The sequence below is a fragment of the Colletotrichum chrysophilum genome, assembly GCF_026319265.1.
Source record: "Colletotrichum chrysophilum strain AFK26 chromosome Unknown scaffold_179, whole genome shotgun sequence".
NCBI classification, from domain to species: Eukaryota; Fungi; Ascomycota; class Sordariomycetes; order Glomerellales; family Glomerellaceae; genus Colletotrichum; species Colletotrichum chrysophilum.
Window position 1 is genome coordinate 8,710 of NW_026517466.1, and position 68,558 is coordinate 77,267.

Sequence of the window (68,558 nt, forward strand, 5' to 3'; positions counted from 1 at the left end):
GGGCATGTGATGCACTCGCAGTGTGAGCACCATTTTCTATGACAAATTCTATGACGAGGAGGATACCGTGGGCAGTACCACGGCTCGGCGCAAGTCTCTCGGCTGTGTAGGAAGCAATGATGGCGGCGTCGACGGTGCATGTAGGGGTGATAAGCGACGTCGCCAATGGGTTGGCCGCATGCAGCTAGCCGTGGCTGTTCGGTGAGGGATACGTCGCAGAAAACCAAAGAAGGTTTGGCGGGCATTAATGATCGTGTGAGGCCTCGGAAAAGATGCGATGTCAGAGAAAGACAGACGAGGTCATTTTGCTGGCAGTAGGAGAGAATCTCGTGCAGGATCTCGGGAGGGCCCTGGGTGAGGAGACAGAAGGATGGTTGTGATGATGCGCCCATGGCGGTCGTGGGCTGTAGCCGAATCACCGACTACAGGAGACAGTAAATAAGAATGTGTTGACATCTCCAGACTTGGATGCCGTTTTCAACAACCTGAGTTCTGGCCGTTTTATAGATTCACGTCTTCGTCGTTGCTCAAAGGAATTCACAAGGATTTGGAACTTTGGAGAGAGGCGCCAGGCAACACTCACCCATGTCCGGCCAATGGCGCCGTCGGTGCCTGCCGCTAACGATTCGGCCCCACATCCTGCCTAGACCGGCCGCCACCCGGTGCAGTACGGAAGCTCCAGTCACGTGGCACACAACGTGGAATGGGCTCTTATGCCCAGCACCTCAACGTTGATCACGAAATCCAAAGTCGCGGCATGTCTCGAAGTCGGCTTTTAATAGCCCCCTCCACCTGCCAAATATAGATCCTTCCCGTGCCGCCGAACCAACTCAACTCTGCTCCCCGCAAAGCTCGTCCTGTTGGGGGAAAATAGTATCGCCTACCACGACACCCTGTCAAATTTTGACGGCTTTCCTTTCTTTCGATAACTTCGGCAGTTCCAGTATCAAAATCAACACTGGGCGAATGAACTTGGCTCGTCGACGGCTGGGGTCGTCTTACCTCACCGCCTGCTACCTTCCTCATCTGCTCTCGACAAGCCGACACCACCGGAATGCAGACGTTGTCTCGGTACACATTGAAAATAAAAGCCGAAATATTCGTCCGAGGAAGGAGTGGCGGGGCGAACATTGATGACGAGGGCTTAATTGGCAGGTAGACCTTGTTGCAAGAGTCACTCATCATCTTTTCTCGTGCCTAGGTATGCTAACAAGGCTGATAGGAACTGTCCCAATTGGATCCCGAACTAGATGACGCCGAAACGGAGAACAACACAACCGTCTTCGCCAGACACTGATTCACGCGACACGAAACCCGAGTATCTGTTTTACAAGAGCATGAGAGATGGCATTCCCAGTTTCGACGTCTTGGTCATGTCCCGGCGCAACCTTCACAAGAGGTCTGCCGTGCAACAAGTCAGCATAGGGAACATCGTTCCAATCACAAAAGAAGGAGTTTACATGCATAACCTCGACGGCGTTATACGCGAACTCAGATCGCTTGCTAGGGTCACATTCCGCACCAGCGATCTGGTGATATCCGAGGCAAGAGCTTGCCTTTCACCGAAGACATGTGGTTTCCTTGCATATAGATCTGAGGACGGCCTGCAGATCCTTAAGCTTTGCCTAAGTGACGATAAGCTTCGACCTCGTCGCGCTGCTCTCAACGACTTTGGGCTATGCTCACGCAAGTGGACTAAACACGTCAAAACCCTTGCGCAACTCCTCGACATTAACATGCGAACCTTCTACGACGGTCATGGGCGCCAGGCTAGGGAGGAAGATAGAGGGAATTGGGCAGCGGCTCATTGCGAGAAGAAGCTGGCCGCCTTTGCTGTACACGCATTTCTTCAGCACTACCAGATCCCAAGAGATCAAATCACTCTGCAGACTCTAGCTCAGCTAAAGAACTGCCTCGAACTTGAAAGGACACCGCCGCTGGAGTTGGAAGTCCATGTTTCACGAGGGCCTTGCGGTATGCCAGAACGCCCTGGGACCTGTGTCAAGTTTGTCGAGAGACTCGGAAAAGCCTGCGGTATCAGGTTTAGTATCATCTTTTTTTGAGGACGGCGACAATCTTTTTGTCGACGAATCTCTACCGCTGCAAACACGTTGCCGCACAAAGAAACTCAGAAGCGACAGAATTGCTGGCCCAGTAGATGTGTACGACTCGGAGGAAGAGGATTTTCTGTTGGAATTTCCAGGAAACCTGGCAGGTATCTCGCCTAATGATGCTTGCGACACAATGACGGATGAAAACCAAGAGTCCACCCAAGTTGATGACCACGAGGTCATTGACCTCGATCTGGAGACCATCCCTGTACCCGGCACGGCCCTAGAAGTGTCACACGAGTCTAGGGGTCCAGAGAAGAGGGTCAGGGCGAGCCAGCAACTTCACGGGGCAAGAGATAGGACGCCTAGAGCCCCCACAGCCAAGAGACTAAGGGGAAATGCCGACCAAAGAGGTCTTGAGGTGCAAATCATCGAGAAATACACTTCCTCGGTTCAGATGGATGAACTCGGCTGCCGTCGATTCACCTTTTGTTGGCATAGGGGGTTCTGTCTGTTCTCCTCACCCCTGGGATCTCAGCCCAAGGACGTTTCTTCCTGGATGCAAGAATTGGAGGACCCCCGAGGAGGAAGTAAGCTCGAACGGAGACGATGAGAATTGGCAGCAACAGAAAAGGTTGGCTGGAGGGGGTGGACTCAGGTTCACCTATTTGCAAGTATCGCTCAACATGATGTTGCTATTTCCCAGATTGTAGCTTAAATTTCACAGGAATTCCCTTTTGAACCAGTCATCCAATCGTTCCGTGACCCTCAACAAAGCTATCATCAGCCTTGCCATTCGCCGTCTTGGGCGTTCCGGCCTTGTAATACGGTTTAGGCACATTGTCATAGTAAGGGATGACTATGATATTTGGGTCATCACTTTGCCCAACCTGGAACTCAAGTCAGCAAATTAGTTTTGACGGAAGGCGGTGACGTACCATGGCCTTGGTGGTCGCTTGATATGGCACATCGGAAACGTTGAGATTGAGCAGTCCTGGACTCTTGGAGCTCGACAGACTACCGACGGTCTGCTTCAGCGACTCCAACGTCTTGGAGCCATCACTCTCAGAGCTGTCATCACGATGGACATCGACTACGGCAGATAGGCAGCCGAAGCCTTGCGCGACGACCTCATATTTTACCTTGGGGTTCATCGCAATACAAGGCCGCTGCGGGGTCTTGTCACCGTAGATAATCTCCTGTCCTGCCAGAGACATACCCCAGACGGCGTTGTTGACGATGACGGTGAGGACGTTCAAGTCGTACTTGGCGTACGTGTCAAGCTCGCCGATGTGGAAGCCTGCACTGCCGTCGCCCTGCAAGTTGACAACCAAACTGTCTGGAAAAGCCACAGCAGCACCTGTTGCATATTGTCAGTTGGTGTGTAGAACTGAGTTAGAGGCCGAATGACTTACCTAGCGAGTATCCCCAGCCATTCCCAAGGCACCCCAGGTAACCTGTCGTCACCATGGACAGTCGGGGTCTGGCCTCGTTCAGGCACTGAAGAGCCCATCCGCCAGCCTCACCGCCATCAACACAGACAATGCTGTCTTCTGGCAACGACTGGAACAACTTCTTGACGGCGTGATATGGATGTAACCTGTTGTTCTCTAGGAGAATCACGGGCTCCTTTTCGTTCGGGGCTGAGGCGACGGCAGAGCTCTTCAGACCCATGGTCTTCTCCACCCAGTCATCTGCTGCTTTGAAGGGCGACTTTGATGCCGCGGCTATCATCGCATCTGCCGCCTGTCCTACGTCTGCGACAATGCCAACCTAAGGACGTCATGTTAGTCAAGATTCTAGCGAGAAAATGAGGGTCTTATACGTCAATAGTCCGAGATCGCCCAATCTCCCCGCCGTCCAGGTCGACTTGGACAACACTGGCTTCGCCTTCATTCGGGATGATCCCGCCACTTCTACCACCCATCAAGAACCCCGTTCGAGCTCCCAACAAGAGCACAAAGTCCGGGACTTGACCGCCGAGGTAGCGCAAGACCGCAAGTTGCGTGGCTGATCCACCAAACAGAGAATGAGAACGCTTGATGGACGTTGAGTACTTTGGCGAGTGGAATATGGGCGTGTTCGTTGCCTCTGCCAGTTTTGTGACGTTTTCAACTGCACTGGCGGCGCCGGTGGAAACAATAATGACAGGTCTCTTTGCGTTCTTCCATAGACCAAGTGCCTTTTCGATGGCTTCAGGGTGTGGAGCAGGGTTCAATGACAAGCCGGAAAGAAGTCCCCCACACGAAATGCTCTCGACTGGCGTCGACAGCACATCAATCGGAATGTCCACCAAGACCGGTCCAGGCGCGCCCGACGTGGTCGCCCGCCACGCTAGATTGACAATCCGGGGAATCTCGCTGACTTCGGTGATTTGATAACAGAACTTGGTCACTGGCTTCGACAGGGTGACTTGATCATGGAACCCTTGCAGCGCGTTGGTGTGGTCATCGCGGGGCGGAGCTGAGCTGGTAACACAGAACACTGGAGACCGGTCGGCGAAGGCGGTACACAGGCCAGGATAGGCGTTGGCGAAGCCCGAGTTGGCAGTGAAGAAGCAAACACCAGGAACGTTGTTGCCTTTGACCTTTGCCCAGCCTTCGGCAGCCTGCACAGCGACGGTCTCATGTCGGACGTCGATGAGCTTGATGTCGGCCTCAACAGCGGCGACGAGGAAGGGATCGAGATGTCCACCTTCGCACTGTTAGCGCTTCATTCCGAATCACGAACAATGAGAATACCGTGAAGTCCAAATGCTGTAGTTGCACCAAGGTGCGCGAGAGACTGGGCGAGGAGATCACCGCCACAGGCCGTCTGTCGGGTCTTGGGCTGCTTGAGTGGGAACGACATTTTATTTTGAGGGTTGCAAGTGAGATACACGAATTGGTCTTGCGTGAGGCGATATTGTACTTTTGCAGAACCCTCGTGGCAGGAGATCCTTCACAGAAAAATGCCCTCTGACAACGAGGCGGCTCATTCTTGTTTATGTCGTCACATCATCTGATCTTCATTCAATCTAACCGAACTACCGAGCATACCGGCGTGGTGCTGAGACTGACCCCGCATGGAGGGGTTATTGATTTCCGTCGGTATCTCCAAACACAGTGGCAAGGAGGCCCCTCAAAAGTATGCGTGTTGGTTACATCTGCATGTACGCCAAGGGAATTGTCATCGTGGCGTTCTTCAAAATAAGCCCCCAAAAAAGAGGCTGTCGTCAGAGCTCAACAACATGTTGTGGGAAAGCTCAACCATGCGAAACCCGAGCGTTCGGTAACAATGTGTTGATTTTGATTACCATGAGAAGAGCATCAGCACATTTTCATGCGTACATGACACCAATCATGAGTATTTACCACACGTTTCTTGCATCGACATTTGCTCCAGCCAGCGCTGGCTTGTTGACCTCCATCTACGACGGTTTTTGAATCTGACATCCTGCAACGCTGGTACTCCAAATTCTAACTATGGTGGCAATTGGGAAAACTGAATTAATCCCCCTCTCAATGATGTATATTTCTAGGCGGTCCACGTAGATTTATTACCGACCGAGGTGATTCTTCAGTGACATGATATCAGAATTCTTATGTCCAGGGCACAACAGCAAACGGAATGCGGGTAAGATAAGTTTTGTCACTGCCGGATGTTGCCAGAGTCTCAAAAGACAGGCATCGATATGTCGGCAAAGGCAGGTCTCTGAGTCTGTCAGTAAAGGAGCTCAGTCAACATGCCTTGAACTGCACCTTGCACCAGCACCAGAAAGTAAAGCTCAACCGGTCCATCCGCATAGTATGACTGGTATTAATGGAGTTGCTTACTTATATTGCAACGATTTTAACTCTCGAAGGGAAACTCCTGCAGAGCAAGGCTTGTTTATCCAGTCCTTGAGAACTTGAGAACATGCCAACCTTCAGTATTTCACAAAGCAGTCCTAGTTAGTCCCAGCCAATGATCCCAAACATGTTTGCGGTTGTCTCCCCGTTAATCCCAGTTTCCATTTCTTTCATCCCCCTTTTATGACTTCCCACCTCGTTCACAACTCCACACTACCCTTGAATTGGCTGAGGCTTGCGGGGCCTTATCATGAGATTTCCTGTCTCAAGCCCGCTCAATCTCAGAATCCAGACGCTCCTCTAGGAAGGGAGAGCATAGCTGGCCTTGGAGAAAATATCTTGCCTTCTGTTTCAGTTGATCTGGGTCTTCCTTCCTTCTCGTTGGCCTCCAGTCCCTCAGACAACACGTCAACAGCAATCCTCCATTTCCACCAGGCACCTCACCTACAACTTTGGAGGGAGCGCCAAACTCTGGATTGAAAAGTAGGAACTCTTGCTTTTCAAGACTTGACGACCAGCAACAGTGGTTTCCCTCCTCTTTCAAAATCTTCATTTCAAACCTAATCTCCTCCTGCGGAAGGCGAATCCCCCAGCTTGAACACCAGCAACTGCTCTCGAAAAGGTTCTGCTCTGATCCAACATTCTCCTCAGAACCTTGAGCCCTCGATTCCGTGCTCTACTTTGCCAAATAACCTTCGCGACTCACTACCTCGCGCAAACATGGCAGAAATGGCGGTCGACGGCCAAGACTGGCGTTTTGCAACCACTCAAGCTCCCATGCGGCGCCGACCGAGACTGAACAGCTTTGTGTTCCAGAATATTCCCGGCAGAGCCGGCCCCCGGTCGTTGTCTTTCGACATTTTCCTCCTCATCATCGATCAACTGATTCAAGACGCGAAGGACGAAGAGACCCCGGCTTTGTGGTGCTTCAGCTACGACGCCCGCGTTGATACCAGATTCGTCCTCCGCGATCACGCCAGGGAACACGCCGCACCTGAAACGTACGACAGCCACAAGTGCCGCTTCAACAGCATCCACCTTCCCCTCGAGATCAGCCGGGCCACCCGCGGCCTCGTCCATCAGCACTTCATCCGCCTTCCCATGGTCACGGCAGACCTTGCCCAGAACCTCATCGTCGACGCCTGGGTCCTTCCCGAGATTGACAGGTTCAGGCCCCAGTCTACCATGGGCTACGATTACCCCGACTGCCTGAACAACATCATCTTCACCAACACCCTTCTTCTACCGCCCCCGCAAACGGTTCTGGTACTCAACTGCATCCGCACGATCCACCTCAACACACCTGGCTTCTTCGCCAGCGACAACCCCAGAGGCGTCGGCAGTCTGCTTACCATGCCCAACCTCAAGAGCATCATTTGCAACGTCGACTTTGGAGGCGTTGTAGAGGATGATCTGAGCCCGCGCTCCCCCGACATCATTGAGATACCCGCGCTGCTTGATTCTTTAACTCAGTGGCGCGACGATCATGAGCAGGCGTTCATGACGATGTGGCCCGCATTCGAGAAGAAGGGTGTCAAGATGCTGGGCAAGTGCATCTTTGGCGACGAGCAGCCCATCTTGGAGGTTCTCCGGACGCCGTATGGCATTCGGATTCGGTACCTGAGCCCGGATGCTCGATTCTCTGAGTCTTCCGAGTCGCAGGATGGCGAGAACTAGGTGAGTAAATATCTTGGAGAGTCGGTCTGGTTCTGACAGAGACTGTATCTTTTAGGTTGCAATGCTACATTTGGATCAGGCTTGGAGGACGGGAGGGATCTGGATCGAAATCGGCAAGGCGTTTGGGCTGGGAGGAATGACTCTGCAAGATGGCGTACGAGATCTCGTTTGCTCGTTTCAAAATCAGGATGGATCACAAGTACCTCGGGTAGTTACTTCAAGATGTCTACCATGCCACTGCCTTCTGGGAAGGGAGGTTGAAGTTAGCTTGCTGCAATGGAATACGGGTTTCTACACTTGTCACCCTTGGAGATTCAAGTGTGTAACGAGAAATCAAAGCTTCCCAACACGCCGGTTTATTCACGATACAGTATTGTTGCGAGGAATGGGACCGAGAAGCTACTCGCTCGGCCCATCGTCCCCTGGTGTCTGAATCCCCAAAACTGTAAAAAGCTCGTCAACCTCGGTATGATCTCGATGGTTCCGCATTCGATGACACCAAGTCACAACTTTACCCGCCTCACCGGGCTCAAATACGAATTCCCCGCCAACACGCATGGGGTTCCCGGCCAGGAGAAGCTTCGAGAACTGGGTCACGATATTACTGAGCCCGTCTGCAAAGAGCCAGAGCCATCTCTCGGGCGAGTACCTCGTTCTGGCACCCACAGCCGTGGTCTTGGCCATTTCCAGCACATCAAAGAGCCTCCCTGTGGGATCTGTAAAGATTGGAAAACGGCACTTTGTTTTCTCTGCATACTCGTCGATGAGAGCGGGCTCGCCGTTGCCGATGATGACAAAAGTGGTGGCTATAGGGAGGGTAGAAAGTAGAGCAGGCGTCGCGGTGGAGGAGAGGAGCTCAATGTACGATTGACATGCCTTTCAACGTCAGTATCTTACACGAATCAAAACAAAAAAAAGACCGGAGCTCACCCCGCAAAAGAAGTGACGGATGAAGACCACTACAACTCTTGAGGATGTTTCCTCCCCGTCATACACCGATCGGAAAAGGTGCGGCTGTTCTTTATGATCCAGGACTTCGATTTCGGCCGCATCGGCAAGGATCTGGGTCGAAGGGAGGTCGTCGGTAACTGGGAGATCCTCCACAGCGTCGAGCTTGCACTCTGCCATCATGAGTTTGGATGCGATGAAATGCGTCTCGCTCAATGTATCATGGGGAGAGACGAGACGTTTGGAGAGGAAGATGAGGTCGTACTTAAGAAAGGGAGTCAGCTGACGGGCGTTGACGGCCTCTTTTCATTGGCGACTTCGAATCTTGGCGCGAGCCAAAGTGCATCCTTCAACTGCCCGCCAAGTTCAGTGACCAAGGTGCCTTACCTTCCAAGTACCTACGTTGACGTAAGCTAGATTGCGTAAATTCAAAGACGAAGAAAATTGCAGCACAAATGCGTCATACTTAAAGTCAAGAGCTGAAGATTCCTCTGGTGTTAATGGATCCATACATGTTCGAAGATTAGTGACAGACGAAACGGTCTCCTGCACCTTTTCCCAAACTAACTCCTCTGTGCGGATTTGCTTTCGTTGATCCATTGCGAAGTTCACCCAAGAAGTGGTGTATCTATGTCTACATCCAACCCTCATGTCTAGATCTGCAACTCTCAAGTCTGCGCCTCAGACTCTCAGCCTCAGCCCTTTCGAGATCCATAATCTCCCAATCGAATTGCTCCTTGAGGACATCCAGGCGCTCGTCGATCGTTCTGCATGTGGACCGGATATTCGCCAAGACCTGACGACGCGAGACGCGGTTGCCTTGACGCAGCTGCTCCTGGCACCAGTTGTGCATATTTCGCTCGATGGCGTTGCTTATGCCATACGCTGCGTCGATGTATCTTTTGTAGACGTTGTATCTTTCTGGTGTCAGACGATGGTATTGAAATTGGAATTCGATCGATCTTATGTGTGGTGTCTTGGTGGGTATCCGTGCCTCATGGAATTGCTTAAAGTACACCCGAGGGCACAGGCTGTAGGTCTTGTCGTCTGCGGCCTTCGTCTTGGACGTTGCAGTGCTGTTGGTGTCCGCATTGCCACTCACGTTTGTGTTGGCATTGGTATGTGTGCTGCTATCAACACAGCCGTTCGTGTGGTGAGCGGAGTTGCCACCGTGGCCCATGTTGGATGAAAAGGTTTTGGTGAATGGGTAGCAATTAATTTCGCTTTGGGTTGGCGATGCTGAGGTATGATGGGAAGGAAAAGCACCAGAATGGATGGAGATGGGAGAAATAAACTATTTACATGTCCTTCTTTCCATCTTTCAAGTAGACCGAGAGATGAAAATATTGAAACTCTGTTGAAATTTTAATTCAAGGCTGAACCGATCAGGTGTTCAGGCAGCTAGCTACCTTGACGGGCGTCAGGCAAGGTCTTCATTCCAGGTTACTAAAGGCAAGATCGAGCTCTCCAGGCCCGTGAACCCGACTGGTACCACCCAATCTCCACTCAATGGAGAGCACGAAGAGAATTGCGTCAAGACCCAAGAGTTTGGTACACGAAAAAGTATTTGCCTCTTCAGCGCCGGCAGTGGGCAGCGCCACAGAGGTAACTCGGGGACCACTTTCGGAGACACCTTTGCTGTCAGTGGTGAACCGCCCACTGGGTTCTGTGGCCGCTACTTGAAAGAAGACGTGCGAAAGGGTCACCTCGAGGAGCGTTGTGGGGGCATGCAGGTACTCGGATAGTTATTAGCCTTTTGACGTGGTAAGTCTTAGCGTCTGCATGTTTACACAGCGGCACTTGGCTGAAGGCAGCCTTAGACATTGACTGGAGACAGATGTCGCATCGACAGAGAGAAAAAGGGACAACAGGGCCTGGAAAGTTTCAAGTAGAGGCAAGCTGGAGATAGAATCCCCGTCAATTCCACCACTGTAGCAAAGTAAATTCTCCCTGAAACGTTCAGCCTGTGAGAAACGGACCAACAACATGACCAACTTGCCCACGGATCGCCAAGTTGATATCTTACAACCCATAACGTAGCCATGCACCCAAGACCCCAACCGTTGCAAATAAAACACCAAATCATCCATAAACCCTGACAGTGCCGTACCAACATTCGCGTGTTTGATTCCAGACAAGAATCGTAGGGGAAAACTCCGACCACTTGAAAGCGGCAACTTCTTGCGCCCTCAGCTAACGTGTATTCCGTAAATGGCTCTCAGAGACAGGCCTCGCACCTTCTGTACGTGGCCCTTCCGCCAGATGGAAGAGGAAGCGCCCGACGAAGCGCCCGATGTCCGGCAAAGTATGAGTACGAGCAAGTCTTGGATTCCCCCAAAATTTTGGGCGAGACATCGGTGTTGCTCGACAGGCTCATGGTCTTGATCAAGCGTGGGATTCTGCTTGGAGAGGGAGACTTGTCCTTGGTCGCGGCCTGCTCGGTGTGTGTGACGTCGTTGTCGGCGTAAAACGGATGACCGTTGCCCAACTCGCATTCCTCTAGAAAGAAGATGGGGATCGAGGGTCCAGTGCCGGTGCTCTTTGCGCCTTCGGTAGCACCAAGCAGCTCGGAGTACTCATTGTTGGGGTCGGGGGCTGGCGACGGTGTATTGACACACTTTGTGGCATGCCAAAGGCCAGAGTGAATAGATAAGTCGTCAAGGTCCGTCTCCATCTCCGTGATCCAGGTATCATCTTCATTCTTGCACCGATGGATGCCGTTGTTCCACGAGGTAACTCCGCAGGTCCCATAGGTTGTCAAGAATTCATTACTGATGGGCAGTTAGTCGTTAGGCACTTGACAGCAACGGGTTCCGTACTGGGAAAAAGAGTGGATGCAAGGAAACAACTCACTTCTTCTCAATCTCAGGCTCGGCGTCAATCTCCCCGCAGCTTTCGCCGTCAACGAAGTTGCTGTCCATGCCGCTGTCCTGGCAAATCTCCTCGGCACTGGCGGGACTCATGATTAGTACACCGGCTCAAGGCGAATTGTTCTAGGGGACGTACTCATTGTTCTGAGCATCGACGATATCCCAGTCCATGGCAGTGCCAGGTCGGTCGAAGAAGACAAAGTCATCTTCCTGCTCCGCATCAACGCAAGAGTTGCGGCTGAGGTCAACGAGATGGAGAGAGTTGTTCGACATGGCGGCGGTCGTGACTTGTGAGTCGAGAGAATGTAGTAGATTGTGAAGTGAGATTGAGGGAATGAGAGTAGAAAGTTGATCGAGAGTTGAACAGGTCGAGAAGATTGAGTTGCGGGATGGTGATGGAAAGAGAAGGAGCTGTCGACGGCACCTGCTGTATAAAAGGTCTGCACTGTTTGGGGCGGAGAAAGCACTGTGAGGGTGGTCGCAAAGGTCACCACAAACACAGTGTTAAGCTCCCAACTCAGCCAAAGAAGGACCTCACAGCCGGATTCCCAGGTCCGCATCACTTGACGGTCCACGACCATCTTGGTAAATTATCAACACAAGGTCATATTTTAGCAGGGTGAGTGGCAATAGGTACGAAATCCAGAGCTAACCTTCCGCCAGTAACAAATTCACTACGAAAGGGTTGATTTGATTCCCATGACCAAAGTAAGCGTTGATTCTCGCCTGCCCACGCCAAAGGAGTGAGCGGGAAAGCCATTTCTGCATACGGTAGTATTCAGGCTATGCCTTCCAAAAGTAATCCTGCAATATTGATTTGCCTGTGAGCAGCGTCGTTCGCCCGAACATTTAGATTCGAGTCTGCTCGGGATGCCAATTGGTCACCTTTGTTCCTCAGGAAGTGTGCGACGTTAAGGGCAGAAGCAAGTGGTAGGCAGAGATCAAGTCTCTTTCATTCATATGTGCTGAGTGGAAACATGTGATTTGCGATAACACATCAGTGCATTCTTTGATAGAAACAATCCATTGTGTCAACCCTCTCTTAGCACTTCGCTGAGTTGCCCTCCGTTCGAGGGACAACATAAATTGCAGTCGACCATGTTACCGTGATAAATCTCAGAATACCCAGCACTCACTGCAGTCATCATCGTCATCGTCGTCATCTTCAAAACCATTAAGACTCAACTTCCTGATTCATTCGCGCCTTCTCCTGACTCCCAGACTAGTGTAGCAGGCCTACTTTACCCACCGGAGCCATTGTTGGAGTCATCCAGCCTCAGTCGTCAGAGCATCGCATAAGAAGGAAATCGCTACACACACTCCCTATCTTACCAAAAGCAACAAAAATGCCTAGCAATGGTGTCCTTCGAAGATCATCCCGGATATTCAACCGTCAGCGCCTTCAACTAAACAACACTGCCGGCAGATTGGGCCCCCGAGACATGCCCTTGGAGATCGTGATTCTCATCGTCCATGCCATAATTGATATAGTCGAGGAAGAAGCGGTGCCAATTAGATGGCCTGTCGAGTATGACAGGAGAAACTTCGCAACCACCGGCCAAGCGCCGCTAAGCACTTTCAGCAATCTTGTTTTGCCTCATTTGGGGGAGGTCAGACGGCGAATGTTGATGATCCACGGACCTCTCCAAGCCTGTAAACTTTTCAATAGGATTGTTCAGAGAAGATCTGGGCGCCTTCCATTCATTGGCGGTTGGAGACGAGATTCAGTCGCACTGGTGCTTCCAACGGTCGACACTTTTAGTCCGGGATGGTCTATATTTACCCCGGCACCTTTTCCATCGGTCGACCCATCGACACCACTGATCCAGCCAAGGGAGCTCCTAACAACTGTCCATCATCTTGAGATGGACGTCTCGTGCTTTTCAAGGGCTCTTGCCCGCGGAACCACCAGCAACCAGCCCTTGTCTACTTTTAGCAGTTTCCATATTACTTTGGTGGTGGAAAGGTTCGACCTGCCCCTGCTACTCCAGAATGCGCAGCCAGCTCCTGACGGCACCTTTTCAATGACTGGCCCTGGCATACCGAAACTGAGCATGATTGAGGCAGATCTTGGTCACCGCTTCGTAGAATACTGGCAGCCTTTTTCAAGCCGAGGAGTCCGTCTTTTTGTTTGCATGTTCCGCGAACGTCGGCCAACCTTGGAAGCTTTTGTTACACCAAGAGGTTTTAGGCTGCGGCGTTTGTAATGATGAAGGCAAGACCTCTTTGCTTTCGTTAGAAATCCTTTTCTGTAGTTTCTAGTGTTGTCATTTTGCAGTGGAAATCTAATAGCCATGCTGCTGTTTGTGAATTGTTATGTTATCTAGTGTAAATAAACTATTCTCCTCAGAAGAAAATTACCACAGCACGCCACCACCCAGTCCTTGATACGATACTGAGTTTTTCTGACGGTTGCAGAGGCAGGTAGATGTGCATGCATTCGTTTCTGGGTATTGCTCGCCTAGTTGGATATTTGTGTACACTGTATGAAAGCCACGTCTTGGTGGTTTGCTGCCTTGTCTTCTTCTTCGCTTGAAACTGCCACACGACCATGGTCAGCTCTGAACCTCTCATGATGGTCATTGGGTATGGTACCTATTCGTGCACCGACTAGACCCTGGCCTCCCATTCCGGACTCGACTGCCAACAGTGAGGACATAACCTCGTGCCCACCTCGACGCCGCAAAACGTCCTCACGAGTCTCAGGATCTGGTTGCGCTCGGCGTGTCTCTCGGTCATCTTCTCCTCCATTCCAGGGACGGTGTCGAGCACGAGGTGGATAAGCTTCTCGATCCAGTAGTCTGGGTGGCCCGGGGTGGGCGTGGTGTAGGGCTGTGTCTGGCGCGAGCGCAGGGTGCAGCTGGGACACGGCGGCTCGATGGAGACGGCGGCGGCGGCGGCGGCGGCATCTTTGGCGGAGCGCGCGGGGTGATGCGGGATGGTGAGCATGGGTGATGACGAGGACATCTAGGTCGTGCGCGGCGGTAATGCAGTCTGGCGGCTCGTGGTCATGCTGACGGGAGGACCTTTTATGGTGAAAAGTAAGTACCGGTCGCATGCGACGACGACGAGGACGAGGAGGAAAGCTTGGCGGTGCCCGATAGCGACGGTGTTGTCTCCCCCAGAAGACGGATGCCGCATCCTCGAGCTCGGAAGAGAGGTTGAGAAGGGAAGAAATGGAAGAAGGGGGAAAGTTGGCAGAGCCCTCGATTCACAAGGAAGAGAAAAGGAAAGGGCAGAAAAAAAAAAGAAGGACGGTCGACGGGCAGAAGCGAATGAGACATTGCTAAACATGTAGCGATACGTTTTTGCGAATGACCATCTGCATCGAGGGGCCTCGGCGAGCCAGTAACGAGCATCGGGGGGGGGGCCATTGGCGTGCAGGGGGGTGGAGGGGATGGGGACCTCATCCGCTCGCCTGGTGACCGATGTGCAGGATGACCGCCGATTCGAGGTCCGGGCCGGTCCCGCGGTCAACAGCCCTCCCTGTCATATTTCCGCACATGGAAATGGGATGACTGGGATGACTGGGATGACTGGGAGGAGATGGCTTGACGGCGTCGTCGGGGGGGAGCTTCAGTCAAGGGACAAGGGGGACACGGGGGGAACTACATAGAACTGGGTGCGGGGTCAGCAGCAAGATTGACTCCGCCGCGGGATGGAATGTAACGGAGGCAACGCATACCTACATACCTACATCTACATACATCAGTTGTGGTTGCCTCCTCCAAAGTGTCCCGAGGCGTTATCTCTTGCGCCTTTCCTCCTCGCGGCGTGGCTGTTTCTTCGTGGTGGGTGGGTGGTGCTGGTTGTGGTGATGGTGTGGTGGTGATGATGGTGGCTCAACTTGCTTTTGGAGGCCCGGGGGGAGGCCGTGGCGGTGGATGCCCATCCCATCCCATCCCATTCATCCCGCGCTTCATTCGTCGGAGAGCGTCGTTTCTTTTTGCTGCTCAGCTGTGCTTGGGGTGTTTCGGTAAGTAGATGAATGTGCTGGGGCTTTTCCTGTGTGGCGTCCAATCACGGCTGCAGCGCATTTGTTGGGCAGGGAGTGAGACTTGGTGTAGTCATTCTGTTTGTTCCCAAACAGCAGAGGAACATCGCTGGCGGCGACGGGAAGACGTTGGTGGAACATGCAACTAGTCGCCAGGGCTTCCCTCCCACAAGAGCTTGTTACATAGCGAACCGCTCGTCGGGTGCTCCGGCTGACTTAGCGCTGTGCCCACTTGATGTCTCCCCCATGCATATTGAGCAGGAATTATCATAAACCCCGTCTGGCGGTGACTGAGCCGCTGCCGCCCACAAAATACCCGACCTAGGTTACGGCAGAGGGTGCGGAAGAGCGGGACAACATCCGAGACACCAAGGGCTGGGATCGCCGATGCTTTCTCACTCACATTGCAGACACCCTGACACCCATCAGCCAGCCACACGGTTCAAACGTCTCAATCTCAGGCCACAGATCCCCGTATGCGGTCGGCATTTTGGCGTGGACTTTCCATTCTCATCCTCACACAGGCGGGACATCGGCGGGCGGCGATCACTTGCGGCTTTGCGACCGGCCCCACTCCTCCGACGAAAAAGCCCGGCTTGCGGTGGGCCACCCGGCCGTGACGGAATAGGGTCAAGCCTTCGCGTTGATACGTATCTGCTGTTGCTTTCCCCGCCGTTACACTTTCTACTCTGTCGAAGAAGACGATCTAGGACCCGTATTGGAGGATGCCCTTCTCAAAAAGCCTCGCACCTTTGCGGTCTTACTCGCAAACAAGCCCCACCTTCAAACGGACGCAGGTTTGGATGCCCCGTTCTGTCCAAGATGAAAATGTAGATATCCGGGACATTTTGTACGGCATTTTCAAAGAGATCCTGTTGGTTTAGTCGGAATCCATTGATGCACGCATGTGTTTCTCAGTAGCCTCGGGCCAGGCGCCAACGCGAAACGCGTCTCTTTGAGTAACTCAGACAACCTATCTTCTTCAATAGTGAATCGCCAGGTTATGGGATGAAGTCATTTATGATCACCACGCAGCTGAGAAGATACATCACCCTTCAAATATCCGGCTGTTCTTCTTCAACCCCATGATTTCCAGCACTTCAGAAGCTTTGCTTTAGGCCTTTCCTCTCCGCAATCACCCTCCACCCTTTCCCGCTAGAGCGAACACCTCAATCAGATTCCATGAGCATCTCCCACGGACCATTCCGCTGGCTCTTCTCAGTCAGCCAATCACTCCTGAGACGGGTCCCCACAATGCAACCGCCGTCCAACGCCGCTACCGAGAAGGCTGAATGCACCGAAAGAATCTTAAAGACGTGGAACATCTCCAGCTTGGACGACGTTGTCGGCAGCTCTCTCTCGCCCTCGCTGTGGAGTTTGAGCTTGCTCAAAAGTCTTGACCTGCTTTGCGCGCACAATCTCAGCCATACCGACGTCCGTGGTCTGCTCAGGGCCGAGATCACGCACCGAGTCGGCAATACTCCGTCAAACGGTTTCCTGCACCGCCCATTCCTTTCCGCAATGGACGTTGACAACGTTCGAAGGACTCAGGTATGTCCCTTCTTAAAGTTCGAAGATCAAACATGGTCTTTGGAGCTTCTGGCTTGCTAATTACTTTGCGGCTTAGGGCGGTCGAGACACTGACAGTTGCAAGCATGCGCGGAGGATGTTGCAAGCCCGCGCCCCTGCATTGCCATCTCCTCGCACTCCGTCGCCTAAGGTATGTTGATATTCACCCAGATGGTGTCATCAGTACAGTGTACGCTGACGGGAACAACAGCTGACTAGTTGCCACCAGTCTCAGGCAGACACGAGCCCTTCTCCCGGTATCACCGATCATCGTCCGGCCAGGTTTCCTGCGCCAGTGACCCCGAACTCTGTGTCACCCGCATCGTTCCCTAGAGGCTCTGGCAGACTTGACCCTAGCACTCCCGCATGCTCCCCTTCAAACGAAACGACAGCTGCAGACGGCTTCAAGCGCAAGAGAGACGCCATGATGGCATGCCTAGACGAGGAGCTGGAGAGCCAGAGAAAGCGTGTTCGTCTGGAGGTTGATATTGCGTCGGCCACTGTCAAGAAAACTCGATTCGAGCAGCAGATGGCTGAGAAACACGAGCGGGAGGCCGCCCACGCCCTTGCTAGTCTGCCGACCGAGTCCGAAAAGCTCACAGAGCTCGAGGGCTTTCGAGCCTTTCAGAATGACATCTTCAAGCTTCGCAAGAAGTATGCTGTTCTCCTCGGCAACAGCAAGGCTGCCGTGTCGACGGCGATTGCCCCTGACGGACACAGACAGGTCGTGCAGGAGTCTTGCCGCACCATCTTCGAGCTCCTCAACCACCGCATTGAGGCCGAGGCCGTGGCCATGGAGACAGAGGCTGCAAAGGCCAAGAAGGCACAGAGAGTTGCACAGGAGGAGATGGACCACCACAGAGTTGTTGTCAATGGCAAAAAAGCCGAGCTTGAGGCGGCTGAGAAAGCGTATGCTGATCTGCTTGCCGAGAACGAGGCTTTCGATGCGTTCAAAACTTCTTTGTGACGAGCTGCTTGGGTTGATGAGGGTTTTTGCATTGGGATGCGGGTTGATAATAGACAGAGCTGAGTACTGAGATTGTCATTTATTGAGGAGCAGTTGACTTCAAGCAACGCGACTGCGACTTTTACTTCCACCCAACACCTTGAACGGTTTTGGAGCCAAGTCTGAATTCCGAATCGCTGGCCGGGTCATGCACGCAACTTGAATCATTCCAGAATCATGTCCGAAGATGCCTTTGTCAAAAATACACAGCCACAAGTCAAGCCACAGGCCACCAACTCTAAACAACAAACCAGTTTTGGAAACTTGGCGATTCCAATGTGTACCCGACTGCCATACCTGCGGGTAATGGTGCAGCCTCCATGAGTGCCGATGACCATGTGAGTGAGATCTTGCTGATCAAGATCGCGGGGAAATGCCTCGGCCAGGTGCAGTCACTCAGCCCCCCTTCCCTTGTAGGTGTGTACCACAACTGATGTCAAAAGGGCATACACTTGTGTCACGGCAAAGGCCATAGAGACACCATCAGCTGAAACTTGAAAATCTAGTTGTCAGGGTCATTTCGCGTGTCCGTAGCCGTTTGGCGTGGTCATCCTTGCTAGTCTTGTTGTCGCTTCCGCTAGAAGAGAATGGGGAGTCAGCGCGATGGCGAGGGAAAACAAAATCCGCGGCGCTCGACTCAAGTGGTGCAGGATACCCATAATCACTGCTCTATCTCTCACATCCTGGGAGGCGGACTGCGCCTGGCCGCCATGGAGGAGCTTATCGTCAGTAACGAAAGCCGGCAGGCAACAAGGTGAGGGTCGCGGCACTAGTTTTCCCTTGTTCTCCGGTCAAGGCAGACCGGACCGACACCGTGGCCAGAATGAACCGTGGAAAACACGAAAAAGAAACAACCTCTCGTGGTTGGTTCCGTTGCAAAGGCGGGCGTTGGGATCAATCTTCCGAGGCCTTGGCGATGTGTGAGACGCACAGGACCCCGCAAAGAATTATGACACCTCACATATGACCCGTCACTCCGTCCTCTCCACTCAGACAATTGAGACGATCAAAGTCGGTGTTTCCGAGACACATCAGGAAAGTAAAAGACTGAGAGAACAGTTGTTCAGAGGGCTCGAATGTATCTGTGCCCGACTAAGCCTCACGAGGATGACCTCTTTGTCTTGATCTCGAAACTGGACCACCTCCATGTCCATATTCCCTTTTCGCCTTTTCGCATCATTTGACCCTTGTCTTAGACCCCACTATCCAAACACCACGGACAGCTCGTCGATACTGCAACTTGAGTCCAATCTACCCATTGCTCTTTGGCTGGCCTCAGGAGAAACTGGATGCTGATATGTCATACCTCAGTGACGACTCCCTTCTTCATGCCCCTAGCCACGAAAGAAACTGGATCAGGCAGCGATGAAACAGTAGTCAAGCTCTAGCCGCCCGTTTGCAAAATTCAATCGAAGCACTTTCATCAAATCAAGTTCAAGGCTAGTCGCGGGTTCAGTACCCAGAACTTCGGGGGCACATAATTGCGCAGATGGGGCGCCCCATTCCAACGGTTCCCTCCACTTCGACTCACACGTTGACACTCCAGCAAAAGGTGTGATTTCCATCATCTTTCTCAAACCCCTCACGCCAATCTCGTTGGGGTCTTGTGGCTGGAACACGAATCGGAGTGGGCCAAGCCCGGACATCGGTGCCGATGCAAAGATCTATGTTCCAAAAGTAGCGCGTTGCATGCTGTGTGCCGCCTTCTACTGTTTCCGTCACCCTTCCGACGGTTTCCTGCAGGGAGCATATGCAGATGGGCCTTTTTGGGTGAGTGCTGATACCTGCAGCCGGGGTTTCCACCACCGCGGCCCGGGCTGGCGTCATGAGAGCGACGCCGATTACGGGCACACCAAGAGAGGCCCATCCCGAAGTCTGAATGATCAAAAGTCCTTGGAGCTCAGCGCCGTGAATCGATCGATTATGGTTTCATTTCAATTGCGTGCGTGAATGCGGAGTGCCTCTAGGGAGAGGCGTAAGGAGTGGTGGCTGTTATTCAGATACGTCCTAGTGAGAAGAGATAACAACACTAGACAAGCCAGAACCTACATGATCCCTACCGCTGGGATTTCGCTGTGACTACCCTTATCATTCCTCTTCTGTACTGCGAACGAGGCTCCTTGTAAATGCGATCTCGCACAACTCTTAAAAAAATTCCTCTGCGAGGCTACGGTTCGGATTATGAGTGATGTTGGAGCGTTTCATCAGAAAACTTCAACTAGCCTCCGTGTTATTAGCACTGATCCACACTAAGTAGGATGAGGAAACAGGAAGTATCTGCATGCTCTCTCGGCCGGAAGCAGGCCTCAACAGCTAGTGTCCGCAGCAGTGGCAGCCTACTCATCACATAGAACGCATCAATCTTTGATCTAGGCCCTTGAACGTCTTCATCTACTGACGATCCGTGGTAGAGGTGGTAGGCCGAACCTTATTACGTCTGTCACGCATTTGGATGCGGTTGCATGCCTTAGTGGTCTTGGGTGCTGAGCATGCTCTGGCTCCCACCACGCTCCCGCGTAATATCTATTGGGATATGACATATCACCTGCAGCAAGTGTCACTTTTGGCCGGAATAATATCGTGTATCCGTACGTTGTCAGTGCCACTTTCGACCAGGATGAGTCGAAGTAACAGGTCCATTTTCTGGTTTCACCAGCCGGGAGACGCTTTCTTTTGGCAGGACGGTCTGTCATCGTTGGAATCCGTGACCAACTACTTCGGCTAAGAGACAACAAAACATAACCTTGCAGGATGGCCAGGGTTGGAAATACCCTCTTTGGCACTTGTGCATCCGAGTGGAGCACCTATCACAAGCTACCAGTGACGGTGTCAACGTGTCGTGGCCCACGGCGCATGAAATGGAACCTGTGAGCTAGTTGGTAAACGGACGGCGCATTCGTCGTTGCATTGACCCCCCGCCTCGAAATAAAAGTGGCATCTGCAATGAGGCAATAGACTTGCACAAGTACGGTTGCAAGATGTTAGGTTCTGCGCATGTTATCATACGAGGCAACTAGAATAATGCTCACAATTGCAAACAGAAGTCTACGAGCAAGTCTTTTCTGTGAGCCTTCAGCTTTCCGGAAACTTTTGAAACGTGCCCCGGGAGTTTAATGCGACACTTGACCATCTTTCGATGAGCCTCCTGTCTACCAATCACTCGACCCATTACCCCATCCATGGTAGGGCTTGAAGTTATCTCATCGATCTGAACGCTCGTTAGCTCCCAACCCCTCAGTTTTATGGCTCAATGTCGTGTGTCTTTTTGAATGACAAGGGTGTTTCGGCTTTCGGAGCCCGCCCCGATGGTTGTGCTAGGCAAGGGTGGTATTTGCTGGGATGTGAAATGCAGCCCCCGCTGAACATAGATCAAAATGCCCCTGGTTTGGGCAAGATGCGCTGGCGCTAGAGCCACTTGAACGGCGGGTATACCGTCATAACTTGTCAGAATGAGAATCCGCTGAACCCTTGTCGACAAGGCTTTGGTTGGTGGGTTTCGGGGAAGTAGTTCTGCTAGTATTGATTGGACCAATGCATACCCAGTGTGCAGGGGTCAGCGGATTCTCATTCTGACAAGTTATGACGGGCCCAAGTGACCGTCTCGATTCGCTGTGCAATATGAAGAACGCTAGAAACAGCAAACATACCAGGTGCGTCCGTGTCAACGATGAGGATTCCCTTCTCAGCGTTTTTATCTCAATCCTGGTAATGGACATCCTTGTGTCTCCGGGCGGTCGAGACATGGTATGGGTTACGGTAAGGGGACCTAAATGATATCGACGCCAGGCATGTGATGCCCCTCTGCCGCGGGGGAGCTCTTCTTTGTATAAAATGAGATTGTTACCTGTCATCAATGGGTTTGACTCTTGGTCTACCATCATCAATTTCAAAATTCCAGCCTTCCGCAGGGCTCAGAATCCCGCATTGGTCCTTCGTTATTGGACGAACATCTCTCCGGACCTCATTTCACCTAGTCCTCTAGACATACCGCACATCGAATTTCAGCATGGCTCTTCATATCATCGAGGTAGCCCACATGCACAACAACGTACCCTGCCACAGTTATTGTGGTGAGTTCTGTGTTGCCGATGTTCTCCCAACGATGGCAAATCTAGCCAAGTTCAAGAACACCCCACAGTGGGCGATCGCGGATCCCGCTCATCGAGCCTGCAAGCTCGGGCACAGTTGCTCTGTCGTTTCGGACGACGAGTTTTGCGTTCGTACCATTTGGCATGCCAAGCTGAACCACGCGTACGGGCGTTGCGGGCCGCACACCAACAGTCCCGGTCATGCTCTCTGCCGCGACTTCTCGGAGGCCGAACGCCAGCTGTATCCATCTTGTGCCGATTGTGGTGTTCTCGTCGAGTTGAAAGACTTGATCCTCGTGCACCTTCGCCTTCTGGAAGAGGAGGATGACGACTTGTTCCTTGAAAAGCACGGTCTGGAGTCTGGAGACGACTTGCATTGCATTCGTTCTTCATTGATTGGATATTCCAAGACGTTCGAGAAGAAGCTGCTGGAACATGCAGAGAACCTGCAGGCGGGGCTATCCGCGGTACAGACACCGGGAGGCTTTGCTTCTGGTGATCGCCAGCGTGCCTGGAAGGGCATTCAGGCGGGTCCTCTTTGGAAGAGGCTTGGAGGCAAGCTTCATGGGGTATTTCAGGCACTCAGCTGTGCTAAGTAATTTTGACCTTGGGCAAAGACAACTTAGATGTATTTTTCCGTGGCTTGAAGTGCGGTCGGGGGTTATCAACACAAGTCGAAACTTATTTTGCACGACGATAGTTACCGAATGATCATTGCAATAGTTCCAGAGAAGCCAGGCCTGCCCAGTAGTCGCCGTGAGTGCGGTGTCTCATGCGCTAATTTCGAAGTAAATACCTCATCTACGTACTGGAAATTCGTAACACAAGCTGATACTCTGATGAATTATTTGAAAGAGTTTACTGACTCAAACCTCAAACCATACCCCATCATGTCGTCCACGTAATGCTAAAGGTTATCGCTCGCATTGTGTGCAGACAACTCCAGTTAGACTACCCTGCGAGGTGGCCTTCTGCTTCTCTGATGTTTAATCAGCGCCACGCCCTCGAATGACGGATAAGTGTCATTTACAGACATTGTAGACCCAGCCCCATAAAGGAGTTCTCTTTGGACATGGCTGCGAAGTGATTGAACTGACACAAGGGACTCTGCTATAGTCTATAGCTACTGTCCTAGCACAATTTTCTGTTGCAGGGATGTTCACTTAATGAAAGAAATAATGCTTGAGATTCAAGCGGTTGATTGATTATAGAACTTCAAGACGGCGTCATGGCGGCAGCGTACGCCTTATCGAAGAGGTTACACCGACTATCAACTGTGCGCGGATCTACCATGGCCACTCCATTTCCAACAACTCCACCCAGATTAGCCAAGTCCATGGCTCCTGGCATGCCAGTGTGTGGTGTCCAAGTTTGAACACCAGGCCCGTTGGCTGGATTCTTCGCAAAGCTAGCCCATGCTGTCTGCATGAATTTGCTGAGCGCAGCTGCCTGATCGGGCGTCGCTGGAGGTGGAGGTAAGTTTCCAAACACGAAGCTAATCTCGGAGCCGTGCACTGGGCGTGATAGAATGCCTCCGGGAGTTGGGGGGAAGGAGGTGGAGTTGAACAGATATCTCCAGGTTGGAACGCCTGCCTGCGCGGATATACGGGCCTCATGGCTAATGCTGCAAGTCCAATCCAGGTCCGTAGCTATCTGAGTTATGGCATCCTTTTCCGTTGCGAATGGAGTACCTGCCCCGATAGGGTACGCAGAGACAACCGCCTGTTGCAATGCTGTATCGCCAGGAAAGGTTGCTGCAACGAAGGCATTCACTGGCTGTGGGGGCCTCATCATGGTGAAGATCTCAGCCTCTTTCAGGTTGGTGCCAAGCATCAGTGGTATCTTGGGGACCCGACCGGCGGATCGTGTAGCGTCGGGAGAGCTAGGAACGTTCGTGTCACCGTCGGCAACCGGCGGGAAGTTGAAGGGTCCGTTCGAGATCACGGAGGCAACAGCATCCACAGGTGCTGCCTTGACACAAGCGAGGGCTTGGCCTCCATTGCAGTTCAAAGCCTTGGCCAGAGTTTTGAAAGAGTTCCCTGGCATGCTCGCACCCGTATTGATCCCCGCCATCAACCCAACAATATCTCCACCGGCTTGTGGCGCTGTGACAAGGTACGAGGTTCCGGATTCCGTTATCGCTGCTCGGAAAGGGGGGTTCATGCCGCTGGTCAGGAGGAGCAGATCAACGGAGGCTCCACCGGCAGATTCACCAAAGATGGTGACCTTCTTGGGATCGCCTCCGAACGCTTTGATATTTCGTTGAACCCACTGAAGAGCAAGCTTCTGGTCCATGACGTTTTTCTTAGTTAGCAAATGCATTTTGAGGAAAGGAGAGAAATAGACTCACGTCCAACATTACGTGCCTGAGGAGGAATTCCTTCAACGCTTCCCGGGAACCCAAAGGCTGTTTAGAGAGAAAAAGTCATTAGATATACCACTTCAGGAGGGGTTACTGGAGAAGAAGAACTAACCACTTGTCCGATAATTAGGAGTTACAACAATCACATCCTGGTTCTGGGCGAAGCTTGAACCGTCAAACATGGGAGTATTGGCGCTACCGAATTGGAAGCCTCCGCCGTAATACCACACCATTACAGTTCTTCCTTCGGGAGGTGGAGGAGACGACGGGGCGAAGACGTTCACAAACAAACAATCTTCGCTTTGCGGACCCATATTGCCCATCTGGGCGGCAATGGGAGCTATTTTTGAATTAGTAAAGTCCTGCGACCCCTTCCACATGGGCACCTTACCTGGAATAGCTTGTATACAAGAAGGAGCAAATTTGGTCGCGTCCTTCGCATCGCTGTGGGGCGTCATTGATGCAGGAGCTGGAGGTGCGAAACGTTCAGGAGGGGCAGCATATCGAACCCCTAGAAACTTATTGACCCCGGCCATTGTGACTCCAGAGTAAGGGCCGTCGTCCAGCATTACTTGGACCGGCTGCTGAGCAGCCGCGGCAGAAAGACAGGACATGACGACAAACGCGACCCGCGCGATGTCGGCCAAGGCAGCCGACTTTGGATGAAATGCCATGGTAACCGTCCTCTAGCCGATGTTGTCGATGGTATGTTGTGGTTAATTTTCCAAAGAGGTGTAGATGGTGCCTCCATAATATCATATACCAGTACAAAGCCGACAGGCGTCGGCAATCCCGAAATGCTTCACGCTATCGGTCCAATAAATGTTGTGGAATGACTTCTTGTTGTCCACCTTGGTGTGCCTCAAGTTAGGGATTTCCGGTTGTTTCCCGGCCCTGCCCAGGTGGACAAAACGTATTCACGATACCATAGGCGTTGCAGCAAGACTCATTTACGCAAGGAATTTCTATGTTTGACTTTGTGTCGCAAAACCTTCATTGGGATTGGTGGATGGAAACAGATCCGCGGGGTAGCGCCGGCGGGATAACCATTGACCACATGGCGATACTGGTGGACAAGTCCGAACGTCAACGTTGAGCAGCGTTGTGTTTCGGCGCCCCACAGTGATCCTTTTACACCCGGAACACAGCGAAAGGATAGGAGTAGTCCGTCCCAGTCGACTTCGTCTGAAGTGTTCGTCTACAAAATGATTGAAAAGCATCATGTAAGCCACTACAGATTGCTCACCAAGCTTAAATTTAGGCTTTTCCGATGGAGTGGATGCGATTGTTTCCTGGGCAGACACACGGACTGCGTTGACACTCGCCACAATTACCATCTTGGTAACCATGTCTTAAATCTTGAATGATTGTCAATACCTACTTAACTCCGACCCAAGCAAGCTGTCTTTCTCCGCCACGAAGCAATCAATTATGATCTTCCTAATCTCGTGGATACTCAGATAATTCACGCCAGGCGACATGATCAACAACCGGACCCTGTTGCGAATTTCGCAATTACATTTCGTTTTCAATTCTCCGTCAGCCTCAACGGCTTCAAGGAAGTCAAATTGTGGCAGTCAGAGACCACGGTACTATTGAGCGGATATTATTTTGTTCTCGTTCTTTGCAGCACATTTAGTGGTGTTATCAGGCTTATGTGCTACCACGACACTTGCAAAATTCCTGCGACGCGTGCCTGTAGATACTGAGTAGTGGAGGTGGCCTTGACATCCTATTAAAAACAGCTTTCTCTGTCGGCCCGTTGGCCAGTTTTCAGTGGTAAAAAGCATGGTTGTAACCGTGTGAAATTCGGCTGAGAAAGTCAGCATCGTCAATGTCTAGAGCACATGCAATCATCAATCATTGCTTTGGGTCCTGATAATATTTGAACTGGACATCAAATTGTAAAGACCGACTCTGATTGCATCTGCATTTCTGAACCTAGCATATGGACGCGGCTTGCAGTATCATGACGAAGAGTTTGTAGACCCCGAAACACCATGTTCACTCTCGCACGGAATTTATCAGTATCGCGACAATGCTCATATTCTGGATTGAGGGTGTAATTCGTTTGGCAGTCTGTATATCGCCCTGATCCACTTGCCGACACGTTGGGTTTTATCTCAGTCAGATGTTTCCCAGCCGCCTTTCACCCGACCAACTACGGCCTTCGCAGTAGAAGATAATCGCGGAGCGATTGATACATTACTCTACCAAAAATCGATGTTTACATCTTCGTGTCGCTTTCCGATCGAGCGATTGGGGATTATACATGCGCCAGCCCTGAGGGATCAGCCACGGGCTGTCCTTGCACATGATGAACCACACTAATTCAATCAAACACTCATCCCCAAGCCCAATGTCTTTCATTCCCTCCCAGTTGCCGTGTTTTTATTTGATTTTTGTTGCTTCTGGAATGTTTCATTAAATCTTTGTGTTTAATTCGCCCGTGAATGTCCGACCGAGACGTCCACAAGGGTTATCATCATTTCTTCGGCCTCCTCAATCTAGTCTTGCCGCGATGACAGTCGCTCGTCTTGTTCCAATGGGAGAGTATCGACTTACTACAGCTTTCAGCAGCGGACCGCTGTTACATAAGTCCGAGACTTCACCCGAGCCGACCGAAAGATGTGTTCCCAGACGATTTTGACTTTCGGTGTTAGCGTTGCGGTGTTTGTCACCGACCAATTGGCGATGTAACGACTGTCGGGATTATGGACCAAACGTAATCCCGCTTGACATATGCCGCGGAAAGTCTAACGTTCATCGCGCGAGTCGTGAGAAATGCACTTTGTGTTAGTGGGGTAAGGACGAGGTGGTAATTAAACTTAATTCGGTCAATTTACGCGTCAATCATGATCTACCCCATTCGAGTCCCAAAAGGAGGACATAACTGTTGTGAGTTCCACTACTTTCTTCAATTTCAAGTCCCTTACTTATTGGTCCGTAGTAATCCATGAGCGTCGCTGGTGTCTTCTCTGCTTGTTCCGTTTGTTTCTTGACTTACGCTTAGGCATACGAGACGCCTCACGTCCAGACAAGTTTCAACCCGACCTCTTGCAATTGAATTTTCTGGATATTCAAGAAATCATGAGGCTCTTTACGGGGCTGATCGCGCTTCTGCCGTTTGTGGCCGCAGCAGAAGATTTGAGCCGACCCACGGTTGATCTTTCCTACGCCCGATACCAGGGCACGCATAACTCGACCTTGAATCTCAACATCTTCCGAGGGTAAGTGCTCCAGAAACCACATGGCAATATTTGATATCTAGACAGAATCTGACGTAATGTAGCATTCGATACGCGGCTGCTCCAACAGGTGCCCTTCGATGGCAACTACCTCAGGCACCAGAAAGCAGCAACAAGTCCGGCAACAATAGTGAGATCACGCCTGCTACGTCCGATCCGCCCCGTTGCCCATGGGCACGCCGTTCTCTGCAGTATCCCAAGACCGCATCCGAGGAAGCCTCTTTGAAATCGTTCAATTTCACAGGTGACGAGGACTGTCTCTTCCTGAACGTCTTTGCCCCTGCAGATGCAAAGAACCTGCCTGTCATCGTTTGGATCCACGGCGGCGGTTACAGCCTTGACTCGGCGGCTTCGTTTGATTTCTCTACTCAGATTGCGACCAACAACAACACCTACATCGCTGTCGTGATCCAATATCGACTGGGAGCATTTGGCTTTCTATCATCGGATGAAGTTGCGGCCAACGGCACTCCTAATGCCGGCTTGCATGACATGGTGTATGCGCTTCGTTGGGTGAAGAAAAACATCTGTAAGTTCGGCGGGGACTCAAGAAAAGTGACTGTAGCTGGACAATCCGCCGGAGCTGGAGCGATCCTAAATCTGGCTACGACGCATGAGGCAGATGGTCTCTTCAGAGGTGTGATTGCAAGCAGTCCATACATGGCGACTCAGCCGTAAGTATACTTCTACTTTTCAACTTTCGAGGCATGGGGCAACCTGTCTGAAGCAAGCATTGCAGTCAATTCGATGGCGCTCGGCCCACAAAGCAATACCAAAGTCTGGCTGAGCGTGTTGGGTGCACAACCACGAAAGACTCCACTTCTATCTTTTCCTGCCTGCAAAACGTCGACTCAGTCGCTCTTCAAAATGCGAGTGACTGGGTGAGTACACAGGGTCGCTACGGGCTGTGGGCATGGGGGCCAGTGATTGATGGGAAACTCGTTAAGGACATTCCTCCGAATCAACTCGCGAAGGCCAAGGCCCACGGCGTAAATCTGCTCACCAGCAATGTTGCGGACGAGGGTCCGTATTTCACCCCGCAGAACATTACATCCCAGGCAGGCTTTGTATCGTTCTTGCAGACGACCTATCCCAAGCTGGCGACAAGCAACATTACAGATATTCTTGCGACATACACTCAGAAACACGAAGAATTCCTGGCAGTGAATTCGAAGGACGCGAACAACACTGACCCGGGCTTTCAAACCAATGGCCTTGATTCGCCTTTCGCCACAACCGTATCCAACTATGCTACGGGTTGGCAGCAAGTAGCCAACAACTTTTACGCGGAAGCCACGTTCATGTGCCCATCGCACTGGCTTGCAGACGCATACGCATCTAAGCCTGGAGGTCAGGCATGGCGATACCAGTTTAGCGTACCACCTGCATATCATGGTCTAGACGTGGGCTCCGGAAGTACCACTGATGTGCTTCTCGCGGATGTAAACACACCTAACACATCTATCACGGCGCCCCTTCGACGGGGCTTGCAGGTCGCATGGGGCGACTTTATTATCCACGGAGCTCCAACACTGCGCGGCGCTGAATCAAATATCACGAATTGGCCTCAATGGAAGAAGGATGGAGGTGGTGTTGCCCAGATGTTGAACACGAACACAACAGGGGGTGTGCCGATTGAAAAGCAGTCCTCCTTTGACGGCATGGTCACTTTACAGATCACCAGTTATGCACCTGGTAGCGACAACGACCCACCAATGAAGACCATGTTAGATATTGTGGATGGGGACAAATGGGAGGATGGTCGGGGAGAACGATGCCGCTTGCTGGCTGCCTTGGCTGATTGGCTAGCTGAATAGGGGAAGAGGAAAGCGGGGTTACCACAAGTCATCGTGTGACAAATATTCTGTATATCACAATAGCGACTCCTGAGCACATGGCAAAGAAACTGATACACGTGGAATCTCGAATAAATAGTACTATGAGTACTGATTGGTTCAAGGACTCCAAAGGCGTAGGCGGTAGAGCCATGGGATGTCTTCATATCAGAGTTCGACAGCTCTAAGAGCAAGTATCAAGCTTTAGCTTTCAGTTGACTCTTTCTAGCAACCAATCCTATAATAGTTGATAATACCGGCCAGTGTGAGGAGACTGATTTTTTCCATCCAATTCACGCACCCCTCTTCACATTTGCGCAGATGTTACGCCGCCATAATGTAACTTCTGATACTTTGAGATATCTAAGTAACCAGACCTAAGCCATGGCTTGAAAGAGATCTAGGGGTACCTCAGCAAGAACAGCGTCCAGTAGGCCATCGCGGCCGTCAGACTAGGCAACGTAAGCATACGCATCGGTGAGCGAGACAAAAGAAGCTCGATCGCCTGGCTGTCCATTTTGACCAACAGGTTGTGGCTGCGCCGTAACCCTGATTGGTGCGACAAAGTTGCGTCCGCCGTCAAAGGATACCGTCGAGTAAACGTCGAGGACACCCGACGAGTTAGTGCGCCACATCACGCCAAGTAGGCCATTTGGGCCGAAGTCGAAGGCAGGACGCTGCGCGTCAGGAGTTTGAATGACAGCCGGACCAGTGAAGTTTTGACCCGCGTTATCCGTGATATAAATCTCTAGCGTGAGGTCGCGGGGGACCATGAGCGCGAAACGGCCAGTTGCGGTAGGGTCAGCCGACACCCATGGCGTCGGATCACTGGGGAGACCAATGCCAGAGACAGCCAGCATCGGGCCCGTACCGTTCGCCACAAGGTTTCCTCGGCTATCCGTCAAGGAAAACGTGGTGGATGTCACGCCCTCATCACGGCTCACGTACAACTCTGGGTAGCCATTTGAGCCCTCCGCAGCCGAAACCAGAATGCCATCTTGTACTGCAATCGATCTGCCGGGAAATCCACAGATGGGAGGCAGGTCAGAAATTTGATAGTCTAGGCAAACGTCGACGGGACCGGGGATTTGGTTGAAGGCGGCCCAAGTCTCGCCGCCGTCAGAGCTGACAGACACAGCTGCTGGATACTCCCAAGACGAGGCGCCGTTTGCGTACACCTTTCCTGTAGCCACATCAACCCGCAGCTTTGTCGCAACTTGCATATGAAGCGGCGTCACAGATGGGACGCTCCACGTCTTGCCTCCATCGACGGACTTTGACAGTTGGGGATGGGCCGCCATGTTGTCTTCTAAGCCGGAGAAAACTTGGTTGTTCAGGAGGTAGAACGTTCCATTGGCGTCGGCAAAGACCTGTGGTTCGCCGCACTTTGGAGCGGTCCCCAAAGGATAATTCGCCGTGACGTTATTCCAGGTAATTCCGCGGTCAAGCGTGTAGGTCAGGAAGCAGCCCCCCACGGGCTCAAGTTCGGGCAGAGGATGGAAGCGTGTGGAGACGAAGACAATATTGTCCGGATTTGTGGGGTTGATGGCGACGACCGGTTGGCCCTCACGCGAGGCGATGCTGCTAGTCATGTTCATCTCGCGAATCGAAGACGCTCGAGATTCGAGCAGTTGCAGGGTACTGCTGCCAAACTCTTGGTTGGCACCAAGGTTGTCAAAAGCAAAGGTCTGTAAAGGCGCAGATAACCCAATCAAAGCGCCGGCGAACAGCTGGAAGGCTCCAGCGAAACGGTCGATTTGCCACCTTCGCAGCGTGCTAGTGCTAGGCCGATGACTGCATGTGGGAATGGTTGTGTGAGCCATAACGATGCGTAGAAGGGGTGGAAACGAGCAAAGTTCTGGTTTATAATTCAAGACTAAAGACTGCGAGCGAGTGTTGTAAGGGAGTCTTCAGAATATGGTTTACGAAAGACTTAGTTACCTAGCATGAGAGGGTATTTGTACTAGATGAGTACATTTGAGCTTGATGGATGTGAATCTGCATGGTGCTTGATATGGGTGTGTGCCTGCTACTGGACATCTTCACCCTCGCACTTCGCATTTCGCATCTCGCACTCCGCATTTCGCATTCCGGACCCCCTGCATAGCCAAGAGCGACCTTGCCGCGTTGGCCTCCCGTACGATGTAGCATGCATAGGCCTGCAGAAGCGATGCAACGCTGGTCAAGTAGTTATTAAGAAATTACGAGGATGATTCTCTAGACTAACTCGAAGGTAGGATAGTTCCTTAAGATGTCGTTGGCGTTTATCTCCCGGACCAGGCCCCGACTTCCCGGTCGAACCTCGGCAAGTGGCCGGCCAGCTGATAAGTGTACTCGGTCTGGAAGACCGGACTTGGCAACCGAGTAATGATCTCAAAGGACCCAGAGATATGATACATACCGGCCGCCTAGACACATTCTTTGTCGACTACGTCAGAGCAAGATGCTTCGCGACCAACCGTTGCGAATCGGATGGAAAGGCTCTGATGTTTTGTGGCTTTGACAGTGACAGAGCCAGCGCGGTGTAGATGAAGACGGGCTGTCCGCACCGTCTTTGGTGTACTTAGCCTTTGAAACCTCCCTTTTAGTCGCCTACAACCGCCGTCAATCGGAGTGCATGCTGACCTTCTTTGCAACACCACATGTTCCCAGAATCTTCTAAGATGGCCTGCGTGGATCAAGAGTCCATGAGCGGAAAATGGATTTGGCATACTTAATCCACTTTTGTACAGTTGAAGAGAATCTTCTCTGAGAGACGTACAACACAGCATTCTGTCAGTATCGACCACAACAGACCTCTCAACCATGGCTTGCCGAAGATCAGCCCGTTTGTTTCATCGAGAAGGCTTGCACCTAAATAATACTCCGGGGAAAACGTCGCCAAAGTGTCTCCCTCTCGAGGTCGTCCTTCTCATTGCCCAGACCATGGTAGATGATGCCGAGATCTCTGCTCAGCCATTGACGTGGAATGCGACTTATGATTCCCCGAACGACACAGGCCCAAAGCTCAACCTCAACCTCCGTCAAAGGCGTCTCGCATCGCTACGCTTCAAGATGATTCGAGACGTATCCCAAATCAATCAGCTTTTAAGAAAGACTGTGCTGAAAGTCTTTATACCAGACTTCGAAGTCTTTCACCGTGGCAAACCAATCGCTCTCGCCGTAGTGCTCCCAGGTGTTGATACCTTTGACTCTTGCCACGTGGTTATCAACCATCGAACAGGACCAGGAGTTGCCCCTTTCGTTGCGCAATTAGCCTATCTACGGCCTGCATTCCATAACATCCACCTGAGGATGCAACCTCAGGCCTTCGTCTATGCTCTTGCTGGTGTACGCGACACCAGATACCGCAATCCAATGGCGGCAATTCTCGCGCTCAAAGAGATTATCCTTGACGAGGACTGCAGAGGCCCGAAATTACAGCGCCGCAACCGGACCAGTAACGCATTGAATCACCACATTCCAAGCAGCGCGAAGAGACTTCAGGCCATGGAGCAATCTCTGGGAACTCGGTTCCATGCACTTTGGCAGCCGTACTCGCATAGGGTGCGCATGTTCGTCAAGTTTTGCGATACATCAGAAAAACAGTTCGAGCTGGTTTCTACCGTGAGAGGCTTACGAATTCGAATACTGTAGAGATGTCGGGTGGAAAACCGAAAACTGGGCTTTGCGTGGCGACAGAACCGTCAACCGGCTAGGGGTCAACTGTGATTCATGTATTTGGTACTTGCTGACTGAGGAATGGGGGCTATTCTATCAGGACAAGTTCATTTCGAAGGTGTTGGCTCAGCTTGCGTAGAGCTAGGATGGTTGAAAGTCATCTTCATTGACTTCCTAGCATTGGTTACATCACACACAAGATCTAGCGTTTCTTTTCTTCAAGTACGCAAAGTGTGCTTTAACTGCTGGGAAGCCTCACAATAGCCGACCTCACACTTCCCTGCACAATACTGTATCAAGCGTTCCATCTGAATTCTCGAACTGCCTCGAAAGCATCACTCGCTGGATATCTGATTCGTACGGTACTCGTTGATTATTCAGTGAAGAGTAATTCGTGCTCTTGACATCTCGGAACCGATGATGGTGGCAGTCTGGGTCAGTATGCGCCGAAGGACCGCATAGTAGTGTTGCTTTTCATTTAACCCGTTGAAAATGACCACCTTTCGGGTACTTTACGAGGAAGACCAGCTCCGCACTGAGTCGTTCACGGCGGCAAACATCAAGGCACCGTCAACGGGTACATGCAGATGCGACGGAAATCGAACCACAAGCGAACGAATGAGAAGGGCCAGGGATTAATTTTGCGACCATTCCATCGCAAATCTACTCAAAGTGGTTCCTTCGAAATTTTTGATTCCATGGAAATGGGTTAACTACCTGATGGAACGGTTCCACTATCGATCTATGAAACAACATCGTCTGTCCTTTAGTCTTTCAACACCTACTCAACCTAATCCATGACTTGAATGCCATTCATAGCGAACTTCGTCACTAAGTTTTCGTTCATTGTAACTGGATCCTTGGGTGTCTGATTGTCGTGGCTTAGGCCCGTGTCAAACACTCTGTCTCATCTCAGACAATGAACACCAAGACATGTGGGCATACTCCGGCAAATGTCCAACTCACCGCTCTTCTAGTGATGCGTAATGATGGAGGATCAGCAATATTCATGTTACCCCTCGGGAAGCTCATAAACGCCCATCTTTCTTCATTCGGTCGCCCAATCCTCATATCATCTTGGCAGCTTCACCGTCCCAAATAATTCCCGTTGCAATGCCACAACGACCCTCGTCCCAGCAGAATCGACTCACACAATCGCGTCTGCGAACCCGCCAAACACTCTCCTCCCCGTCGTCACGCACAAACAGACCGAACGGACGGGTCAGGGTAATTGAGCTCTCCACGGATAGTGAAGACGGATCAATCCGACCGGGTCCCAGGCGTAGCCAGACTACCACGGCCAATGCTCTCGTAACGACCACTTTCCGGGGCGGACCAATCCGCTTTGCATCGCCTAAGATCCAGGAGCGATCAGCACTCAGATCACCCGCGGCCACGATCTCTGGACTTACGCCTCATACACGCGTGGCACTCGGACGCTCGGCCGGATCTTCCATTGGACAGCGGGGTGCTATTGGGCTCGCAAACATGCTGCCCGTACCTCGAGCTGGGCCCCTTGCCCATACGTTTTTGTCGTTTGTGGCGTGTTATCAGCTATCGTTGTGGTTCATCACTGTGGTCGCCTATATGTGTAGACACAGAGCGGAGGAAGGTGGAGGAGAATTGTTTTCGTTCGTGGCTGGAATCATGGGTGACGTGGTTGAGAACCCCACCGTGTTTGCGATGGGAATGCTCTGGGCCAAGGTGTTGCTGTGATACGATAGAGGAACCAGGGGAACAAGAGAAAGTTGCATGAAACAAATGACCGTGACCTTGACACCATGGGCAGAAGCCTTTTGCCAATCCTTTCGTCTTCCCGTCCATGGTTCCGGATAAGCGACCGCAACCGCCGACATGGGCCATGCCCGGCTTGCCATCAAACAAGAGGTTTGCGGGAAATTGACGGCACCAAGACCTACCGGGCCGAGCGATCAAATTGGAAGTTCCACATCCGGGGGGGCAGTCGTGACACTGGCTCAGCCCCGCCTATCTGCCCGGCCGGGTCCCGCTGAAGCTTCCGAAAGGTGCGAGCGTTAGAATTGCGATGCATCACGTCCATGTGGCCATTGGAATCACACACCATGATGCGACGAACTGATCGATCCACTAAACTCTATGAACATGGAATCAATGATCCCGCGAACAACCTGGCCCATCGTTTTGACATTATGGGTACGGATGATCGGCATGCTCACCTAGCCCACGTTCGGAGCCCAATCCTTGCGACTGTATGATCGACAGGAAGCTTCACCACCCGAAAATGACGGAACGTGGAAAGCTTGGCTGTGTTAGCCACCGAATCTGTGAGTGTCCACTTCTCACTAGTGTTTGCCGTGGAATTCGGTGCAAATATAATAAAACGATTCCAAACATGGTCTGCATGGTCTGGAAGTTTATGAGAAGGATTCGCATCTTCGAGGATCAAGCTTCACTAGACAAACCCTCGCCTCCAACTCTACGCATTGAGTTTCCAACTGCATCTTCTTCCCCTCACCTGCCACGGTGCAAGTGAAAGTCAGCAAAACTTTCGGGCAGATTGTTTTCCTGTCGTCCATCACAATTGCCCGAAACTTTTCTACTTCCCTCTGCTTGTTCTTCGACGTTTTGGAAGCGCCACAATGGCGTCATGGCTTGATTCTTATCAATATTCAAAGATTGCACGAGAAGAGACACAGAGTCAACACCATGAACGACATTGGTTCAAGCGAAATTGGGATCGTGGAAAGGTGCACATCATTTACACCCTGCTCCTTGTCTTCGTCGCCGTAGTCAGCAATAGCGCCTCCCGGCTCAACAGCGGCAGTGCGTTATACGGCGAAGAACCCCTACGAGGAGAGATGCGTCGTGGGTCAATGAGATAATGCTGAAAGCAACAGCAGAATGTCGATATGTTGAAACTGACAACACGGCAGTGAAACCCGCCCCTCGAACCTTCCTCCTTGATCTAAATTATGCGATGCCTCCATCGCCAAAGGTCGACAAGGCTTGGTCATCCCTCCTCCCTGAACGAGGCGGCTTCTTTACACACCCGAAGATTGCACCGAAGGAGAGCTGTCTGGCTGTTTTTCATCAAATCCACTGCCTTGACATGCTTCGTCGGGCTCTCTACGAAACGCGTCCAGATATCATGAACCAAGGCAAGAACAAGTCGAGCACGGCATCATCAGGCCACGGAAAACGGGACAAGACCACTGAAATCAATGAGGCGCACGACATGTACCACCTGGGACACTGTTTTGATCTTTTGCGCCAGGCCATCATGTGCAAACCGGTAGGTTTCGTCATACACGACAGTCTTGATCCGAATGAGAGAATTCTAGTTGACGCCTTTAATAGGATTTGACAGTTGAAATCGCGAACACAACGCTCAATGGTGTCACCGGCTTTGGCACTGAGCATCAATGCATAAATTGGGAAGATTTAATGAATTGGATGAAGATGTTTGAGTGAGCAGCAGTCTCAGGCACGGACAAATAGGTAGTCACATGTGAATGATTAATTAAGTCTTGCGACGAATATTGCTGCGACCCAAGGCACGGTAAAGCAGTGTTGATAGCCCCTAGTGTGGACCGCATGGAATGCAACGGCAGCATGTCCCAACAGCCTTTCGCAGAGCACCTTTCGAAAGAATACGCCCGACGATTTTCCATAGAAGAGTGCGACACTTGGGCCTGTACCTCAGTATAGAGTTTAGGAGGAAACCTAGCAGGTGGGCAACATCGTCTAAAAGGCTCCGCCAGTGACGGAGGAGACGAGGCTTTTAGATGTGATCGGCCGTAAATTTGTCGAATAGTGAGATGAACGGAGTGCGGCTGACACGGGTACACGGCAATGGAACAGTGCTTTATTTATTAGCCAAAGATCTGAAAACGTGGTGCTACTGGGAGTTGAAATAATAAACCCTGGACTCATTACTGGCTATATTGCCTGAGCTTGGCTACGGCTACTCTCTCCGTCAAGATTCAAAATCCCTTGAAGCAACCCACTAGCAAGTCAGCAAAGGCTCAATGCATATTACTCTTCTCTTCACATCTTGTTGGTTCTCTTTTTCAGCAGCCAATCTCTTCTGTGTTGGACCCGCCCCCCCCCCACCCTCTCCCTTCTCAACTCAAACTCACACATTGTCGGAGTTCAGAAGACCTTGCAATGCCAACGAGTGAAGCCTCGACTCTGGTATTCCTTTGCAATTTAGTTCGTGTCCTTCTCCGCCCCCGTAGTATCAATCCTGGGGCTCCACCAACTCTAATTCCCTCACTGAAGCTTGAAAGTTTTCTCACTCCATCCGTACGTCCGATTCAACCGCCGTGCAAGGATGAGCAGTCTGTATCCCTCAATTTGCGATTGATGCGGGCGATGGATGGTCAAAGGCCTTTCGACTTTGAACTGCATGGGGGGCCGGAAGGTGTAGACGGACCCGTACCGAGGGTAGACAGAGAAGCCAAGCTCTGCCATGGCGGTCTCGAACGATGCCCAAGTTGCGATCTCCGTGCTTGGGACTTTGAGAACAAGTTGGCAAAGAAGTCAGCAGTTGACGCGCTGACCTGAATGGTCTCCGATGATGCGCTAAGCCGTGGTTGCTCTGCGGTCACGGAATGTCGGGGGCTCAGCTCGTAAGTAGATGCTTGGGACGGTCGCGTCTTCAGCTTTTCCTTCCGACGACTAATCATGGCCTCTTTGGGTTCAGCGACGGCCAAGTCAATGCAAGCTGCGGGTAGTGTGTTCTTTGCCTTGTCGATCTTCATCTGCTCATATCGACTCTCGAGGTCAGCGAAGCACTCAGTGATGAGATCCTGGTAGAGAAAACCGATCTTTGTGCCGGCGTTAGCCACCACGAACTCCTCAAGGGCTGCGAGAGCTCCCTCGGCCATCCCGGGTTCCAAGAGATTGTCGATGGGCACGGCGTAGTCACGCAGGTCGATTTCGGTTTTCAAAGCCGTCAGCTCTGCCTCCAACTCTCGCGATCTTTTGACGAACGCTCGTCCCTTTTTGCTTGAACAGGATGGAATGGTAACAGCAGATGATAGATCCTGAACGAACCCAACGATGACGGCCAGGTCGAAGAGCGCGTCAGCTTGGCGTTCCTCCAGCCTTTCACGCTACGTTGGATGGGTCGTGTACAGATCGCCCAGCCTTTTCATCCAGTCCGTAGCATTGGAGGGTGCGGTGCTAGGCTGACAGAGGCGAAGAAGGTAGCTGAACAAGGGGTCACTTCTCGTCAGGTCTTCGGGCTTGCCCTTCATGGCGAGACGCGCGTTGCCTGCGTTGTCGTAGGTATTGGAGATGCGCTTGAATCGTTTGGGGCCAGCGCCGGTGGCGACATGACGCCGGAACAGAGCCTGTGCGCGTTCGTACTCCAACTGACACACGTTTGAAAGCTCCTGAAGAATGAGGGCGCGGTACGTCTTGTCGCGGTCCGACGCTTCGAGGGCTTCGACAAGGCGGGTAATGTAGGCCCAGATTGCCGCGGCTTGGACCTCGCCATGAACGGCTTCGGAAACGGCGCCGCTAATGTGCTTGCCGGTGTGGACAGGAAGACTGCGGCCCTTTTCGTCAGGGACAAGACCTGTGCGGCTGAAGAAAGCCATGTTCGTGGCATGAGCGAGAACAACGGGCTCTGCTGACAACATCTCTACCCGTTCCAGGAGTGTTGCGCTCCGGTCGCGGGCGTCTGCGGCGATATCTGTTATTGCGACCTTGGTGGGTATATCTTGCACAGACAATTTGGCGAGGTTGCTGAGTGTTGCGTCGTCGTTGCTTTTCTTTGGTCGCTGGCTCTGATTCCGGGTTCGAGAGTCGATTTCTAGAACATCTTCGACCACGATGTTCAGGCACTGCAGCATGTACAATTGTCTCTGCAAGATGAGTTCGCCGACTGACTGAGGGACGCAAACACCTGCTCGGAATGCCGGTTCCAAGTCCGACAAACATTCATCGATATCGCGTAAAAGACGGAACGAGCGCCCGTATCTGGAAGTTCTGCTATCCATGAACGTAGTGAAGCAGTTCTCGAAGGAAGCGACGTGGCGCAGTCGTTTGGTTCTCATCATCGTAAGAATATGGTCGTGGTCGCCGTCGCTACCATCCAATCCTCGGAAGTATTGCTCCTCCAGGGAGAGAGTGGCGCGATGTTTGAGACGGTCCAAGAGGAGGTCGGAGTCGGGTTCGGTGAGGTCGCGGATATTCCACTCTGGAATGAATTTGTACACGTTGCCGAGCCTCGTGTCCAACGGGTGTCGCAAGATGTCGCCGTTTGCTGCTCCAGCTTTCAAGCATCGTGTTCGCTGCGATTTGTCGAAAGAACGCCATGCCGTCTCGAGCTTGGCGGCGTGGGTTCTGTATTTGCGCGCCAAGTCGGCATGGAGTTCCTGGACGAAGCCCGGGTCAACAGCCTCCATTATGCACTCATCCACGAGGGAAGTTTCGTTGTCGATGGAACATCACTGGACGCAGACCGAAATTTACCCCACATTTCATATTGCATTCAACATGTGAACAAAAACCTTCCACGCTCGGCTGGAGATACCTGCGATTTACATACATAGAACCGAATCCTTCTGCAGGTATAAAATCACCCATTTTCCACCTGATAAGACATGTACACTTCCAGAGACACTGGAGTCTGCGAAATGCGGAATCCTGCGACTGGTAACAGCCCCCCCCTCCCCATGCCTTCCTTTCAGGCACCTAGTAACACAAAATCTTCTCTACGGCAAGCAAGCGGGTGACTTCCTCTCAGCAAGCCAGCACCTTCTTTGCCGGTCTGAAGATCAAGGTGCTCTTTCCCAGCAGCTGCAACCTCTCCCACACCGGCTTTTTCTATACAACTCTTAGACAAACCCTGTCGTCACTGCACCTATTATGATCCAGTGAGATCTGAAAGACCCAGGAAAGCCTTCGTCCAACTGACAACGGGCATGGACCAAGGCCAGGGCAATGGCTGTGAGACAAAAACCAATGCAGGCGGCTCCAATGAAAGACCTCAAGGATGAGGCCACAGTCGATCGCAACGGCGCGAAGTCCCACAGGCAAGCCGTCATATGAGGAGGGTAGGTGCAATTTGACGAGTGCACCGGAAGTCGCCCATGCGATGGGAATTCTCAGAAGTAATAACGTCGTTAGCAAGAGCTGTCTGGGACGGACTGGCTCCTTCCTACGATACATTCCCTCGAGGTACACCGAGAAATTGCCTGCCTAATCTTCCACTTCTTTTGCAGAAGCTGCGTTTCTCTCCAGGGGCACCTTCCCAGTGTCCTCGAACGTGACCAGCGACCGTACCTCCCTCTCAACCTCGCACACCCACCCCAAAATCCTCTTCCTTCCCAACTCCTTCTCCTCCAGTCAACCCCTCGTCGTCATCTGCCACTCGAAACCGGGCGCCTTTCCACCCTCGGACGCGCTCCTCTGTCCAGTTTCATCCTCCCCGCTTCATCCTCCCCGAAGCTCCCAATCCTACTGCGAGCCTCCTACTTCAGGTTCCAACGATCTTGCCTGGCCTGTCCAACCCTCCCAAACGTCTACCAAGATCGTCAGAACCACGCCTAGATCATGGCTCCCGCTCTCGACTCCGCGCCGATTGCCGCAAGCAACACGGCCGTCAATGCCTGCTCCGCGCCCAAAGCTATCAAGTCCGAGATCGGTCAGTCTTCTCTCCGATTTCCCATCCCGAGCCACCCTCACTGATACCACATACCAGACACTGAGCCCGACATTACACCCATCCGCACAAGCATTGCATCTCCCGAAGACTCCAAGATCAAGGCCCCCGCCTTCGACTCCGACAAACCCGACTCCGATAAACCGAAGTTGACTGCTCAGTCTGCCTACGAACAGGAGGCATTCACCTGGGTCTCATTTGATATAGGCTGCAAGAATGGGCTTTCATTTGTAAAGGTCAAAGACTTGGAGGACAGCCTTCGTCGAACCTTCCCTGACGCATGCATCAGTTGCCGCAAAGGCGTGTCTAAGACGATCCAGGAAGAGGGGGAGACCAAGAAAAGACGTCTTGTTTAGGCGGCAGCTTCGAATCAATCAGACATGGGGCGTGGTGTTTTAATCCGAAAGACAAGCCGAGGCATGTGTAACAAGGGGGAGATATGCTGGCGGAATTTTTAGCGGTGGCGTCATCTTGACAAGCCCATTTACTCATTAACGTCAATGGTAGAAAACAAACATTTTGGACGTCTACTTGAATCTTCCGGCAGTGACGTTGAGGTGTCCTGGACAATCCATCAGCCAAAGCGTAGCATATCTGAACTGCAGGCAGCCAAAACAATATAGACACATTCCGATTTCAGCAGATTTACCAAAAATGTTACAGCTTGGCCCAGCTCCTGACATTGAGTCGAAGTTGGCAAGTCGAGGTGTCGATAGCTAGGACTTGGCCACGTCCGATTTTCGTCTGATTCGGATTTAGAGTTTAAAGATAAGCCAGCTCATATTACAGGAATGGTTCACCTGGCGCCATTGATATCCTGGGATGAGGCCGCTAAGCTGAAAGAGCCCGTCATCTGTGTGCTACCGCATACGAGACCTCAGCCCACGCGCATCATAAGTAAACCTAGGCGTGGCATTCACCACATACGACCATACCCACTGGAGAAGTCGGGATCCCGTCCGCTCTCCCATAGATAAGCTAGTGAGGGCTGGAGTAGTAGTCGGGTCGGTGACGACCGGCGAATGCCCGGTGTTGTATGTTCCGTTTCTTTTGGCGTCCTGAAGTGTCTGTCCAGCACGCTGGTCCCTAGCTAGGTCTGATCTTAAAGTTTATCATGTACTGTTTGTTGATACTCTAAATTAGACGTGGTATACTGAAGTGGGGTAGGGCGCCTACTTGGCTAGAAACCACGCGTACGTAAGCAGTGCGCGTACGTATTTAACGCCCACGCGCATATGCAGATTAGTAGCGTTCTTCTTAGAAATCAACATCTTGCAGCAGTCCTTTCACCGCACTCTGCATTTTGTTCCTACACACAACCACCCCCCTATCAATACAAACATGGGTAGCAGATGGTTCCAGTTGTTAAGAACTGATCACATTGGATTTGGCTCCTTCGTAGGGAAGATTTTAGAAAATGAGGTAATCAAGCGTTCAGCCGGTTAATGTCTCATATGCCCGGAGTATATCCGTGGTTCCCGTCTGCCTGGCGCCATTTACGTCAATTGCATCTTCTTAGTCTGCAGCTTTACCGCATTAGGGGCATTCCGCGAGCCTCTCCACAGATCCAAGGCTCAGTGGCCTGCAGGCACACAGGTACAAATGTATTTGGGAATTGAAACGCGAAACGTAGTTCTTGGCGGGAGGCGCTGTAAGCCACCGCCACCAATGGTTGGTGACTTGTCTCATCGGCAGCCGGCCAGTGCCAGCTCAGAATATCCGGGGCGCGAGTCGTTCGATGAAGCGATTGCGGGATGGGCCAACGCTAAATCCTGGCGTTTTAGCATCCATGGAGCCCGCCGAGGAGCTTGCCCGCTGTCACGTCGACTTTGTAGCGATATTGGGACTGTCTGACGTCAACGATCAGTTCAAAGTAAGCGCTTTACTGCAACGACAACTCGCGAGCTACCTAAGGATTTTCCGAGATCCAATTAGAATTTCGAAATCACAGTCTCACAATTCCACCAACACGGAGGTGATAGCTATGGACGGACGGTGGTAAGTGGATTGCCATACAAGGCTTTTGCGGGTGCGCTCATGGGTCAAGCAAATCCAACGGCCAACTCCGGCCTTCTTCTACACCTGTTCATCCGTTCAACAATGTTGAGACTGGCATTTTTCATTTTCGGGGGGCCTAGTACCGTTTCGTCGGTCTTTCGTGAATGCCATAGTCCAGTGGACCGCATTCCTCAGTGTCTTACTCCCCCTGCCAATGAAATAAGCATTCTAAACATTCCCATATCGTGTCAAGAGTAACCTTCATACGCTAGGTGCGTAGGTTAAGCGAAGTCATTCCAGCGAATTTGGTTTTGCATTACTTTACAGTTCTCCCCGACACGAACTTCCAGATATGCCTACCTCGCAACCCACAACTTGTCCGTTTCGTGCATTGGGTCTAGGAGAGCATTCTTCTGTCATCGCCTTCGGACAGGTTCTTGCCGGCATAAGCTCTGCGCTCTGAACGTGTCTACCCACATAGCCTCCGCGCCATCCTTTGAAGGATTGAGAAAGACCCCATTGGTATTTCAAGTGCTGATGCTGTTTGCCTACTGGGGCTTATGATGTCGTGGTGGGCCCTTTCATGAACATCAACGGCAACGCCGTCTGTGTACTAGAGCCAGTAGCGCAGACTCGAACCACGCTTACCCGAATTCAGTCCTTTGTGCGATGATGCCCCGGATGCCCACCACGCGCAGGATGCCAGGCTCTCTGTGTGGGTTTTGTTCCCCAAGCGTGGATACCTAGGCATGGAGTCAATCCAAGCAGAGCGCCGAATTCGTGGAGTGGGACATTTCTCGGCCGATTGACAGTTTGTATAAGAGCCGCAGGAAATCCTCTCTCAATCTGAATAATTAACAACTTCAACAGCTACTACTGTATTAGTTCTTTCACCTTTTTGTTGATAACCATTCCTCATATTGAAGCTCAGACACTGGCTTGCGACACCCATCATGCGTTCACTCATTTGGGCCCTGGGCCTTTCTGGCACCGCTGCAGCAGCAGCTGTCAGTACCACAGTTGCCAACGACCACCACGCCACAACGACGGCGCCGCAGCCGCATTCCACGGAGGATACGCCTTGTGCCATTGCAAAATCACGGGCTGAGGCTTTCATGTCGGCGGAGCCCGAGGCGACAAGGGCTTTTGTGCTTCCGTCGATAGCCTACAACTGTCTCAAGTCGATTCCAGTCGACAAGGAAAATGATATGGGCCTCCTCAACTATTTGGAACCCTATGTTCAATTCCAAAGTACACTGGAGCCTCTCGCGGCCCCTCCTGACTTTTATCTCATTCCCGGTGTAGATGTTTTGTCTGGATTCGGCCAGATCCGAGCGAAGCTCACCAACGACGAGTATGACAGTCAAGTGGATTTTGCACTTGAGCTGTCTTACTTGGTATGTTCACATCACTTGCCTCTGCTGGACAGGTGAGAGGTGCTAATATTCAAGTAGTTCATCCAAGCCTCAGATGGTCATTTCGTGTACAAACCCGCTATCCTGGACGTTTTCCAGTTCGGCAGCCTTTCATCCGTTGTGTCTGTGGCCGACAACGCCACTGCTCTTCCTAGAGTCTACCTTCGGAGTGACTTTGAGCAGTATGTCGCCAATGACACTGATGTGTACGACATCGAAAGTATCGATGGTGTCCCAATCGTGGAATTCCTCGAGGCGCAGGCATGGCGCGCGCTCAGCCAAGATCCCGATGCCCAGTACAACTCATTATTCGTCAACCCCGCGCAGCTCGCAATGGGATCTGGGGATGGATTCAGCCCCAGATTCCCTGGCCAGTCCCCCGATGTCCAGGTGATCAAATTCACCAACGGCACGACCTTTAACGACACTCTTGTTGCCTCGATCTCGGTGAAGGCTGTCGACTATATCGGCTCTGCTGGGGTGATCCACGAATACTTTGAGCTGCCTGTCACAGCGACCCCTACCTCGTCATCCTCGTTGAGCTCTACAGCGTCATCTACATCATCAGCGACGCCGACAAGTACCCAGCTGAGAGGCTACCCTGTACCCGTTGTCAAGCACGCTCATGACTGGATCTCTGGATACTTCATGAACGGTAGTGAATACGAAGACATCGCCGTGCTTTCCATCCCCGCCTTTTCTCCGTGGACAATTCCGGAGACAAAGATCAACGGTACTTTCGAGACGCTTGAGGCCGAGTCAGTGGTGTCGGAGTTCTTGCAAAAGGCTAAGGACGCTGGCAAGACAAAGTTGATCATCGACATGCAAGCAAATCCCGGTGGCCTCATCTTTGCCGGATACCAGCTCTACAACCAACTGTTTCCCAAAGCCGACATCTGGGACGGGAACCGCCTTCGTGCCCACGCCGCTCTGGATGCTCTCGGTACCACAGCTGAGAAGGTTGCTCCAGAGATTCTTTCAGACGCAGTCACCTCTGTCTACAACGAGAATCATGAGGCATACGATTCTTGGGCTGACCTTTATGGACCGCAATTCATTGGAGAACAGAATGTGACCCACCTCCTGAGATACAATCTCAGCGAAGAATTCGACTTCAGCACGCAGGAGCAAGTTTTCGATGCTGAAAATATTGTCGTCGTTACAGATGGCCAGTGCGCGTCGACCTGCACAATCTTCACTGGCCTGCTGGTTCGCGAGCAGGGTGTCCGATCCATCACCCTTGGCGGCCGCCCCATGGAGTCGGCAATGCAGGTTATTGGTGGTGTAGAGGGCGCTCAAGTGCTCAACTTCATCAACCTGCAGCAGTTCGTTGCGCAGGTCGGCCTCAACGCTTCTCAGAGTAACTTTACAGAGTACCTCGAGGCTGCCTTCGATGTGCTTCCCAGTATTGAAGAGCCACCGTTATTGCCTGCTCTCGCAGAGGCCGGATCCTTCAACTACCGTAACGCGTACGCACGCGGCGACTTCAACGGTTATCCGGAACAGTTCAAGTACGAGGCATCAAACTGCCGTCTATTTTATACGGCGGAGATGATTGTCGATCCGGTTGCTATCTGGAATACTACGGCGCAGACTGCATGGGGAGGCGGCCAGTGTGTAAACGGTTCCACTGCCAACGTCAACAATACTATCAGTAGTGATGTTGTTGGCTTTGACAAGAAAGTTTTGAGTACTGTTAAAGCCTATGACGGACCGGGCAGTCTATCTTTCAAGGGCGACTACGAGGGACCCCAACCGTACACCCAGAAGTCCAGCAAGCGGTCCATTATGGATCACTTGACGCCCGCTGAGGACTTTGTCTATGAGGTGAAGCCCAAGATGGCCTCGGTTTGAGACAATCAAGAGTGCTTGTGCAAAGTCTGAAGTTTGACATGGTTATAGTTGCATAGACAGTGTATATAAAAAGAATAGAGCATGTGCAATATAAGTAAATGTTTAATCAGCAAGGCCATGAAATTAAAGATCAACGTGTTCTTGCAATGCATCACTGGCACCGCTGTGGTTAAGCTGCGGGGCTACATCTGGAGGGATGAGTATCTAACGAAATCAACCTCGTGTGACTGGGCAAAGGCGAACATTGGCCTCCATCACATGGCCAGTGTGATTACAATGTCATATCATGTAATCTACCGTTCATCAATAATATGGCTTCAAAGTTGTTGCTGCCGTTTGTTCACGATTGAAGACATGTATTTATGTATCCAAGCCCCTGCCTCTTCAAGGCCAACTTTGGCATAGTGCGACTCAAAGAGGCCTGGTCTCTTCTCACGCGTATATTCGCAGTGCAAGGACGTAACTAAAAATCACTTTGGGTAGATTTATGTCCGAGGTAAGTTCGAGACACATCAAAATACGCAGCACGTCAGATTTGAAAGTTGGAATACTCCGAGGCACACAATGTTAGTCAACAGGCAGAACAATGACGTCGGACTCGCCACCATGCAATACGAGATATTTGAGTTTCCGTCTCGGCGGAGGTTGAAAGTTTGTTCTTCAAATTGAAGTAATGTCCAAAGGAGTTCACTCGGCCAGTCAATTACCGCATTTGGTGATTGCGGGCCGAAGGTTCCAGACTGCGGCTTCCAGCTCACCGCTTCATCAACACAAAACCCGACCCAAATTTAATCGAGTTTACCATGAGAATTCAGTAATGCTTGCCAGGTACTTCTGGGCAAGGCTTCTGGCATGGCCCTGCTAGCAGAGGGTCCATAGCATCCCTACGAATCCCGGGGTTTTCTTACCCGATCCGTACATTTCGCTGGGCAGCGGCCCACATTGAACGGCTGACTACCGGATCTTCCGGATGAATCAGATCCAGATTCAAGCTCTAGTGAAGGGGATGTTCTTTGAGACTCAGTTACGATTGAGTATTTATACCCTTTTGCCCATTCCGATAAAGATTGTGAGAATTATCAGCCACCAACTTTGCTACTTATTATTTCCCAACCTAAACGTGCGCCAAGTCAATATGAAGATTCATTCCGTAGCCTTCCTGCTCTCTAGCGTGGTTACTGTCGTTCAGAGCCAGAATGTGAAGTACTGTAACTACGGTACTAGCGATTCAGCACTTGAATGCAGCAATGTAAGCTTACATCCAAAAAATCATTGAGTAACGGCTGCTGACCAGTCCACCTCGGACTAGTTTGTATACTGCGTAGGTGTTTCTTCCGACTGCTTCAATTACATGTTCTTACCACCCAATAGTGCATCCCACTTCTCAACGTACAGGAAGATTCGTCACTTAAGCAGGGCTTCCCCGTGCGCCGCTCTTGCGGCGGAGAGGGTATTCAGTGTTCTGTCAAAAACGATGCGGGAAATAACCTGTACGGCGTAAGTGCATCCCTTGCTCGTGAATGAGATTCGGTTTGGACTGTGCTAATGGTTTGAGAAGCGTGCTTCTTGTGTAGGATCCAGCAAGCATTCATTCTAGGATTCAACTAACTTCAATGTGACAGTGCTGAACATACATCGGGTTCTGTCAATTGGATCGTCGGGATCGCGTCTGCAATTGCCTTCGAGGTTGTGATGAACGTAACGGGTAGCTGGATGCAGTTTTGGAAGAGCCTGAAAACTAGGCTAAACATGAAAATCTTTCCACAAGTCTTACGCCCGGTCACCAAGCCTAATAACAGCCTTAGCATCCGAGGCTTCAAATGTGAAGAGAATTTCCGATTGCAGTTCTCACGACGGTCATGATGCTTAACTCCGACATGCAGCGCCCGTCCATAGCTAGCAATTGGATTGACTTTAGGTTGGAATCTGTAGCAATATTAGCATGAGCCTATAGCGAACGCAGCGTTGGTTTGAGGGAAGAAAATGATTAAAATATACGTCGTCTAAACGTCTCCGTTGAAAGCGATTTTTCCTAAAGCGATTTTCCCTAAACACCCACTTTCCTTGAAAAGTATCCTAACGTCGAGAAGAGGCGATTTGAGTTCGGGCTTCTCGCGCCACGTTTCCTGGGTTATGGTGCCGCATGTTGATGCAAGAGTCTCTAGCAAAGGTTCTGTTCAACTTGCTAGGCAATGCTTCGTTGCTACACACTGAATGTGTCTGGAGATTTCAGAATTTCGCAGTTACCTGTTAGAAGGCCCTGGCAAGTATGATTCAGTTCCTCTACTAGAATAACAAACTGTTAAGTGCTAGATCATGCATGTATGATCAGCGATGATTGTGTCTCGACAGCATAAGGAACCTACCCCTGACCCCTCATTCCCAAACTCTAAGGTACAGCCCCTCACTCGCACCCACTTTCCATTGCCGCAATCTTAAAAGTGACCCACATAAGCATGACATAATCCTTTATCGGTGTTATCAGCGCGTTCGCGCGTCCGCTTTTCATCGCATCGAACATCCCAACGACAACTCACTCACTGAATTCAATCCACCAACCCACTCAGCCATTCACACTCTTCACATCCCCTCCTCAAGGATATCAGATCACAGCAAATATGGCCAAGACGGCCACAAAGACCGCCGAGCCTAGCCGTCTGACGCAGAGCCGAGTGGCCAACATGACGGCTGGCCGAGCCAAGAAGCAGGCCAAGAAGGAGAAGCTCAAGGCGGCGCTGCAGGCGCGTGCCGCCCACGCACGCGCCGCGAGGAAGGCGATTCGTGAGAGTGCGCTCTACCTATACTCACCACCTGCTCCTTCCCTCTTCCTCGCTTGCTCGCCGGTAACTTGCTTGCTGACTGTGTGACAGAAGCCAATTGATTTCGATAAGCATTCTGGGTTGACGCTCCAGGTAACGGGGCTTTGGTCGAGTGGGGGATGCCGGTCCGTGTGTGACGCGTGAAGGTCGATAGGAGGAGAGATATGACAAGGGATACGGGGCATGACCGTCCAAGATGCGTTTTTTCGGATGATTTTAGACACCTCAAGTCAATAACGAGTGAAATATTCACGGATCAACATCATACGCGTGATTGAAGACCCGGTCGGCCAGGCGCCAGGGGACCAGTGGCCACCCGACTGCCTGCAAATACAGCCGTTGTCTTCTTAAACCCTCTCCTCGGCCCCATCACGCATCAGGACAACCCCAGTTAGTTTCCTTTTTCGAGGCGCCAACCCCACCAAACGGGTATTCTGAGGCCCAGGGACCTGCTTCTTTTGGAAGATGTTTGTGGTTTCATTGGTAGCTGGTGATCGGAGATTAATATCGTCCGTGTCTCACCATACTCACTGCGCATCTTCACAAAGGATTTCAATGCACATGCATCTACATTTTGTGCGTCGTGAGTGTGCTTCCATGATTCCGATCGGTAGAAATGATTTTTCATTATCCCCCCAACCGCCACGCTAAGACCACGGCATGATTGACCGACCTTTATTGCCAGGCATACTCCAAGACAGCGCATCCGATAATACCCGAAAATAATCAAAAGTCTGAATAATAGAAAGCTTCCTATGTTGCTATCCCATATTGCAGTCGACGCGGCACCGTCCCCAGTCAGTTCTGTGTCAGATTGCAGACTACAGCTGCTAAAGGCTTTGAGACGAGGAATGCCAAACGGCGACGTACCTTTGTTGTAGGTGTTTGTAATACTGATGAGGTGTTCCAAATGATTATCGGGGTTCTATATCCGCCTCATTGTTTTATTTTGGAGTGCAAGCTTCTGTTTAGCTTGTTTGTTCAACAGTTGCTGTTTGAAAATGTCAATAGTATGATGACAACTGCCTACGACCGTTCCAAACCTGTTCATTAGTTCTTCCCTGACAGTTGACATTGTGGTTCGGCTTGCAGAAACTGGAGCGTGTGATGCTTTAAAAAAGTTCGGCAACTTTCCAACCCGCGTGCAATAAAGGACAACTGATACGTCACGCATCGGCCGAGATTTTGCGCCGCCCATGTGAGCAAATGCTCGTACACTGTCGTTTCTAAACGCTGTAAAATCTTGGAATAAGATGGTTTGCTGATGAGTCAGGATCTCTAAACGTCTCGCCGAAAATAACGCGGTCTTCGGAGCGATCGTCGACTCCGAGCTTGCAAAATCCGTGGGACCCGTGGATAATTACCGACTTTTCTGGAAGGCTCGGCGGAGGCTCGAACATGATATTAACTGTATTAACTGCGACATCAGTCACGGATTTCCGTTTGCTTTAATGACATTCTCAGGTCTATAGAAAACACTCACACGTTGTGGCAAATGGCACAAGTCCAAAGATGAAGGTGTCAACTTGATTGGTGACCTACATTACAAAACACCCGCACCTGACTTATTAGACTACGCCTTATTTTCCGTGATCCAAGAGTCGTGAATAATTACTTTCAGATATTCGCTTTCGCAATCCCTGATGCGCTCGGGATAAGATCTTCGTAGGAGACCCGACTGTCCGGTGAAAGAGCCCCTCTTACCGAAGGCTCCACGGATTCCGCGCATGCGTTGGGGTGGTCAACTCCGGCAACGTCAAAATCTCGGAGTTTTGAGGGACGGATTGCCCAGTCTCCGCGGAACCTGGAAGGCGATCTCGGTGATGTTGTACAATTTATGACTTTTCGTTTGGCGGGGGAATGCTTGTTTCGACTATTCACGTCAACAATCAGAAGTCTATAAATACGCTGCCCCAGTTGCGACATGAGCGTTCATCCCAATCAACTTCTCATTCCTTTCAATTAGCTTACAGCCTCTTTTATCACACTTAGAGAAACTCAAAATGAACCCCAAGACCTTTCTTGCCATCATTTTCGCCTCCACGGCGCTCGCAGTACCCGGCCGGAACCAGGCCGATGTCCAGCCCCGAGAGGCACTTCCTCAGAGAGGTGGTGGCGGAGCGCCGTCTCCAAACTGTTGCGGAATCATTCCCCGCCCTGCCGGTTGTCAATTAAATTGTAAGTGACGATATTCAACAATCTAGATCCCGAAAGGCGGATGACTCTGCCTCAATCCGAATCCTAATGCTCACCTTACCTCTTGATTAGGAGCATTGTGGCATATTGTTGCTATCATACGTCAGAGGGTGCGGAACCTGTCGGCGTCTAGCTGTTACGTTGCTGGATGCTTGCCAGTTTACGAATATTGGAGCAACCGTTGAAAGGGTTGAGGCGGAGGGTTTTTCAAAACATGATAGGGAGGCCGTGAGAGACGTCCAAATTGACTCTCGATGTTTGTCCCGTAATGAGTCTTATCTCTGGTGATACAACAGCCCTAAAGCCAACACGCAAATCCTATTTTCTTCTGTTACTCAGTGAGGACGACATTAACGCGGTACACGTCCCCTAACAAATGATCACTACAGGAGCGTGACTGCAAACCACTAGTTGACCCATGAATAATATTGAGGATGTTTGGCCTTGTGACTCTTGCTCTTCATTGATTTGGACCTGAAGTAGACATGCGCGCGATCGACCACTTGGACAGGCAGCTGAAACTACCGAAGATAATGCCTAGGGACAATCTCGCGAATTCGGGCGGTTTTTGGCATGCATATGCATCGACGCAAGAAAGCGCCAATGCTCATGCACTCAAAGTAGACTTCAGCATCTGTACGAGAATCGAGGAAGGATTTGCGTTGCTGTGTATTTATCAACCCGGCGCTGAATCATTGTAATACTATCGCCACATACTACGCAAGAAATTCTTTACTGATTAGAGCGAATTTTCAATCCGTTTCACACGAAAGTGCTGTCACCCCGACTATGATGCCTAAATCAACGTCGTTGGTACGTCGAGGGATTTGACTTCGACACCAAAGGTTCAGCCCCGAACGCCAAACCGAGTCGGTCACACTAGCGCGTGTGCAGACTGCGTGAAAATATACAAAAGAACGGGGTTTCTCAGACTTTTTAACATAGATTTGCTGGGTACAGCAAGACCCCAAGGCATCTAGGGTCTGCCAAGCTCCGTAAATGCCCCACCTTGCTGCCTATCATGAACTTGTAACACCATGGGACTTCAGCGAAAATATGAGCGGCGAGTGTGTATTTAATCTGTCTTCAGCCTCCAACAAACAACAAAACTCATAGCCTAGATCATCATCTTTTTCCATACCACGGCGCTCATTGCACTACCATGTCTCACGAACTCGTCATACGATCCAACACCCTTGATTCCGAGGAAAACAAGGCGAAGGAAAATGAGCTAGTGAGTTATCAATAAGGTCGCTATCTCTCCCAAACTCTGACTTTGAGAAAGGACTGGATCATACGCAAGCCCGGCTTTGGTCTGCCCCTTGGCCACATGCCCGATGCCGGAAACCGGTTCCCGTTGTTGTACATGGACGACCGGTGGGGCGGAGGATGGCGCGCCGCCACGCTGCTCATCCGCGAGTGCTGCATGATGAAGTTTATCAACGCGCTATCCGACAAGCCGGAGTGGTGGCACAAGGTACAAGATGACGAGATTGCCGGAAAGTGGAAGAAAGAGGCCTTGAGCATGGACTGGACGCTGTATCTGAAGCACGCCGATTTCACTCCCGCGATGGCCGACGCCGTAAGTCATGCGACCGATCATTTGATGCGGACGGATTGTTGACAGCGTTCAAGTGCATCAGCGAATTGAAGAAGAAGGCAGTTTTATACGAACAGACGGGCTTGATGCCTGTACTTGACTACTCCATCGCCGTCATCAAATCCGATGCCATCATGACACCCGATATGGCTGAGTCTCTTCGGAAAGGCGTCAAACCGCTGGAAGAAGTCCCTGCAGAGTACAAAGACTGGCACCCCAACAGCAATGAACAAGTTTTGGATCTTGTGCACCCTTCTCTTTGGCCACTGATGTACGGCCGCTCTAGGGTCCTCCGAGATCGCGTTATCGGCCTGGATGACGCTCTAGAGCATTGCGGCATGGGGACGGTTCTACCGAAGCGGAAGCAAAAGGAGACGGAGTTTCTCATAAAAGCGGGCAGTTTCTGCGAGGAAAGCATCACCATTCTTTCGGACCTGTTCCAGTGGCTCCCCTGTGATGTCAAAATCGATCCAACGACTGGAAAAGCCAAGATTGCAAGCTACATCAACAACCTGCACCCGAAGGAACACAGCGATCTGTATGATGTAATTGAAAGATTCATCGAAAAGTCTCTGCCGGCGTGGGACATCATCTACAACTGGGAAAAAGACTTCTCAGTCCAACGTCTTCGCACAGACGAGGCCGGGTTTGGGGATTGTCCTTGCCCTGAACTGTGCCAGTTGGACGACATGGATTGTTCATGTGAGCCATGGAAACGTCCCATCGGAGAGGACGAAGAGCCCAGGGACCCAGATGACCAAGAGCAGTACGACGACGAGTACAAAGACTCTGAGCGGAAGAAGCTGGATGATGCTTGGTTCTTTGCGACACATGCCCTCAAACTCCCCGACGCCGATCCTCTGGCGGAAAAGTACGTCCGCATTGACAGCTCGCATGTCAAGACACATGGCTTCTTCAACAATAAGTCCCAGGTCCAGGTTATTGTCAAGCTCGCAAACATTCACCTCACCCCCGACAAGCCCTCGTACGCGGGTGGGTCATGGCATACTGAGGGCCAGCTCAACGAGCACATCGTCAGCACCGCCTTGTTCTATTACGACTCTGAAAACATCACCGAGTGCACTCTCGACTTTCGCACGTCCGCCAATGGCGATGAACTCGACGAAGGTGCACTTTCGTACGAACAATATGACCACCGCAGCATCGAGCGCACCTTCGCCGTCCAGCAGTACCAAAGCATATTCCAGGACATTGGTTCGGTGGTGACAAAGTCGGGACGGGCGCTGTTCTTCCCGAACTTGTTGCAGCATCACGTTTCGTCATTCAGGTTGGCAGATCCGACGAAGGAGGGGCATCGGAAAATCTTGGCGTTATTTCTGGTGGACCCCGCGATTGAGATTGTGAGTACCTCAAACGTGCCACCACAGCAGAAACATTGGTGGCTTGGGACGACGGGGTTGGACGGCGGGAAGGGAGTCTTACCAGCTGAGCTTGGCGAGTTGGTTGCCGATGAGGTGGAGTGGCCAATGGGGCTGGCAGAGGCAAAGGAGGTGAGGTTGAAGGTGATGAGGGAAAGGACTTGGCTCAAGGAGGAGGAGGAGGAGAGGTTGGAGGATGTGACGTGGAACTTTTGCGAGCATTGAAGACCACTCTGGGCTGGTGCATTAGACGGTTGCTGGATTTGAATAGCAACGAGGAGATTGAAACGCTTGCGACGTTGGCGGATGAGCAACTTATTCTCAGTTCGAGTAATGCTTGCGAATAATTGAGTCTTGTATGATCTCTCCAGTTCACTTTCAGTATAGGAAATAAACCTTCAGATCGTTGAGATGCCGCTGTGAGTAAAGCGGAGCACTTGAATGGTGTCGCTTTTCGTTGGGACTTTTGTACCCTTGTTGGTCGTGATGCTGCAGCATTCAGCTTGGCGAGCCAAGCAGATGGCTGCCTTTGGTCATGGGGCCGGGACCCCGTCCAATCGCAGAACCCAAGCGGAAGTACTTTGGTTCAATTTTCACTTATCTTTCACAGAATTGCAGTGCACAATCCAAGATAAGATCACGCCATTAGCGGTTATCACGCATCTCGCACACTCTTCGCGCTTAGAAACCACTCTAGGCACCCGTGGCTGTCCCCTGCACCGACAGGGCTTCAATCCCACAGCCTTCTGGAGCTGCGTCAATGAACGCTCGTGATACGTCAATTTCACTCTTTCGCACCCAGGAAAGGGTCTCACTGCGTCTATCCCGGCATCGGCTGACATGGACTTGGTTGACGTCGCAGCCTTGTGGAGCAGCTGAACAAAAGGTTTTACGACTGCCTACATTCAGCAGGCTGACGAAACCAACGAGCGTTTTGTTTTGGAGGTTGGCAGATTTCGTATCCCCCATCACATATGAAAACTACAAGTAGTCATCATTCTCGCTGCGGCTGACAGTTATCAACGGAAATGGTTGAAGCACCACCGGTTACATGCCAAAATGGACTCGCTTACATGGGCTAGATTCACTACCCCATTCCAGCATATCCGCACATCCATCTTCCTAATCCTGACATGGATTATAACAAGTGCACTAGCCCAGGACGACAATTATACCTCACAATGTCTCTCTGACAACTTCAAAGACCCAACAATCCAGCACCCAGGCGGCCTTTTCTCAAGCGACGTCTGGCTCCGCCGCGGCCAATGCATTCGCAACACTGATACCTATGCCGTCTGTCGGAGCAATCTCATCGCGGTCCTCGATGACCTGTCTGCCCTCCAGCAGACCGAGTATGGCGCCTCGGCGGGCGTCTTGACGCTCCTTCCCACCGCTGGCGCTCTCTTCGGGAGCCCTACGGCAGAATTGTGGGCGCTGCTGAGAATGTCTCCGATAGCTGGCTTCCTGGCACAGTGTCTGACCTTTGGCGCAACCATGGTGCCTTCTGCGACGGAGGACTATCTAAAGGTCTCTAAAGCCCAGGGATGCACGGCGATGCGTGTCCCGCGGGCGACGGAAAAGGGAGAAGAAGACGAAGGAGCGACCTACGAACAAATTGCGAATGAGGTCCAGCAGCGTATCCGATATGCGATGGATCAGGAGCAACAAGGATCGCTGGGATACGCAGGACTCTCCGCGAAATGGTTCTTCATCGTTGGATGCCTTGTCCTGGCAGTATTCGTAGGGGCTTCGCAGGCTTCCTTGGCCGTCGTTGAGCAGGGTGCAGTGTATGCCAATTGGTGTACTCTCACTTCGTGGGCTCACATTTGGTACCTCGTCGGTACGTCGACTTGGAAACCGTTGCCGAGCACTGCTAACGCATTTGAATAGTAACATTCGTTGCCATCGTGGACGGATATATCAACATTCCTTTTCATGAGCACTGGAAGCTATACATCACTCGCCAAGATGTGACGCTCAACGGAAGCGACAGAGCGGCCCCCGAGGAGGGAAACTTTCTGCTCGATGGCTTCAAAGACAAAATGATGAAGGAGAGCATCAAGACTGCTGAACCAAAGTGGAACGCGGTAGACAGGCACAACTACGGCTCGTCTCGACCAAGTCGGCAGATGTTAGTTGTTATCTCCGTCTCTCAAGACGACAAGCGCCCACCGTACTGGTTGTCCGGTCTCCGACTCTTCTTCCGCGCAGGTGGCCTCACTTGCTACGTATTCGCCACGTCAGTATTCGCGGCGGTGACTTTGCTGGCTATGCCAATGGCACAGATGGTTCTCATGGTGATCGTGGGATCGGGATTCTTCAGTCGTGCAGTTGTGCAGAAGATGGTGAAGACGATGTACCAGGAGAAGCCCGTGATGCATCTGATCGCCGCGGATGAGCAGACAGCTGATCGCATGTTGACTGACATCATGCAAATGAAGGGGGACACGGCAAGATCTTCGTCTTCGTACGTTTTTGAGGTCGACGGAAAGCTGTGGATCCAGCAGGTTTGCGTTGGTTTGGGGCGTCTATGGAAGAGAAGGCTATTTGGGTTGCTAGCAGAAATGCCCACGGTGCAGGTTACTGGTGCAACTGTGTGAGAGCCGAGCGTGTACTTCAGCCTATGGGAACAAGGCCTACCTAGCGCTCGCTTTCGAAGTTGCATATTCAATATCGACTTCATAGTTATAGCAGTTGTTGCTAATTTATTTCAAACAAACTCTTTCCAGTGTTTGAACTTGTGACTGCTATGAGTTGCTATTTTTTAACTTGAAACTCGCATTTGGCCGGTTCTTGTTGAGTGCTGTGGACTCTAATCTCCATGTGCAACTCTGTCAGGATGCTTAGCTATTAATTTCATTCCATGATTGATGTTATTAACAATCTCCCTGTCAACTCGGTCACCCGAAGGATGTCATTGAAGCCTCTCGCTATGTTTTTATTGGACATTGTATCTGCTCTTATTGTATGCGAGACAAGCAAGTTGAAAATGCTCGAACTTTGTGCAGTATTCAATCAGGCATCGATGATGACCCTGCCTTACTACCCCTGTCCAACCTTTCGCGTCGCACGCGTGGAGGATAGTTGATCCTTTTGCTTCCCTGCGGATCAATTGACTCTTCCAGCTTCTGGCGAGCGGACTCCAGTCTAGCCAGCAGATTCGCCTCCTCTGTCTCGCTCCCCGTAACATTAGCCCCTGTGGTGAGAGACGATTCCATCAAACCTCTGTAACACTCACTGAGCGTCAAAGAGGCCTCTTTGATCGTCTCACGTATCCTCTTGCGTCTCTGCCACTGTTTCCGCCATGTCAAGATGCCTCCCGAGTCGAGTCCATCCCCCATAGGAAAGTCATGTCTTGTGCCATCGGTCTGTCCTAAGGTATACTCTAGTTCTGCTTGTTCCGAATGGACTTGCATAACAAGACTCTCATAAAGGTGCTGCAAACTTGCTTGGTCGTTGGCCGTCCGCCGTTGGCCAGATAGATGCCTGAAATTGAGGGTGATAGTTTCCAGCTGGCCTAGTCGTTCTCGAACGTAAGGGAACCAGCCTTCAACACCTCCGGAATCAAAACTCAGAGCAGACTTTGCGTTGGGCAACCATCGTTAACACAGGTTCGTAGGTAGGTATCTTTTACCAATTTCTTTCTTTCTCCATGGGAAGGCTTACCGGTGCGCGGGCATCATACTCAAAATCATCTTCGTTGCCGGCCATCTCTCTTGGCACGGGAGCTTTTCTCGCCCGCGTGCCGGGTTCGGTGTCGATGTCGTGGAAGCGGAAATCCAAATCTTCCGTCGCGTCGGCCATTTCATCATCTTCAGGGACCTCCATGCAGGCACGCTCCTCATGGCGTGGCGACGGCAGTTCTGGCCGTTGGCGCTTCGCCACGGAGGCCGGATTTAGCGCGGAATTGAACGGAAACATGTTGAATAACGACGGGAAGGACCCAATCAGAAAGTCATGAGTCGCTTGCAAGGTAACCGGAACGTTTGAGGGACGGCCGCTTCATTCGACTAACTATGATGGAATAGGGTTTCCCCCCTTTTATCGTTCATTTTGGTTGAATTGATTTATGCAGCATATTTGGCCGATTCCACGCACTGATTGGTCTGTCATTGCAAGGAATGAGACACACTCTGCATATCTCGCCAACAAGCCAATCATTCGGAGCCTTTTGCTGCCCAAGACCCATAGTTTCCGCACGCGTTAGGATTACTGCAGGCTCGGCGAGCTCAACCGAGCCAGTCACGTTTGGCATGGGGAAGCGGGTTGGCAGGAAGGCTGCCAGCTCAAGCAGTGATTGATGGCTGACAACGCTACGTACGTCAATTCGTATCACCTGATATTCCCCACCTCATCGCAGAGCCCAAAAAGCTCCAGACGACTCCTTGCCGACGCCAATCTGTTCGCAGCCTATCGCACTACAGGCGACAGTGTCCATGCTGATTGAACCAAAAGTCCAAGGGGCCGGGGACTGGGTATGAACAGCCCTACTCTGTGAACTATCTGTACACGTGTACTCAACGGTGTTGCGGGGGGTTCCTAGTTCACCACATGGAGGAGGAAACGGGCCGGGCCGCTTCCCCAGGCCAGCCACTGCAGTGGGTGCCCCGAGGACTGATGCTCACCATTCCTTGCGTCCAGAATTTATCGAACAGGCGACCGACCAGGCACGAGTATGGCCTGGAGTCGACCCCTCGCGCGAAGGAACAAACGTCCATCTTCTCCGGAGAGACACTGAAGTGGATTGACGTGTGATGGGGCTGTGACCGTGCCGTGCGCCACGTTCATTGCTACCTTCTATCTTATCAAAGATGCACCCCGGTCGCTCCCCTGCAGTATGTCACGTGCTCGAAACACCACATCCATGCTTGGGGCTCCACTATGACTCTTCTCGGAGATTTGGTGTTCAATAGCTGGCTCAACCATGTCACTCTGCAGCATCTGCAACAGTCTTCAAGTCGATGCTACGACAAACGAATCATCTGATGAAACGAATTGGCCCGGCCCAGATCGATTCAAGACGTTTAAATTGTATGTTCCCATGCAAGAATGGCGTGAGTCGGCCGACGGAGGATGCCCAACTTGCCGTTTGGTTTGGGACGCCTTACTCTACTTCCACGGCGAATTGGCCTCGGAGCTTGCAGGGACGACCGTTGATGAGGACGAACCCGTGAATATCAGCCTCAGCGGCATCCTCGGGGAGACGTTGCTGCTGTCGTTATACCCGCTCCCCAAGGAGAAGCACTTCCCAGGACTAGAGTTCTTCACGTACAGCAGTAGGTCCATCATCTGAATGTTGTCAAAATGCGATAATGTTCAACAAGTCCGCCTGAGTACAGACCAGGCAACGTCTTGGCCGATTATCGGTCCGGCAGGAGACATTGCGCTGTCTCTTGACCTCGAGCGCTGCCTCGAGCTTTGCAAACGCTGGATTACTGCATGCGAACAGGAGCATCCTCAATGCCAATCAGACCGCGTCCAACCCCTTCCAACACGAGTTCTGGACCTTGGACAATCTGACCGACCTGTCAATGTACGTCTGTACGAGCCTCTTCGGAGCTCAAAGGCGTGTTACATTGCTCTCAGCTACTGTTGGGGCAAAGTTCTCAATCTGACAACCACAAGTTCAAATTTCGCGCAGCGGAAAGCTGGCATCCCTTGGAACGGCCTCTCGGAATCGTTCCGGCATGCTATCCTGATATGTCGTAGTCTCGGGGTGCGCTACATGTGGATCGACGCCCTTTGCATTATCCAGGACTCTCCGTCAGACTGGGAGAAGGAGGCGGCGCGCATGGCCGATGTATATGAGAATGCCTTCTTGACCATCGCCACCGATGCGGCTCGGGACCCAACCTGGGGCATCCTCACCCCTCGGCATCTCGAAAAGATCTCTGTGCAAGACGCTATCGCCAAACCGGACAAGCCTCGAGGGAAGCGCAGCTATGATGTGCTGAGTGTACCAATTAAAGACGACACGGGAGCGGAATGTATCATCCAAGTACGAGAGCCGTTGTTACATTCCGACATTGTCTTTCCCCGGACCTATCACGACGTTAGCTATCCGCTCCTCACCAGAGCCTGGACGCTGCAAGAACGCTTGCTCGCGCGCCGTACGCTGCACTTCACGGCCTTTGAACTAATCTGGGAGTGCAAGCAGACGCTCTTCTGCGAATGCGATTGCATTGCGCGCGAGTTTCATGGACTAGATGGGCACAATGGTCCCAAAGTCTCGTATAAGAGAGCAATGGTTCAGCAACGACAAGAGCGCGAGGTCATGTCTAGACGAGAGGACAGCGACCGCGATCTCAGCCTAGCCAACCGCCCACGGATGCTGGAAAAGATCAAGACTTGGACGTTGATCATTGGTGGGTACACCGGGCGTAACCTGACGTTCGTCACAGACAAACTACCCGCCATCGCAGGCCTGGCGCGGCGGTATGCGGCGCAAGTTCAGGGACCCAGCACCCTACAGCCGCCCGCCATCCACCAGATTTATCTCGCCGGCCTGTGGCTAACTGATCTTCCATGGCTGCTTTGCTGGCGCGCATTCCAACGGCGCTTCGCGCAGCGCCCGGCCGAGTACTGCGCGCCGACGTGGTCGTGGGCGTCTCTTACCACGCCTGTAATCTGGGACTATAGCCTCTACGACGCAGCCGCCCAGGTGGATGTCCTCAACGCAACGACGATCCCCCAGGGTCTGGACGGCTTTGGAAGGGTGAAAGGAGGCAGCCTCACGTTGACCGGATACGTGAAACGAGCAACACTGGACTTTGACGCCTGCCCCAACACTGTCGTCGGCCTGAACAACGAAAACGGTGACCGAATCTTCTTTGTGCCGGACCAGAATCCGCCCGATACCAACACGGGTGCCGATGGCCACGATGTGTCGAGCGATCCCGTGTCCAAGTCCGCTCAGCGAAGTGTACCCTCCATGAGCCACGGCGACGCCGTCGCGTGTCTGTGGGTGCTCCACAACGTGGTGACGGGGGCCGTTTATGGACTCGTGCTTGCGGCGCCGGGGAAGACGTCCATCGAGCGCTCATTGCGCGATCATGCGGCGTCGGGGGCGGAGTTGGCTACATTCGAGCGGATCGGCCTGATTACCAGCATGTCCCGGAAGTATCAAAAAGACGAGTTATCGGCATTATCGTGGTTTTCGGGAGCGGAGAAGCAAGCCGTAACCATTCTCTAAGTGACGTGGCGGAGCAAGAAAGCTGCTCGCGAATGCTGACACGATGGCTCCTGATCCGCTCGCATGTATTCAGATCTCAAGACAGAAAGGGAATGGGTGCGGTTGAGCTTGCTCGCTGATTACACTGGCCTCGCGGAGCTTCGACCAGTGATATCGATCGATGCAGCCTTGTGTCTGTTGAATATTGGATTGGACGTGTCTGGAGATCATTATTTTCCAGAGCATCTTGATCCATGCTCGGCGGATGTTCCACGGCGTTGCCCGTATGCCACGCCTGCTCACCCGTCTACGCCGCGTCTCGGATCGTCCAGCTAACCGTCATCTCCACATCGCGAGGCGATCCGCGATGTTGCCCAAACTTGACCGTGCCAGTGATGGAATCTCCCAGTGCTAGCGGGACCGCTGGTGCCTGTGTTGGTGTTCGAACGACGGGGAGATGCCCAGCGCCCCAATGTGCCACTTTGCCATGCGGACCAGTCGCAACGATAACCACATCAACGCAATCCTGTTTAAGATCCCGGTGGCCTTTAGCGCTTTGAGCGAGATTCGTGCCCGGCGCCGTGAGGAAAAATGTATCGTACCAAATCATCCACGCATCAAGACTGTCCGGCTTAGTCTCAACATCCATCCAAAATGGCGCGTCAAAAACCACGTTCTCCGCCTTCATGCGATGCAAATCAAACGCCTTGAACCGATGCCCGCGCGCAGCCAGATGGTCCGGCTGGGGCTTGTTGATGTAAATCTTGCGCTGCTCGGTGCCGCTGGACATGTTGGATAGGTTGAAGCTGCAGACATTACCCCAGTACCCGATTCCCCATCTGCTAAAAGCGTTGGCCATGGAGTGCATGACGTCGGCAAAGAGGCTCTTGACCTGGACCTTGTCTTCGTCGTCGGATTGGTTTACGTCCTCTTAGCCCTCGACGTAGCGCGGGTCGAGGATGTCCACCTCGGACGAAGCGTCAGAGGCGACGTCGGCGGCGGCGGGCTCGGCCATGATCCTTTTGTGAAACATTCAAAAGTGGCCTGTCTTGTATCGCAGGGATCCGGCGGACAGACGGATCCCGGAGGTTGCGACCTGCGGCCCCGCTGCGGGAAACAATTTTCATGGGGCAAATCTTGACCGAGAGCCTCCTCATGCGAGCATCATCCTATCACATCACGGGTCGGAAAGCTAGTGTATCGACTCCAAGTCTTCATCCCCTGCAGAGACCTCATCCAGACTAGTACCACTAGATGTCTGTCAAGTTGATATACGCCTCGAGACGACTGACCTGCGAATTCCAATCTATACATGGCCCTTGCATCTCATGCATCTCAGGCAGGTTGGTTATGACAAGGCAACCCAAGAGGTCTTCACAGGCAAAAAGGAAGACCAAATGACATACAACAACAGGCATTCACCGGTCGTCACCGACCCGACTACTACTCTATCCCTCATTGGTTTATCTGTGGGAGAGCGGACGGGATCCCGAGTTTTCCAATGGGTATGGTCGTATGTGGAAGGTGGGTTTGCTGAATCTCACTATACACTGTATCCCCAATCCCAGCCACTGGCAGCTGGTCGCAGTGGAGACTTGATGCAACATCCATGCGGTGCATGCCGGCTCCCTGAACCTGACAACGCTGTCTCAAAACACTGCCAGACCGATTCCCCTCATAGGATATTTTTTTGAGCGAGCTATTACTTAATAAGCAGCCCTTGCGCGGCGTATCACTTCGTTTTTGATCTCACGAGGCTTATTTGAGATTGCGTTTCGGGCCACTAAATGCCAACCTCTGTTGATAATAGAATGGCTTCGTGGGCTGGTAACGAGACATTAAAGACAGACCGCGGTGCTGTCCCAGGCACACTAGGTCGGGAGAAGATTTAAGTGTAAGGCGGAAAAGGAGAAGACAACATATGCAGACCGTAAATAATTTGAAGGATCGACAATGTCTTCAGCCAAATTGACGATGAACGTCTGGAAGAGTTAATCAACATTGACCTGTCACTGTCTGAATCGTCGAACATCTGGCCTAGACCTCTCCGCAGCCGCTTCCTATATGTCCAGTCTAAAGGCATTTAATCTATTGAACTGCTAGTATCTGAATCTACACAAGCTTGGTTAAGTTGTTTGTGATATGGCAGTTGAGGGTTGCTCATTTAGCCCAGTTCTGATCAGAAATCCCTATCATCGCCATCTCATGCTTAAAATAACTACAGAAGTGCCGATATAAGCATTCGCTGAATTATCGCATAGTTGTTTTATGACCTGGTTATTCGGTCTTGCCCAAAGGCGCGCCCGAGCACGGCCATAAATCTTGGCTTCCGAACTTATTGCCATTCTCAGAAACTCCGGCCGAATTGCCGTCAACCGAGTCGGGCTGTCGGCTTGGGTAAAGCCGAGTCGGAGCACAGTGCTCCGATTATGAAACTGGAAACCTGTTAAGAGACATCCACGTTTCGACATCACCTGAATGCGGGTTGAAAGTTGCGGCATTTCAGAAAAGCCGCTGGACGAGATTCTCTCCAAGCTCAGTCGGGAAAATCAAGCATTGCTACTTTCCGATCACCCCGGACGACGTGAGTTTAAATTCAAAGTCCAAGACCAGGTATGTGCAGATTTTGGAAGTTATGGAAACTTTACAACCAAAAACTGCTGAAAACCAGTTCAGCCTAATTCAAAGGAAACAAGATGAGCTGTAATGATGCTGCCCTGGCCATCAAGCAGCTATGGCCTGTACTTTAAGAGATAAGTGGTGTGAGACTGGGTTGTATAGCTTGTACGATGGTTTTAATCAGACATAAATACAATTCTGTATCAAGTTGGAAGGTTTTGCAATGCCACGTCGAAGCCGACCGGGTTTCCAACTTCCAGATATGCCCACGACATATCGTCCATATCGCTAAAGATATCAAACATAGCAGGTACAGGCCCCCACGGTTCCCTGCATGCAGCCGATTGATTGGCATCTGAGCCGACTTCATCGTGCAGCTGTTGCTGTGTTACAGCGATGTTTGCATGATGTTCATCGGTTCTTGCTTCAGGCCCCTGTTGTCTCCGATATTGTGCGACGTTAGCAGACTCGCAGTTTATACGCCCACGGGAGACATGAAGGACGTCTAGATTGCATAGAGTAGCCAGTCCTGTAGAGATTCGGCGGGAGAGAGCTGCAACAACGTCTGCATATGCCCACTTTTGCCGCAGAATTTGGAGAATGCCACACGCAGCGTCAAAGTCCTCGCGGGCATCTTCCCGTTCAGAACGCAAACGGCTGAACCTGAGTTGCTGATACGAGACCGAGAGCGCGAGGGACACAGCGTAAACAACGGTGGGAAAGGGGTGCAGGGCATTCAGACGTTGTGAATCTCGCATGTGTCTAATAACCTGTATTGCAGACAGCTGCTGTCTGAGGCGTGAGGGCGTTGGAGCCGGTAGTATAGTGACCGATTTGAGTCGGTGAGATAGGATGGCTGTCGTCAGCCAAAAGATATGAAGGGTGGCTAAATAATGTGGTGAATAAAGTCAGTAAGTCCCCTGTGAAGCTAGCTTTATATGTAAAATGCAAAGAAACAAAAGCGAGAAGAAACAAAAACACAAGCGACTTGGCCAGGTTTTATTTCGCATCCCCGATTTCCCCCATGTCTTTGATCCTGAGGCTTTTTTGGGTGGCAGAAACCGCCCTGCCGTGGCAGTAATCTAAGAAAAAAGAACCTACCAAGAGTCGATGACGAAAGTTTCCAGCCTTCCGACTCGTCGACAATCTGTTCAAAGCCGGAATAATCGAAATCAAGGCCATTAATGGAGAGGGGATTCGTCGGGCGGTAAAGTGCAATGGCTTTGGACAGAGTTGTTGCTATCTTGAACAAGATATCAAAGGCCACCGATCCGGACTGCTCTGGAGTAAGTGGCTTGATGGCTATATCCACATCGGCTAGAAAGCAAGGCCTCGAATGCATAGAGGAGTTTAATCTATCTAGTATCCATAGACACCAGAAGAGACGCCTCATTTCGTAACCATCATCAACCGGACGACAGAGATGTAACGCAATGCTTTGCGCCGAATGGATGGCTTGTGCGACAAACCCAGAGGCCTGTTCAGCGCCATCAGCTCCTTCGTGATGAAGCGACAAGAGAGCCATAATCCTGATAACCGTGATCTTCCGTAAATGCTTTGTGTTGTGAAGAGTAGAGATGAGAGAGGCGTGTAAGTGGCTGCAAAATTGCCTCGTTGATACCGGTATATTCCCGGCGTGGCGAAGCCTCAGATGTCGCTCGGCAGCTGAAGCCTTTGCAGCTACGAGGCATACAGCATGCGCTAGTGTAACGGGCAATGTTGCCTTTGCTAGACATTGGCGATAATCTTGTTCATTCAACAAGGGTAATATGGGTTGGATATTGTCGAAGTAAATGTCAGAAAGCTTCACGATGGTATCGAAAGCTAAGACGTCGTAGTCAGCAGCACCTCCGACCTCACTCGATGTGTGGTTTCTCCAGGGAGAATCTTGTTGAAAGTCGTTCTGAACGGATCCAAGCCCAGGTTGTGGTTGCACCCAAATGCCCACGATCTCGGGCGACAGGTTCTGTGGTTGCTCACAGTAATTCTCTGCATCCAAGAGTCTTGCTTCTGGGTTCAGATCGCTGACAAAGCGTGGCGTGCTTGAGCCCGCATCGACTAAGGGTGATGCAGACGTGAAAGTTCGGCGTATAGAATGTATTGGAGGGGGATGCACAGAAGATTGAATGCTGGCGGTCTCGGGAACAGAAGAAACGTCCAAGGCGGAGCCAGAAGTCGGCCCAGGACCAGAGTCGGGCGTATGACGGGCTAGTTCATCGTCGCCTTTTGACTTTTCTGACCGCTGGGTTACAGTAGTCGCTTGTTCTTCTGCCGGGCCATCTTCAATATCATCATCTATTTCGCAAACATCCTGAGTGATATCGAGAGCACTCGTCGGAATATGTTTCGGGATGACGGCGGGCTTGATGGTCGAAGAGGCCTCTCGGTGCTGGTGATCGCACCGTCTCTGGACAACAGATTATACGGTCAGATATGTGTTTACGGACCACCTTCATGAAACAAGCCTGGCACTCGTCATCACTTAGAGCTGACGCACCTTCTTGTTGCGACACGGTTCGCAAGCAACTCGAGAACGGATATGCTTTCGTCCATCCAAGTTCAACTTTGACTGCGGTACAAAGACGTACTTGGACGACATTTTGTTTTAGCAAGATTTTAGAGCATCTTAGGGGAATAGGATTAATGGGATAAGGGTGTACAGAGTCATCTAGATTAACGGGGGCAATGACAACGAGAGTTTCTTGTCCACGCCGGTGACATCATCTGAGCAGACCCGCCGATACTGGGCTTAAGCTACGTCATTACCTCTGTTTTGGACGTTGATACGAGACTGATGTGGCATGCAACAATGAAGCTCCGCCGTGGAGATGTGGCAATTTACCGATCGCAAACCCTTGGCGGGAATCTGATAGCGTCTGGGGAAGCGGAGTAAACTGCCTGATGGGGTAGTTCTAGAACCTGGGCTGGATAATCCATTGCCTTAGATGCAAAATCCGGGGAAGGCCAGGAGAAGACGAGCCCTACCGGGAATTGTCAACGTGTGATATGTGGGTTTGCGGCAATAAACCCTATGGTTGCAGCGAGACTGTTCCACTTCTAGACAAACGCTTGGAGAGAATGCAGAAATCGTAGATGTACGTGTGAAAATTGGCCGCGTGATACATCAGCCGTGTGGCCGGATAAGAAATGATCCGTTCAGTTGGAAACCGCTCGGCCTTTGGTTCCTGAGTATGTCACTGATTCGAGTTTCCGCCCGCTAGAGGTTATGTTGGCAGGGTGAATGATGTGTGCTTGAAATTCATGTGGTACTCACAGCAATTATTCGCATGTCACAATCAGCAGAAGGATGCAGCCCAAGTAAGGTGTTCTTCTGAAACCCTGAGTGAAGGCCGACCTACAACGATAGTAACATGAAAACCGCAACGTAGCTGATCTAGTCTAAGACAGCACCTGAAAGGTTTTGATTTCCCACTCATGCGAATGGCTTTGTAATTCAAGATGTAACACTCCACCATGTGGCCCTCATCACACCCCCTTGGCTCTCTCTCCACCATGGAGTGCGGGGCCCCGCATCGGTCGAAATTTCCTGTAAAAGCATGCCGACTCAAGAGGCAATGTAGTATGATCTAAGCACGGCGTCGCCGGGGAGGAAGTATCTAAAAAGGTAGCTGAAGGATGAGTCCTTAGGGTTATAATACAAGTCACGCTAGCTATAGCAAAATAAAGGTGTGCCAAAAATATTCAAACTTGCCGGCGATCTGCTTTTCACTTATTCCGGTAGTCTATGAATTTTGTGCTAAATTGCCCTTCTTCCATTCCCACATCATGTTGCTCAACAACCTGAGCCGTCGCGGAACCCCGTCGTTTTGCAAGCTTCGATCCACCCAAGCCGTTATCCGGGCACATCCCAAACGGACCATCATCACTTGGTTGGAACAAGATAACTGGGAAGACCCGAAAGGTCCGCTGGGCATCAATCGACCGAGTCCAAAGCTCGCTCCTCTCACACCCGAAAGCCCACAGTGGCTTCACGACCTGCACAAGAGGGGTGTTCGTCATTCTTCAAGTTTACCAAGTAGAAGGCCGGATTATGCTGACAAGCGGACCAGTGGACACTAGTCAAAGGAGCTGTACCGAAGCAAAGAGCTCTCACGTACGCTGAGAAGGGTGAGGAGTGGCTTGAAGGATTCAAACTGGGATACAAGTGTGATGATCCGTCGACGTGGAGGTCAACGAACATTCCCCGACACCGTTATGGGGGTCTTTTTGACCAGTAAGTCTTACTTGACGCACTCCTTTCAAGTTGTCAGGGATGATTGATTCAAATTGGGCCAGTTTCTCATTTGCCCACGCTCAGTTTGTCTGGGATTGCAAGTCCGAACCCAACGTCCGCCAGATATTTGCAACGATTTGGGGAACCGATAAGCTCACCGTGTCCTTTGGTAACAGATGATCGCCCACTGTTAGACGACGTGAACTAAAATCTTTTCAGATGGGGGCACTTTGGCCTTTCCCACACCGGACGAGCCTGACCACGGCAGGGCACCTTGGCCGCATGTCCGCACCACAGCAGTCATCCATGTCCGCTTGTGTGTAATGCTGACCTGAGAACTAGTCCGATCAGAGCGCCTACCGCCCTCATCCTCATTGCATTCAGGGCCTTCTGAACCTAGTATGTGTTCTCAAGATTCATACTAGAAAGTCTAACAAAGCACACTGACTCTGCCTCCGTAGCTTCCCAACGGACCAGAAGA

The 68,558-nt window shown here is 51.6% G+C and overlaps 18 protein-coding genes across 18 annotated transcripts; 9 read left to right on the plus strand and 9 right to left on the minus strand.

Annotated features, from left to right (window-relative positions):
• Positions 1–2,797: 2,797 nt before the first annotated feature.
• On the minus strand, positions 2,798–4,901 carry COL26b_012512 (uncharacterized protein; the record flags this gene model as incomplete). Its single annotated transcript, XM_053185155.1, has 5 exons — positions 2,798–2,941; positions 2,990–3,411; positions 3,467–3,824; positions 3,877–4,745; positions 4,793–4,901. The coding sequence occupies 5 exons, from the start codon at positions 4,899–4,901 to the stop codon at positions 2,798–2,800; spliced, it is 1,902 nt and encodes a 633-aa protein (XP_053030887.1).
• A 1,700-nt stretch (positions 4,902–6,601) lies between these two features.
• COL26b_012513 (uncharacterized protein) lies at positions 6,602–7,558 on the plus strand (the record flags this gene model as incomplete). The annotated part of the gene is made up of 1 exon (XM_053185156.1): positions 6,602–7,558. The coding sequence occupies one exon, from the start codon at positions 6,602–6,604 to the stop codon at positions 7,556–7,558; it is 957 nt and encodes a 318-aa protein (XP_053030888.1).
• A 1,582-nt stretch (positions 7,559–9,140) lies between these two features.
• Positions 9,141–9,686, minus strand: COL26b_012514 (uncharacterized protein; the record flags this gene model as incomplete). The annotated part of the gene is given in 2 exon segments (XM_053185157.1): positions 9,141–9,273; positions 9,286–9,686. 2 exon segments carry the CDS (start codon positions 9,684–9,686, stop codon positions 9,141–9,143), a joined length of 534 nt encoding a protein of 177 aa, XP_053030889.1.
• A 1,038-nt stretch (positions 9,687–10,724) lies between these two features.
• COL26b_012515 (uncharacterized protein) lies at positions 10,725–11,649 on the minus strand (the record flags this gene model as incomplete). The annotated part of the gene is made up of 3 exons (XM_053185158.1): positions 10,725–11,277; positions 11,360–11,455; positions 11,513–11,649. 3 exons carry the CDS (start codon positions 11,647–11,649, stop codon positions 10,725–10,727), a joined length of 786 nt encoding a protein of 261 aa, XP_053030890.1.
• A 2,337-nt stretch (positions 11,650–13,986) lies between these two features.
• Positions 13,987–14,343, minus strand: COL26b_012516 (uncharacterized protein; the record flags this gene model as incomplete). Its single annotated transcript, XM_053185159.1, has 1 exon — positions 13,987–14,343. The coding sequence occupies one exon, from the start codon at positions 14,341–14,343 to the stop codon at positions 13,987–13,989; it is 357 nt and encodes a 118-aa protein (XP_053030891.1).
• A 2,281-nt stretch (positions 14,344–16,624) lies between these two features.
• On the plus strand, positions 16,625–17,906 carry COL26b_012517 (uncharacterized protein; the record flags this gene model as incomplete). The annotated part of the gene is made up of 2 exons (XM_053185160.1): positions 16,625–16,921; positions 17,169–17,906. The coding sequence occupies 2 exons, from the start codon at positions 16,625–16,627 to the stop codon at positions 17,904–17,906; spliced, it is 1,035 nt and encodes a 344-aa protein (XP_053030892.1).
• Positions 17,907–21,951: 4,045 nt separating this feature from the next.
• Positions 21,952–22,632, plus strand: COL26b_012518 (uncharacterized protein; the record flags this gene model as incomplete). The annotated part of the gene is made up of 1 exon (XM_053185161.1): positions 21,952–22,632. One exon carries the CDS (start codon positions 21,952–21,954, stop codon positions 22,630–22,632), a length of 681 nt encoding a protein of 226 aa, XP_053030893.1.
• Positions 22,633–23,248: 616 nt separating this feature from the next.
• Positions 23,249–24,355, minus strand: COL26b_012519 (uncharacterized protein; the record flags this gene model as incomplete). Its single annotated transcript, XM_053185162.1, has 1 exon — positions 23,249–24,355. The coding sequence occupies one exon, from the start codon at positions 24,353–24,355 to the stop codon at positions 23,249–23,251; it is 1,107 nt and encodes a 368-aa protein (XP_053030894.1).
• A 3,130-nt stretch (positions 24,356–27,485) lies between these two features.
• COL26b_012520 (uncharacterized protein) lies at positions 27,486–28,321 on the plus strand (the record flags this gene model as incomplete). Its single annotated transcript, XM_053185163.1, has 3 exons — positions 27,486–27,625; positions 27,688–28,172; positions 28,227–28,321. 3 exons carry the CDS (start codon positions 27,486–27,488, stop codon positions 28,319–28,321), a joined length of 720 nt encoding a protein of 239 aa, XP_053030895.1.
• A 1,609-nt stretch (positions 28,322–29,930) lies between these two features.
• COL26b_012521 (uncharacterized protein) lies at positions 29,931–31,301 on the minus strand (the record flags this gene model as incomplete). The annotated part of the gene is made up of 1 exon (XM_053185164.1): positions 29,931–31,301. The coding sequence occupies one exon, from the start codon at positions 31,299–31,301 to the stop codon at positions 29,931–29,933; it is 1,371 nt and encodes a 456-aa protein (XP_053030896.1).
• Positions 31,302–38,234: 6,933 nt separating this feature from the next.
• Positions 38,235–39,533, minus strand: COL26b_012522 (uncharacterized protein; the record flags this gene model as incomplete). Its single annotated transcript, XM_053185165.1, has 1 exon — positions 38,235–39,533. The coding sequence occupies one exon, from the start codon at positions 39,531–39,533 to the stop codon at positions 38,235–38,237; it is 1,299 nt and encodes a 432-aa protein (XP_053030897.1).
• A 1,150-nt stretch (positions 39,534–40,683) lies between these two features.
• On the plus strand, positions 40,684–41,148 carry COL26b_012523 (uncharacterized protein; the record flags this gene model as incomplete). The annotated part of the gene is made up of 2 exons (XM_053185166.1): positions 40,684–40,774; positions 40,832–41,148. 2 exons carry the CDS (start codon positions 40,684–40,686, stop codon positions 41,146–41,148), a joined length of 408 nt encoding a protein of 135 aa, XP_053030898.1.
• A 2,595-nt stretch (positions 41,149–43,743) lies between these two features.
• COL26b_012524 (uncharacterized protein) lies at positions 43,744–46,059 on the plus strand (the record flags this gene model as incomplete). The annotated part of the gene is made up of 2 exons (XM_053185167.1): positions 43,744–44,187; positions 44,245–46,059. The coding sequence occupies 2 exons, from the start codon at positions 43,744–43,746 to the stop codon at positions 46,057–46,059; spliced, it is 2,259 nt and encodes a 752-aa protein (XP_053030899.1).
• Positions 46,060–52,404: 6,345 nt separating this feature from the next.
• Positions 52,405–54,400, plus strand: COL26b_012525 (uncharacterized protein; the record flags this gene model as incomplete). Its single annotated transcript, XM_053185168.1, has 3 exons — positions 52,405–52,656; positions 52,710–54,256; positions 54,325–54,400. The coding sequence occupies 3 exons, from the start codon at positions 52,405–52,407 to the stop codon at positions 54,398–54,400; spliced, it is 1,875 nt and encodes a 624-aa protein (XP_053030900.1).
• A 712-nt stretch (positions 54,401–55,112) lies between these two features.
• On the plus strand, positions 55,113–56,653 carry COL26b_012526 (uncharacterized protein; the record flags this gene model as incomplete). The annotated part of the gene is made up of 2 exons (XM_053185169.1): positions 55,113–55,893; positions 55,944–56,653. The coding sequence occupies 2 exons, from the start codon at positions 55,113–55,115 to the stop codon at positions 56,651–56,653; spliced, it is 1,491 nt and encodes a 496-aa protein (XP_053030901.1).
• A 917-nt stretch (positions 56,654–57,570) lies between these two features.
• On the minus strand, positions 57,571–57,974 carry COL26b_012527 (uncharacterized protein; the record flags this gene model as incomplete). Its single annotated transcript, XM_053185170.1, has 2 exons — positions 57,571–57,609; positions 57,720–57,974. The coding sequence occupies 2 exons, from the start codon at positions 57,972–57,974 to the stop codon at positions 57,571–57,573; spliced, it is 294 nt and encodes a 97-aa protein (XP_053030902.1).
• Positions 57,975–58,977: 1,003 nt separating this feature from the next.
• Positions 58,978–61,245, plus strand: COL26b_012528 (uncharacterized protein; the record flags this gene model as incomplete). The annotated part of the gene is made up of 2 exons (XM_053185171.1): positions 58,978–59,329; positions 59,657–61,245. 2 exons carry the CDS (start codon positions 58,978–58,980, stop codon positions 61,243–61,245), a joined length of 1,941 nt encoding a protein of 646 aa, XP_053030903.1.
• A 509-nt stretch (positions 61,246–61,754) lies between these two features.
• Positions 61,755–62,014, minus strand: COL26b_012529 (uncharacterized protein; the record flags this gene model as incomplete). The annotated part of the gene is made up of 2 exons (XM_053185172.1): positions 61,755–61,770; positions 61,827–62,014. The coding sequence occupies 2 exons, from the start codon at positions 62,012–62,014 to the stop codon at positions 61,755–61,757; spliced, it is 204 nt and encodes a 67-aa protein (XP_053030904.1).
• Between the last annotated feature and the right edge of the window lie 6,544 nt (positions 62,015–68,558).